Below are 72,089 nucleotides of genomic sequence, written 5' to 3' on the forward strand. Positions count from 1 at the left end.
CTGATATAAACCTTAAAGGCCTGCCTTTAAGGCATCAGATGCCCAGGGATGTGTAATCGGCAGAGTTGCAGGTAAAGAAAGTCTCGATATTGGCTTTGATATCTGCTCGGAACACTATATCCGATCAACACCAAGGCGGCCGACTTGAACCTCCAGGAACAACCAGTGTGCCTGCTACCCATCTTCAATGATATTGTCACTGGTGAATGGTCCGACAGTATACAAGGCCTAATATCCACATCGAGGACTTGCCCCATTAGTAATCCGGATATGAGGAATAAATCGATCCGGCAGTACCTATCATGAACCAAGGAGTAAAAAGTGTATTCCCTTGTCTGTGGATGTGTTATACGCCATGCGTCACATACATCAAGTGTTTGTGGGGTGTGGCTAGCTGGCCATGGAGTAGGACGTGCTCCTGAGCAGCAGCTCCTGACGATCCGATGACGATCCGATACACCGCACCTAAAGTGGATTGAGAGTTCCAAAAAGGATAAGATAAGGCGTCGGAAAGTGTGCCCCACGGCCGTTGCAATTTACAGAACAATTGGAGTGAGCGGGCCCGAGATATGTGTGTTTATATGCACGACTTGGTGGGCGTGCAGCCCTGCAAAATGGCGGATGACAAAGGAATCGGAACCCTCGGCAGTTAAAGTCACGGAGCTCGATTCTACATTACAAAACGAAACGCTTGCCCCAGGCGGGGCGCCCGACTGAGTGTCTGCCTGTTGGATTGCAATCTGAGTAGAACAGCTGATGTGGGGAAGCTGAGGAGAGGAGCGGCGCAACGTAGATACATTGTTGTGCGGGCGGGGCTCCCCCGGGGGATCCATCGTTGGAGCGGGCAGCCATAACCTGATCTGATGCTGTCGAGCGCCTCAGTAAATAATAGCCTCGCATCCAGAACGAAAGAAACATTGCTGCAGAATTTGATTATATATTATAAAACGGAACGCTCGCTCCGGGTGGGTTGCCTGACGGAGCGTTTGCCTGCAGGATTGCAATCCGAATGGAACAGCTGATGTGGGGAAGCAGAGGAGCGGCTCACTGTAGTTACATTGTTGTGCTGGCGGGGCTCCCCCGGGGGATCCATCGTTGGAGCAGGCAGCGATAACCTGATCTGATGCTGTCGAGCGCCTCAGTAAATAATAGCTGCACATCAGGAACTAAAGAAACACTGTTGCGGGCGCTCAACGCAAGGCAAAAAGCTGAGGCATGTACTGGATATGGCAGCTCGGGACAGCTGCATGGGAGACAATAGAACGTGTGAGCCGAGCTAACAAACACAACGTGGAGTTCAAGCAACATGGGCAGCAGAGGCAAATGAAGGCTGCTTATGGAGTGATAACGGCTGGTAGTGTCGGAAATGAGCCCCTGGTAGAAACGGCTACCGGAGGACACAATCCAAGACAATTGAACTGGTAGCAAGAAAGTGCTACATTGCACCGAGGGACAAGGAGAAATGCAGCAGTGGGAGCAGTGGATACTCCAAGGGGCTGAGGATGAGCAGATGACCCCTGTGGAGTTAAAGGGGTAAGGAGCGGATGCCACTACAGTAAGGCACGAGATATAGAGTGAATCCTAGCGGACGTAGATGTAAGAGAGACTTTGTGGATCCAAACAGTGATGTAGAGCCTGGCAGACAGGTGATCATAACAAGGGAAGGTGTTGCCTCTAGGACTAAATAAAACAACTCGAAACGTGGGAAGACACAATCCATTCCAGGAATAGCCCAGCAAATGCAAGTTCGTGCCAAGGCTCTTCTGGGATAGCAGCCCCAGACCTGGGGAGATGCACTGGTGACGTACCAACTCTGAGGAGCAGGATCAACACACCTGAGAATAAGCAACATAAGGCGCATAACTGAGGCCGCAAGATGACGGGGCGAGGGGCCGTAAGCAAGAACAAGAACAAGCAATCCACAATGGAGGCATTTGCCAAAACACAACAGTCTCCTACGGCCATAGCACCCAAAGGCCCGACAGCGTCAGAGGAAAGCACCGTAGGCACTGACAACCACCAAATATTAGCTGCCATCACGGAGCTGAGAGATTCATGGGGGACAGCGATGTCGGACCTGCGCACTTCACTGGAGGCTAAAATAGACGCAGTAGGTATAGAAGTCACCCTGCTAAGGCAAGATGTTAGGGCGTTAGCGGAGAGAACGAGCAGCCTGGAGAGCGCAGTGCAAATCAACACGGACACTAGCACCAACAACGCTAAGGAGGTTCATGTGCTGAAAAAACAGGTAGCTAACCTTGAGAACCGGGCGGAGGAAGCGGAAGGGAGAGCAAGAAGGAATAACACCCGCGTGGTCAGCCTGCTGGAAGGGGAAGAAGGACAAAACCCGACAGACTACGTTGAGAACCTACTCCTACAAGAAATAGGGGCCGAAAAACTCTCGCAAGGATTTGCAGTGGAACGTGCGCACAGAGCCCTTATGAGGAAGCCGAAACCTGGAGCTCCCCCCGGGTGATAATCACGAAAATACTGAACTACAAAGATCGTGAAAAGATACTGGAATATTTCCGTAAAGGGGGAACGATTGAAAGGGCTTCAAGCACTATTACGGCGTATCCTGATTACACAATGCTGGTCCAGAGGCAACGCTACAGCTACGTGGTGATCAAAAGGAGGCTGCGCATGGCTGGTATAAATTACATGCTTTTGTACCCCGCGAAATTGAAGATTCTGCACAAGAGTAAAATGTATTTTTTTGAGACCCCAGAGGAAGCAACGACATGGCTAGACCTGCAGGGCTGCCCGTAACGGGATACGGAGCAGTCTCAAGAGAAACACGATAAGTGACTGGGAAACTGTATGTATGTTGAGATGGCGTAGAGCGAGCACCCCAGCAGCGCTTATGATAACAAATTAAGGCTGAGGGGAGCCACAAAGTAGGATTGATATTTGACTGGTATACCATTGACTGTAACGAACTTAAGGAACTGGAATATAGTAGCGCGTATACGTACGCAAATTGAGTAGCAATGTGCGGTTGAACTGATGCAAGATAGGAGCAGCGGGGCAGGAGCACCCTACCCCCCGAACATTATTGGTAGTTGCGGTAGGTAAGCCAATAGGGCGGCCTCACCCTGCGGAGTTTCGAGTACAGGCAAGGGCCGGAAAGAGCTAGATGCGGGGGTACCTGAGATCCAGGGATGGAGCTGGGCAACAGTTACAGTTGGGGAGGGTGTTGTTGGGTTGGGATAGGGAGGGGGGAGTGTGGGAGGTTGGGGAGTTTGTTGTGTTAAGGGTGTTTGGGGTGTTTGTAGTTAGGGGAGGTTTGAAGGGGAGAACAAGCCTAAATAGATGGGGAGAGGAACTGGTCTGCACTGGCGGGGGGGAACGGGAATTCTAACATGCCATGGGGGACCTTAAGATAATTACATGGAACGTCAGAGGCCTCAATAGTTATTTAAAAAGGAACAAAGTGATGTTATACTTGCGCAGACAAAAGATAGATATTGCACTGCTACAGGAGACTCACTTGACGCGGGAAAAGCTGGGAACGGTTGTGAAGAAGTGGAAAGGGGTCGTAGCGGGCTCGACATATTCTGCATATGCTAGAGGCATGCTTAACTGGGTGGCGCTGCATGTCCCATTTTACAAGTTGCAGGAAACTGCGGAAGCAGACGGGAGAATGGTTATGTTGAGGGGACTGGTGGAGAATAAGGACGTATGCATTGTGAATACTTATGCCCCCAATCAGAACACAGCAACATACTTCAGAACCCTGAGTACTAATCTTAGCATGTGTATGGTAAGCGCGGTGATTTGGGGAGGGGATTTCAACTGTGTATTAAGCCCTAAGATAGACAGATCAGATCGGAAGTTTGATAGACCTGCCCCAGCGGCAAAAGCGTTACAGACACTGCTAGACGACTTCGGTCTGGTGGACTTGTGGAGAATAAAACATCCCCATGAAAGGCAGTACTCGCATTATTCTGCCCCACAGCAGTTGCATACGAGGCTAGACTATGTCTTCATCACGTCTGAAACAGTGGTGGAGATAGTGCAAGCAGAATATAAGGCGCGGGTCCTGTCGGACCACTCGCCCCTGGAAGTTGGCTGGCAATACCGCCCCCCCCAAGAGCGAGGATTCTGGTGTGGCGCCTCCGGGCGGAGGCACTCAAAGACCCCCTTTTTAGGGAAGATATAAGGGAGGAGATTATAAATTACTTTGAGGTGAAAACGGGTAGCGTGGACTCAGCGAGCACGCTATGGGATGTTTTTAAGGTGGTGTTGCGGGGCGTAGCCATAGTGAAATCTAAAGCCCTGCAAGGGGGAATCCTGGCTGATCTTCATGATGCAGAAAGGGAATTGGAAGAGACGCTGAAGGGAGGAGATGACACTGGAATAGACGTGGAGTTGATACTTAAATGGCAACAGACATGCGTGGAGCTATGGGACAGACTGTCTAACCTTAACTATAAGAAATATGTAGAAAGACAGCATGCGGGAGGAGATAAAACAGGAAGGCTCTTGGCATGGTTGTAGAAGAGCGAGATCCCCAGACCCACCATCAGGACAATAACAAGAGAAGATGGCAGTGTAGCTGACACTCAAGAGGAAGTTAATCTGGAGTTTGCAAATTACTACAGGGATCTATACGGGGATGTGGAGGGAAGCAGTTGGGGAGAAATAAGAGAGACACTAGACGACATAGGTCTACCAACAATAAGTACTGAAGAAAGAGAGGAACTGGATGCACCGATTACCATGGAGGAACTAGAAGAAGTGGTGAAGTGGTGAGGCAGCTACCTACTAGTAAGACCCCGGGGGCAGATGGGTTTCCAAGCGAGTTTTATGAAGTGTATAAGGCCGAAGTGCTCCCCCCGATGCTGGACATGCTAAATGAAGCATTTGATATGGGACGGTTGCCAGAGTCACTTAGAGAAGCGATTATAATACCACTTCCCAAACCTAATAAGCCTGGACACAGCTGTGGCTCTTATAGGCCGCTCTCAATGCTGAACCAGGATAGCAAGATATTGACAGCCGTCCTGGCAGGCAGACTGCGTAGAGTCATTGGCAAATTAATACACCCAGACCAGACAGGTTATGTCCCGAACAGGAACATAACTCATAATCATAGGCGTCTCCATCGGGTTGTTGAATGGGGGTGCAGGAATGAGGGCGAAATGGCAATAGTGTCCTTAGACGCTGTGAAGGCCTTTGATTCCGTCAAGTGGCCATGGCTGCTGGCAGCCTTGGCGGGCTATGGTATGGGGCCTGGATACATAAGGTGGGCAAAGATGCTATATAGCGAGCCATTGGCCAGGGTCAAAACAGGAGCGGTGATTTCTGAAAGATAGCAACTAGGCAGAGACACCAGAAAATGGTGCCCATGGTCCCCTATGCTGTACATATTAGCTTTAGAGCCTTTGGCGATATACCTAAGACAATAGTACGATATGATAAGTATTGAAGTGGGAGGGGAGCGAAATTTGATCTCCTTGTATGCGGACGATCTGCTGTTGTACCTGAGCTACCCAGAGGAGAATCTCCAGTATGTCTTGGAGGTCATGGATAGGTATGCGAGGCTGTCTGGTATAGCGGTGAACCCACTGAAATCTATTATTTTCCCATTAGGTAGCTATAAAGGGCTCACTGCTGAACGATTGCCGGTGCTGCAAGCTCCTTGGGCTGTTGATACTTTTCGGTACCTTGGGATAGATGTGTATCACACAGTAGAAGAAGAGCACAGGCACGATACCGAGGTAGCCATAGGAAAAACTGAAAAGAGCATGACATTTTGGGTAAAGCTCCCTCTAGCAATGATGGGGCGAAGTGCAATGCTTAAAATGGTGGTCTTGCCCAGGCTCCTGCATTATTTTGGAAATATTCCGTATCTAATACCTAAGAAGTCTTTCATCAGAATGAATGGCCTATGCAGAGACTTCCTGTGGCAGGGTACCAGGAATAGGGTGGCACTATGGAATTTGTAGAACTTCTATGAAAAAGGGGGAATAAAACTACCCAACTATGAGGTCTATTATGTAGCTAGCCAGTTGCAATATGTTGCCAAATGGCTCTCAGACGAAGTGACACCTGAATCTAGGTTGTTTAAAACAGATTGTGCCCCATATTATTTAAAAGAAATGAGTTGGCTGCCTAAGACAGAAATGAAAGCGCATCCTATGATGATGATGTTCGGGTGGAGGATCTGGCGCCGAGCATGCCAGATGATGGAAAACCCAGCCCCATGCTCCCCGCAGATGCCGCTAGTGGCATTGGCTAGGGGAGATGAGCAGCTACGAAGGACATTTAGGAGCCACTGGGAATCGGTGGGGTTGGTAACTATGGGAGATGTCTGGCGGGAAGGGGCTATCATAAATCTTGAAGAGTTAGAAGAGGAAGTGGGGCTACATGTGGGTCAATATATTACATATTATAAAATGGTGCAGGAAATTAGAAAAACTTTTTTTTTAAAATTAATTGTATTCAAACCAACCAACAATACAAACCAAACACACAGTGCAATTTACAACCATTACATTAACATCATTTAGTTTTTGACCACTGCTCCCCTAGTCCCACCCCCCTTTAAAAGCCTATTCGTTTGTCGCATTCAGTATCTGCTACGTGTGGTAGAGTCTCACTTTCCTCAGATTCCGCTGGATCCAATATTGTACCGAACAGTTCTGCTATTAATAATTTCCATGCCATCAGGGTACCCCCTTCTTCTTCCCCACTCATGCTACTCGCCTCTTGCCATACCACCGTTTCAGCCTCCGCCCATTTCTGCAACTCCTTCCACCACACCTCCACCCGTGGCTTGTGACACTTTTTCCATCCCATAGCAATCCTCCACTTTGCGAGCACATATGCCAAGTCTTTCAGTTTCCCCACATGTTTAAGTTTCCGTGATCTGGGGAACCCTCCCAGCAAGCAGGCCCAGGCCGTGTCTATGATGAGCGTGACCCCCTTCTCTGATAGTTTTTGTGCCACTTCTCCACAGAAACACTCAATTACTGGGCATGACCAAAACATATGTGTCATGTCAGCGTTTTCCTTGTCGCACTTAGGGCACGCCTGTCGCCCAGCATTTCCAAACTTAGATATCCTCAGAGGGGTCATATATGCTCTATGCATTATATACAGCTGTATTTGTTTTAGTCTGGCATTCCTTGATACCTTCTTGTGGTATCCCAGGGCACGTTCCCACATCCCATCCTCCATCTGGCCTCCCACCTCTGTTTCACAGTCTAATCTCAGATGTGTCAGTTCCTTCCCAACCCTAATCATTACCATCTCATACAATCGAGAAATCTCATGCCCCCCTTCCGATATGTCATATATTGTCCCCATAATGGCGTCTGGGTCCTCCGCCAACACCGTCTCAGGCCACGTTTTCCGAATTTTCCGCACCAACCTATGATACGTAACATATTGGCCCATATGCAATCCCGCCTCCTCCCCAAGTCCTTCAAAATCCCTGATGGTCCCCTCTTGCCAAATGTCCCCTAACGTTACCAGCCCGACCGATTCCCAATAGGTCCTAATAATCACCCTCAGTTGCTTATCTCCCCCTGCCAAAGCAACCAGTGGTACCTGCGGGGAGCATGGGAATGGGTCCTCCATCATCCAGCATGCTCGACGCCACATTTTCCACCCAAGCATCATCATCCCAGGGCGCTCCTTCATTTCTGACTCAGGCAACCAGATAATTTCCCTTAAGTAAAACGGGGTACAGTCCTGCCCAAACAACCTAAATTCAGGGGTCGCTTCATCGGAGAGCCATTTGGCCACATATTGTAGTTGACTCGCTACATAATAAACCTCAAAATTAGGCAGTTTAATAACCCCTTCTCATAGAAATTCTGCAACTTCCATAGTGCCACTGTATTCTGGGTACCATGCCACAGGAATTCCCTACACATACTGTTCAGTTTAGCAAAAAACCTCTTGATTATCATATGTGTGATGTTACTAAAATAATGTACAAGCCTAGGCAGGACCACCATCTTAAGCATCGCCCCTCGTCCCATCATTGCTAAGGGCAACTTCTCCCAGAACTTCATACATTTATGGATTTTTCCAATGGCTATCTTGGTATTATGCCTATGTTCCTCTTCTGCCGTGTGATACACATCTATTCCAAGGTAACGGAAGGAACTAACCGCCCATGGTGTTGGCAACACTGGTAACCTTTCTACCGGGGTACCCTTATAGCAACCTAGCGGGAATATGCTAGACTTTTGGGGATTCACCGCTATGCCAGACAGCCCCGCATACCTCTCCATCACCTCCAGAATATATTGGAGATTTTCTTCCGGGTATCTCAAGTATAATAATAAATCATCCGCATATAGGGATATTAGGTGTCTTCCCCCCCCTACCTCAATACCTATCGTATCATATTGTTGCCTGAGGTATATTGCCAGGGGCTCCAGAGCCAGAATGTACAACATCGGGGACCAGGGGCACCCCTGTCTGGTGCCCCTGCTAAGTTGCCATCTCTCAGATATCACCGATCCTGTTCGAACTCTGGCTGGCGGCTCACTGTATAACATCTTCGCCTGCCTGATGTAACCTGGCCCCACCCCGTACTCCCCCAGGGCCGCCAACAGCCACGGCCACCTAACCGAGTCGAAAGCTTTTACTGCGTCTAAAGACACAATCGCCATTTTGCCTTCATTGTTACCCCCCCATTCAACCACCCGGTGAAGTCGCCTATGGTTGTGGGTTATATTCCTATTCGGGACATAGCCTGTTTGGTCTGGATGTATTAATTTGCTAATTACTTTCCGCAATCTATTTGCCAGGACAGCCGTCAATATCTTGCTGTCCTGGTTCAGCATTTACAACGGCCTGTATGAGCCACAGCTATGCCCTGGTTTGTTGGTTTTGGGGAGCGGTATTATGATCGCTTCTCTGAGCGACTCCGGCAACCGTCCCACCTCAAACGCTTCATTAAGCATGTCTAGCATTGGGGGGAGTACTTCCTCTCTATATACTTTATAAAATTCACTAGGGAACCCATCCGTTCCTGGGGTCTTACTGGTAGGCAACTGCCTCACAACCCCCTCCAACTCCTCCAAGGTAATTGGTGCATCAAGCTCTTCTCTTTCTTCTGCAGTGATCTTGGGCAATCCTATATCCTCTAATGTTTCAATGATCTCTTCTTGACTGCCCACCCCGTGTCCTCATATAGTACCCTGTAATAATCCGCAAACACCCCATTGACTTCCTCTTGGGTGTCCGCTACCTCTCCATCTTCTCTGGTTATTGTCCTAATCGGGGGCCTAGGGGTTTCGCTCTTGTATAACCACGCTAAGAGGCGGCCCGTTTTATCCCCACCCGCATGCTGTCTCTCAACATACTTTTTATAATTGAGGTTGCAGAGCCTTTCCCAATGTTCCGCACCCTGCTGCTGAAATTTGAGCACTAGCGCCGTGTCCGTACCACCATCTTCTAATGCTCTCTCTAGTTCATCTTCTGCTCTTCGTAAGTCAGCCAGGACCCAGCCCTGCAGGCCTTTCGACTTAGCGATGGCAACACCCCGCATCACCACCTTAAAGGCTTCCCATAGCGTACCCGCCGAGTCAACACTGCCAGTGTTCACCTCAAAATAGTTGATAATCTCGTCTCTAATATCCTCTCTAAAAACTGGATCTTTGAGCGCCTCTGCTCGGAGGCGCCACGTCGGAATCCGTGCCCTAGGGTGGCAATATTGCCACCCCAGGACCAGGGGCGAGTGATCCGACAGGACCCTCGCCTTATATTCTATTTGAGTAGTCTCTATCTCTACATCTGGCGTGGCAAAAACATAATCCAGTCTTGTGTGCAGCTGCTGCGGGGCTGAGTAGTGCGAATATTGCTTCCCATTAGGATGTTTCGTTCGCCACACGTCTACCAACCCGAAATCATCTAGCAGCGTCTGCAATGCTTTAGCTGCTGGGGTGGGCCTATCAATCTTGTCATCAGATCTGTCTACCTTGGGGTTCAGTACACAATTGAAATCCCCTCCCCAGATCACCGCACTACCCACACACATACCAAGGTTGGTGCACAGAGTCCTGAAGTATGCCGCTGTGTTTTGATTGGGGGCGTATGTGTTTACAATGCACACCTCTTTATTCTCTACCAGCCCTCTCACTATAACCATCCTCCCCTCAGTTTCCACCACTTCCTGTATTAGCTGGAACAGGATGTGCGGCGCCACCCAGACCAGCACTCCCCTAGCAGAGGCAGAGTACGAGGAACCCACTACAATACCTTTCCATTTTTTCCCAACCAGCTCCATCTTTTCCCGCGTCAGATGCGTCTCCTGCAACAATGCAATATCTATCTTTTGTCTTTTCAAATACAGCATGACCTTATTCCTCTTTAAATAACTGTTAAGTCCCCTGACATTCCACGTTACTATCTTAAGATCTCCCATAGCTCGTTAATGCCCGCCTCCCTTCCTTCCAGCCAATCCCACCTGCCCACGCAATACAGATACAACCCTCTAGCTCTTCCATGTAGGCTCCCCAACTTCAAACTCCCTTTAACCAAAAACATACCCAACTCCCCACTCCTTTTGCCTCCCTCCTCCCATCCCATCCGATCCCCTCCCTTTCCTCAACCATACCACACCACTGCACACAACCCCTTCCCTCCCCCCTCCCCACCTTGCCCCAAATAATGCCCAGCTCCATCCCTGGATCTCAGGCTCCCCCGCGTTTGGACCTCCCCTGGAACCACAGGCCAAGACCCCAGCAGGGTGTCACCACACTATTGGTGACCTAACTAATCTCTAAGTGGGGGTGTGCAGACTAGCTCTGCAAGGCTCCTTAATAGTGCAATAATCACAGTGCTCGTATCTTCCAACCAGATTTTATCGGCCGACGGGCCGCATCACTGACTATAATCTAGTCCCATAGTTCCGTGCCGCACCCATTTCGGGTGCCCCCGCTATTCATCACTTATCTCCTCCATCTCCTCCTGTCGTCTGGATGTCCGGCTCCTGTGGGCAACCTTGCATATCGAGCCATCTGATGGCCTCCTTCGGGGTATCAAAAAATAAAGTTCTATTTTTGTAGAAGACTTTCAATTTCGCCGGGTAAAGCAACATGTATTTATAGCCTGCTTCTCTCAGTCTCCTCTTAACCACCCCAAAGGTCATCCGACTCCGCTGCACCATCAGGGTATAGTCTGGGTAGGCTGTTATATTTGCCGCTCCCCTCTGGATTGTACCACCTATGCGAAAGAGCTCCAATATTCTTTCACGGTCCCGGTAATTGAGGATCTTGGCAATCACTGGTCTAGGTGGGTTACCCGGCAGCGGCTTCCTCATCAGGGCCCTGTGCACCCTCTCCACCGCGAACCCCTGAGACAGCGCCCCTCCAGGTATCTCCTGCAGCAACATGGATTCAACAAACTCCGTGGGGTTGTGACCCTCTGCTCCCTCCGGTAAGCCCACAATGCGAATGTTATTTCTCCGGGCGCGTCATTCCGCTTCCTCCGCCCTGCTCTCCAAATTGCCCACCCGCTGCACTAGGGTGTGTAGTTCGGACTTACGTAAAGCACAGTCTGCCGTGTTCGGGTTCACCTCTTTCTCAAGGTTATCAGTGCGCTCCGCTAGGGACCTGACATCCTGCCGGAGAAGGTTCACCTCTTCCTGCACCTCTCCAACCTTACGGTCCAATGCTGTTTTCAGTTCAGTCACAGCCAGTTCAAGCTTGGCTTCCCAGGCCAACTTCAAGTCTGCGATTGCAGCTAAGACCTCCTGATTCGTGCCCGTGGCAGCCATGCTACTCGCAGGGGGCCTGTCCTTGCTTCTGGCGCCTCCTGGGTCAGGCGAGGTTCTGGCACATTCGTCCAGCGTAAGCTGCTTCCCCTTGAGTCTCGGAGGCTTATTGGACATGGTACCACCACTATAGGTCGTGGGCAGCCCGGCTACTTGTAGTCTGCAGTTCCGCCGGGGGCAACCCTCTACGGTCTCTCGTGTTCAAGGAGGACGCCTCAGAGGTGTTCTAGGCCCAGCTCCTATTTGCCTCAATGGATTGTGCTCTCCCACGTAATCATATGAGCCTTCTCTTCGATTCCTTCACACTTCCATGGAGATGCCCCTCGATTCGTATCCGGATCATCAGTAGATAACTACTACAATTGCCGGCCCCAGTTAGTTTTCAGGCCACACACATGGGCCTTGCAGCCTCTATTAGCACCCTAAATCCATCATACACCAAGCTCGCTGGCCGACTAGCTCACGGCCTTTTGACCATGGGCCCCGTTGTCTGTTGTCATTTACTTGGGCTTCGCGCCCATTGGGAACATTGTATCCTCAATGGCCAGCCAGTCTGCTTCTCCCATCCAGCTTTGCTGTTGGGGCTTCGTCAGGATCTTAGCAATGGTCATGTGTCTGCCCTTAGGGTTTGCACCATTAAGTGTGTTGGGCTTGTGCCAGGAGGTATTGTTGTGCAGAGCAGACTGCTATAGTCAGCTCAGGTCTTCTGAATGCTACTCGAACAAGTTAGTGCATGCCGGCGTGCATTTATTTATTCAGTGCCCAGGTACTGTCATGTACACATTTGCCTTTGCTGCTCTGTCTGGCCGGATTTCCTCTCCCTTTCCGTGTGGGGCGCTATAACTGCTCGTTTCGTGCTTTGCCCGTAGGCTCCGCACCTTCCAACTGGTGCCGATGCCTGTTCCCCGCCCACTACGAACACTCCTCGCGGGCTGGAAAGAGCCTGCGAGCGGGCGTCTCAGGCTCGTTGCTGAGGTGTCAGCTCCCGGCGGACTACTCAGGGTTGACCGCCTCTCCTCTTCGTTCTTCCTGACGTTTCGGGGCAATCTTCTCGTTCGGGCCGCGGGATCCGCTTTGTCTTCCCCGACTCCTGCGCGGTCCTAGCGCTGGCAGTCCCTCCGTCACGGGCTGTCCTCAGGGTTTTTCCCCCCGTTTACCAGCAGCCCGCAGCCCTCGAGCACACCGGGGGCACGCTTCAGGGTATGCTTCTTCACAGCTCCGCCTGCCCCTGTGTCCATCTCCCAGTAATCGCCGCCATCGATCTGGTGATTTCCTCTTCTTTACCACGGAGGGTCGCCATCTTTTGTTTTCAGATTCTTAACTCGTCCAGACTTCGCGCGCCTCCATCAGCTGTTTGTGTCATGCGGACTCCAGACTAACACTGAGTGTTCCCTTCGTGTTCATAAGCTGATGCTTATGTTTTCACACCCGCTAGTCCAGTGCAACTGCACTTTATCGAAGGATGATTATAGGATCACCAGGAGCCCAACAAAAAGCACGTCAGCTCACATGGCCTTGTAACCACGCCCCCCCCCTGGAAATTAGAAAAACTTGGCCCGAGACAGTACTGGTAGGAGAGCCTGATGCTACCATAGACATGATATATGATATAACGGAAGGAGGGCATGAGATTTCTAGATTGTATGAAATGCTGATGTCCAAGTTTGGGAAAGAAACAATGCAATTAAGATTAGACTGGGAAGCGGAGGTGGGAGCCCCGATGGAGGATGGGATGTGGGAACGTGCCCTGGGGTACCATAAAAAGGTGTTGAGAAACGCCAGATTAAAACAGATACAACTATATATCACGCACAGGGCATACATGACACCCCTGAGGATATCGAGGTTTGAAAACGCCAGCAGACAGGCATGCCCCAAATGCGATGAAGAAAAGGCTGATATGGTACATATGTTCTGGGCCTGCCCGGTGATTGAGCGCTTCTGGAGCGAAGTAGCGGGAAAGCTGGCGGCAAAGGGGGTTACTATTGTCATAGACTCAGTCTGGGCTTGTTTACTGGGAGGGTTCCCCAGATCGCAGAAACTTAAGCATGTTAATAAATTGAAGGATTTAGCATATGTGCCCGCAAAAAGAAGGATTGCCATGGGATGGAAGGCTTGTCACAGGCCACGGGTAGAGATGTGGTGGTAAGAGTTGCAGAAATGGGCGGAGGCAGAGACCATGGTATGGCAGGAAGCAAGTAATATAGAGGGAGGGGAAGATGTTGGAACCCTGATGGCATGGACATCGATGGTAGCAGAACTGTATGGAACAATACAAGATTTGGCAGAATCCACTGGAAATGTGACCCCACCACGTGGTGCGGATATAGAGCGAGAAGAACAATAGGCTCGTAGGGGAGGGCGGGACAAGGGGAGCAGTGATTATTATTGTGTGTTGAATAATGTGAAATTGTATAGTTGTTTGCACTGCGTGTTTGGTTGGTGTTTGTTTTGTTTATTCGAATATATAATAAAAATTGTTTAAAAAAAAGTGTTTGTATCAGAGATTGCAGTCGGTGGGCGGCTCTGGATTGGGGACGGGGTGCAGCGTTTGTCCTGTCAAGTGAGCGGTCTAGGATCAAATTCATGTCCCCGCCCCATAATAGGGGTATTCCACCATATCCACCCATGATACCCACCTACCAGGTCAAGGAAATCTGGTCTGTGAATGTTGGGGCAATATGTATTTATAAGAACCAGTTCAGTTCCCTCCAGGGAGCAATGAACCACCACACACCTTCCCTCTGGGTCAATGTGTATTTTCTTTTCCACAAATTTCAGGGATTTATGTATAAGTATCATGACTCCTCTCGACTGAGAGGAGTAAAAGGTGAAATACCCATTCTTCCCCCACGAAGGGGCTACGTTACGGCATATAATTTCTTCGCATGGGTTTCCTGCAGGAACATAATATTAGCTCTATGTCTTTGTACATAGGACATTATCTTGCACGTTTTAGTAAAGTTCCCCAGGCCACGGATGTTCAAACATAGCATTTTCAGCTGTTGTGCCATAACCCTTGTAAGAACATGTGATGTACATTGTGTTCACAACTAGTACTTTTTGCTATGTAATGCAAAACCAAAACCTCTGAGTACTCAATTGCCAATCTTTTGAGAGTTTTCTCCCGCCAATTCCCTTGCACAGCGCCACTGGCGCTTAGACATCTAACAGCTCCCGATGTGGGATTCAGAGCCTGTTCCCCTTCCTACTCCCCCACTGATTCCCCAACCCAGCAGTGTGTCTACCCCCTCACCGCTCCCCCCAACAGGCCCCATGTACCAACCTGGCGCACAGGGGAACGTTTCCCACAATTCATACAAAACAATTGCAATGGGGTGCGCTGTTGCCGCATTGGCCTATTACCCTATTGGCCTATTGGGATATTGCATCCATTGTATAAAGAGTAACCAGGTGGCCACTACTTAAATGTACACTACTATCAACACATGTTACCTCAAGGATCATTGATCATGAGACTGGACCATAAGAACCAAAAGACAAGTATATTCTTATACCGCAGTTTCGACAAGAGCATTGTTTACGGGAACCTCTGCGCTTCAATGAACTTCACAGTATCGCTCGGGACTGTGAAAAAATAGTTTGCCCCGGAACTGGAGCTTTAGATGTGCCAGGAATAACATAGCATACGGGATGCCACACTCTCGGAGCATTTCCTTCACCCCAATTCACTGGCTGCGCTCCTGTTACACAGATATGGAGAAGTCCGAGAATATACGGATGATCTGGGAGCCCAGTCTCACTTCCTTCCTCTCTCGGGGTCAGATGAAAAAGATAGTCTCTGTCTCGATAGCACAGTATTTTTGCGATGATGGGTCTGGGGAAGTCTCCTGGTTAGGGTCTGGGGGACAGAGCATTATGGGCCCGCTCCACAGCAAAGAAGGGAGAGAGGTCTGGGTGTCCTAATAGGTCTTTGAGCAGGTTCCACAGCCAGTCCCATGTTTCCAGTTAGGGCATCCTCAGGGACCCCAACTATGTGGATATTATTTCTGTGAGATCGCGATTCAAGGTCCTCGCATTTGTTTTTGACATATTTCATGTCTTTGGTGAGAGCATCCACCGTATCCATGCACATTGTCCTCGGTAGCCCCTATTCTGGTCCCTACCTCCATGATCCGAGCCCCCTCCTGAGCCAGTTGGGATCGCATTGACGCCACATTTGCCGTCAAGTCATCCAGCTTCTCATGCACTGCAGCAAATCCCTTCACCATTGCCTCCATCATGTTTGTCTGATCGGGCGTGATCGAGGAGTCAGGGGCCACAAGGGCCGGGTCTAACTGGGTTTGGCTCGATTGCCCCTGTTCTCTCCTGCGAATAGATCTTGCAAACTTGCCCATCGCGCCGGGCTTCGTTCCCCCGCTCAACCCTTTGGTCATGGCGGGAGACAGGGATCCTGCTCCAGGGCTCAGGTAAGCAGTACAATTTAGGATTAGGTCAGACCGTAAACTAAAGACCTCCAGATCTCCACTCTCGCAAGGGAAGTGACGTGTTTGACTGGGGATCTCAGGGGATCCCGTGACAAGATAACCAATGGATCAGTGGTCCACCCCAGGCATATGTGCTGGTCGCCCCCCCCCCCCACAGCGCAGGTTTGTCCAAGTCGGGGTCAGTGGTACACAGTGGGCTGCAGGTGTGATGTTTGCACGCATTGCTGGGGCGCCGGTATCTGATGCCTCAAAGACGCCCACCCTGCCCTAGGGTCTGTTTTTACAGGTACAGGGATGAATTTATATGCACAAAAGGAAAGGCCACAGAGCGACTTGATGTGTTCAGTACTATCTGTGACACGATACGCACAAGAGGAACCAAGGGTCAGGGTAACGATAGGAGGCAAGACATTTTCGTTCCTTGTAGACACAGGAGCAACCAGCTCCTGTGTTCGAGAGGGAAAGAACCCAATCTCTGGAATTTCCATGAATGCACAGGTATTCTCTGGGGCATTGAGTTTGGTTCCTTTTACTGATGAGTTGCCAATTTCAGTAGGAAAACATGACGTGTCTATGCCACTATTATATTCCCAACATACACCAGCTAATATATTAGGATGTGACTTGATGACAACACTTAACATGACAATGGCCCTCATTCCGAGTTTGGAGGTAACCATGCCGCTATTTGTGCCATGGTTGCCTCCAAAATCGTTCCGACTCCGGCCCGGTGAATGGAGTAATTACCGGTCCATTCCGAGGTCAGCGGGACCAGTAATTCCCCATTCACCAGGGCCATTCCCCATTCCCATTTACGCCCCCATAGGGCTCAATGGGAAGGCGGCAATAACGGTACCGTAAATTACGGTACCGTTATTGACCCCGGTGCTAAAAACAGACGTTAAGGAAGGACCCGCAAAGGGAACTCGTAGTAGGGCGCAAAGGGATTACCGGCACCGGTGTCATTACCGGTGCCTGGTATCCCTTTGCGCCCTACTTGTAATAAGGCCCAATCTCTTTTACTGACAAAGGTGTGTTCCACTCCAGGAATACACTACATAAATATAAGAGAATGTATATTAGCATTCACAGGCCAAAAGGCATTACGAGGGGTTCCTCTAGACCCAGAAGTATTTTTGTGTGGAGTAAACATTTTGTTAACATGGCTTCCTAGACTAGTAGGAAAATTGTTGAGAATACCTGATGAATTTTTGTTTAGGCCAGAAATACCTATGGATGATGATGAAGGACATGTTATCCCTTTAGAACTAGAAGCAGCAGTGGTAAAAGAGGATGGTTGTTCATGGGACAGACAATAAGGGAAGAGGATAGAGAGCAGAAATAGCTCTTGGTGAAGGATACAGACTAACAGACTTGACAGATGAAGAATTGTTCAGAGATGATTATTCAGATGATAATTTAGTATTTTTGTATAAGTCTCACTTATTGGATTAAAGTTGAGTATAGGGAGATACCACAGAAAATGGGATTGGTGAAAAAGAAACCATCATTTTTCCAGGAAAATTTAGAAAAGGTGCAAAGAATCCTATGGACCAGTAGTCCATATGACGTGGGTCTATTGAGTGGAGCAGGAACAGTTCATATAAAACTCAAACCAGGTGCAATTTTGCCATGTGCAAAACAGTACCTTATGTGCAGAGGAAGGCATATTCGAAACCATTTCCTCTTTAATACAGCAGAGAATATTTATTTTATTTTTTGTATTGTACATTTGGTTAATCATTTACAACCTTAAGCACTAGGTAATCAATTACAACCTTAAGCAGGGAACATTGGCGCCATCAGAACTCTCATGTAACGATGTGTACCGGGTGAAGAAAGCAACAGGGTGGTCATGGAGATTTATTCAGTATCTACGCCCTCTAAACAATATTGTTGAAGCAGAGTTTCTGCTGGTTCCGAATCCAGCTTGTCAGAAACCTGAAGGTGTCTCACCCACTAGTCCCCGGGGATCTGCCATCCAGGTGGCCAGGACACAGCCATCGCTTTTGGATCCAGTTCCTGGGCGTGGACCAGTGCAGGACGATTTCCTGGGTGAGGGGTCTTCGGGGAGTGGGAGTGGGACACCGGATGACGAGACACGGTATCCCCTTCCCTGTAACACCTTTACCCCATCCAAACCAAGTAGGATACTTAGGAAATCCACCCCGACCCCCTTTCCCATCACAAACACTTTCTCACGGACAGCTCGCTATGAGAGAAAACGGACTAACACCCGAGCTGTATACATGACATGTCCCAAAACAATGGTCAGGCAGATTCAGGCAATTACCTGACCATTAGACACACCTGACTTTCATTACACTTCCCCACGCGGATAAAAGGTGGATCACGAGAGCACTATCTGAGCGAGGTAAAGCACACAAGGAAGCAGCAATTCCAAGATGGCAGTTTAATACAAGGCGCAAAATGGCAAAACAGAAGAACGCAAGGGGGCCGGGCCCTTCACCTTGTCATCGAGGAACCATCACTTTCATGAACCTTCAAGAATAGAAAACGTAAGACCAGGAAACAAGGCTGAAGAATCCTGCATTGTGTGTCGGAGGTACCCAGGGCTCTCCCGCATCGATAGTCAAGGCGTGGAGAATCGCTTGCTGCTTTGGTACTGTTCTTGGCCCCTGCAACAAAGCAGCGTCAGTGAAGTCAGCACAGCCAGTGAGTTGGGGAGACTGATACCAGACCGGTCTGTGTGAAAGCCAAGGTTGCAAGCAGCAACATTGTATAGTGAACGCTGAAGCAAACAGTGTATGAAGCATATGTGATAATCAACACGAATAAAATTGAACAACAGATGAGTGATTGAACTTTGAAGCCAAGATACCATACCTTAGACAGAGTGGTCCGGCACTGCATTTGTGTTCATTCAAAAGTCTCTGTAAGGTATCCAACTGAAAGGTGGCAAAAGCAAAAGAGTGACAAAGAATTGTGAATCGAAGTGGTCCTGCAAAGGGTCAGGCAAAATCCTGTGCACAGTCGAACGTCTTCAATAATAATAGCGTAAAGAAAGTTGATGACAAAGTAGATGAAGTTGGTCCCAGCCCGGCGGAGGGAGACTAATTGAATATTGTGTGAAAAGGGATCCGAACCCGAACGAGGGAGATCCATGGCCCGAGCCCGAAGGAGGGATACCAATTGACAACATTGTTCTACGAGGATCTGATCCCGGCTGAGGGGGATCCGAGGTGAATAGTGAATCACCTGAGAGTACTTGTGAAATATTAAGAGGAAAATAACCTATTGTTTGTGTGTCACATCAGGCCCTCAGAAACAAGAGACTTTGAAAGGCAAAGAGACTTGGGCACGGAAGACCCTGATGCTAATGATCAAACTGTATCTGCAAAGCTTGAGTGTACCGCCTTGTCCCATGCTGAAAACATGGGTAAGGGAGGCCAACAGCCTGAATATCCTGACATATCATTTTGTGAACACTTTTGTCTTTTTCGTAACACTATTTCCCATACTATTTGTATTTAGGGGTAAGGACTGGCATTAGGTACATTAGTATAGGCCCTTTTATTTTGACATGACACCACTACGACTGAGTTATTATTTGATGGTCGTAGGTTGCTACCATCTGTAGATTTAGTATTAGATAGGCGTTTTTAAAATCCTTTTTGAAGTTCAATAAACACCCTTGAACTGTGGTCACTTGTGTCTGTCATACTATTGATACCATGCCTTCCTTACAAGCTACAATATTAAGTAACATCCCAGCTAAAGCCAAATATTTTACAGTCATAGATTTAAAAAACGCTTTTTTTTCAATTCCCTTTCATGAAGACTCACAAGATTTGACATTGTTTTCGTAAATAAATCAGCCCTGGAAACATATAAGATTATCTCAGGGGTACTGTGAGTCCCCATCAATATTTAATAGGGTTCTTCAGATGGACCTAGTTAATGTACAACTCTAGAGCACAACAATTCAGTACATAGATGATATATTAGTGTGCAGTGTGACAGAAGAAATGTGCAGGGACGATTCAGTTTGACAAATGACAATATTAGCAGTGAAAGGATATAAAGTGGACAAAGAAATTATAATATTGCCAGAAAGGGGTCTTGTATATAGGACAGTTAATCTCTGAAGAGGGGAGAAAGGTTACACCTGAGAGAGCAGAAGCGATCATGAAAACTCCAACACCTGAGACGGTAAGGGAAATGCAATGCTTTTTAGGCCTATGTAAGGGCCTGAGTTTTCGATTATGGTACATAGATTCAACCACTTTTAAAAGGACTCAAGGAAGCACAAATAGGTAAAGGTAAAACAACACACAGACAGATCAGATGACTGAAGGATTTGAAGAATTAAACAGGGCAATCTTACAGCCCCTGTGTTAGGGATTCTGGATTGTAATTAGGAGTTTTATTTATTCTCACATTCAAATGGAGAAGTGATGACAGCAGTCCTCACACAAAAGACAACATTAGGACATGGGCATAAACCATTAGCCTATTATAGTGAAATTTTAGACCCATTAATGAAAGGACACTATCCTTGCGAAAAAGCGTTAGCTGCTACTGCTTTCGCAATTGAAAAACCTGCAAGTATTACAATGGGTGTTTAATGATGTTCTTCTTTGAGCGTTCCTTATTTGCCGTTTTGGTGAAACCCAAAAGTACATTGACTACAAAAATAGCGCCAGGTTACGAAGTGATTATTTCAAACCCAGCGATTAAAATTGTTAGATGTAGAGTAGTGAATCCAGCAACATTTATAGCAGAACCAGTGGGGAAGGAGGACTATGTACATGACTGCACAGCGTATACTGAGTTCTTTGATGATATTCCCCATGTTAGAGAAAATGCTCTCGGAGGGGGGGGGGATAATCCTATTTATTGATGGTTATTCAAAAATTGACCAGACGACAGGAGAAAGACATACGGGATCAGCAGCAGTGAAGCTAAAAAAGAATGGTTAATTTGAAGTAGGGACAAGTGCAAGATTGCCTTCACGTTGTTCAACACAGGCTGTTGAATGAGTGGCGCTTATCGCCGCACTCCAGAGATATGTGGATGAAGTGACAATGTATTCTGACTCGGCCTACGTGACATCAACCGTACACGCAGGATTGTCACGCTGGAAAAGGAGGAATTTACTCTTCGCAGACGGCACACCAGTGCAACATGCGCTGCTATTGGATAAGCTATTGGATAAACTCATTAAAGGTACTAAAGCTCCCATTGGCTATCGCTGTGGTGGAATGCGTAGCCCATACTAAAGGCGAATACATAATTTCTCACTGTACTGAAGCCGCAGAATGTCTAATTTTGAAGTAGAAGATATTAAGCAAATGTCAGACGGTTGCATGATTATAAAAGAAGCTTTTAATATGTTATCCATTGTGCAATTAATTGAGCTGCAAGGTCGAGCTCCACAAGAAGAACAGGATTTATGGAAGAAAAGGGATGTTATTTATCCCCCACTGAGGCTATATGGAGACAAGATGGCACTGGAAACCCAGTCATGCCTTTAGCAGTATTAATAGTGGCACTGGATCAGCCTCACTATCCTGCGCACACAACCAGAGAAAATCTTCCTGCCATGATTGCAGAAGATTGGCTTTCACCAAATTTGTAAGAACACGTTGCACAGCTGAATTGTCTGCCAAAAGTTTACAGCAGGGCACACCTTGTGAACAGAGAGAGAAGCAATTCCCAGACCAAATGGTCCTTTTCAGCATCTACATATAGATTATGTGGATATGTTACAGACATGCAATGGCTACAGATACATGTTAGTGGTAGTATGCCCTTTTTTCAGATGGATTGAGGCAGGTCCATGTACGCACCCACGATGCCACATGTGCTGCTAGTTTCTCGTACATGAGGTGTTTCCTAGAGGGGCTGTGTGCGAAGTCCTACGGTCTGATAATGGGCTGAATTTTGTAAATTAACTATTAAAACAGATAGTTCTTCTATTAGGCATGAATCACAAGTTTTTGTCGACTCATCACACGTACGCAAATGGTATTTATGAGAGGTGTGAGAAACCTAAAGGTGCTCTCTCCCGGGCTCCTCTGTTCGTGTGGCCAGGGAAGGGCCATCGCTCTTGGATCCTGCACCTGGGGGTAGATAAGCAAGGGAAGATCACCTGGGTGGAGGGTCCTTGGGGATTGGAGAGAGGGTGCCTGATGGCGAGACATGGTATCCCCCCTTTCCTGATATGGACACGGTTCAAAATTGAGGGGAGCTGGGAGCTATTTGGCTCCTGCTTCTAGCATTTTATTTTTTATTTAAACAGGTTTTATTGATTTTGCTTATACATAGAATAGACATACCATAATACAATCTTGCTCATTATCAACAATAACCAAACATGAACACCCCATAAGCCACTTACCCCAACAGTTCCCACCTCCCCACCCCAGTTCCCTCCCCCCGTCGCCTATACTACTAGCCTGTGACTCATATGAACCTCCTTCTGATTAACTTTGATTGCCTGCAATAATTATGCTATTTATAATATTTATGGGGGTGTGTCCACCTTGTCTACATCTATGGCCAACGGGACATATAGACTTTGTATTAGGGTGTCCCATGCCATAGCATCTTTGCTGGCTATGGGTAGGCCAAAGTGTGCCGCCCCCCTCCACACCGCTGTCTCAGCCTGCGCCCACTTCTTCAGAACACGCCAGTCCTCTATATTAGGGCCCCTTGGGGTTTTCCATGCCATAGCAAGCCTGCGCTTGGCTAAAATGTACGCCAAATCTTTCATTTTATGGATGTGCTTCGCGCGTTTGAGACGTGAGAAACGACCTAGTAAACAACCCCATGGGAAAGCACATCCAACACCAGCCTTCCCTTGTCCATTCTGGCCGCTATCTCTTGCCAATATATCCTCACCATGGGGCATGCCCAGAACAAATGTAGCATACCAGCATCTTCGGAATTGCACCTAGGGCAGTGTTGCACCTTTGTGCCAGGGAAACGTGAGATTCTCAAAGGGGTCAGATATGCTCTGTGTGTCACAAACAGCTGTATCAACTGCAATCTAGCGTTACGGGACACTCTCTTGTGGTATGCAAGAATCTCCTTCCAGTGTGTATCTGAAAAGGGTTCTCTGCGGTCTTCCTCTCATTTGCGTCTCACCGCTACTATAGTGGGGGGACCTCCTGTTAGAAGTAAGTCATATATCCTGGATATGGTATGCCCTCCCTCTGAGATGTCATACAGGATGTCTACAATTGAGTGCTTGTACATGAATCCGCCGTACGTGGGCCATCTGCCTATGATCTCCCTATTAAGGGTGCAGTGTAGTAAGTATTGGCCTCGGTGCAGGCCCGTGCGTTCGCTTAACTCGCTAAAGGGTTTGAAGGAGGTGTCATGCAGCAGGTCACCTACCGTAGCAAAGCCATTGGGTTCCCAGTGCGCTTGTATCTTCAATCGTGCTAGCGTGGTGGATGATACCACCAATACCAAGGGGATCTGTACTGAGATCGGGTCCGTAGGTCCGATCTGTTTAAGTTCCCTATCCCACATTTGCACCCCTAGAGACACCAAGTGAGAGCTGCTGCGGGCATGAGTTCTCATTTTCCATAACAATTCCCTTAGATAGAAGCGTGGCTCGGTGGGTGAAAGCATCTGTGTGTCTGGATTAGGGTCATCCGCTAGCCAGTCCACCTCAAATTGCTGTTGTCCTGCTATGTGGTACAATTCAAAGTGTGGGACCCTAATTCTGACCTCTTCGTGAGGTCTTCATAAAGAGGACAGTGCTATCCTATTCCTACCATTTTGCCGAAGAAATCCACTGCATATGGACTCTAGCGTCTTGAAGAAGGTTTTGGGTATATAGTATGGGACATTTACAAAATAATACAGTAGTCTAGGCAGGACCACCATTTTTAGCAGAGCCGCTCTTTCCATCAACGAGAGGGGCAACCTATTCCAGAACCTTATGGAGTTCTTCATACCTTCCAGGGCGTTCATGGTGTTGTGTACATGATCTGACTTTGGATCATGGTATATGTTGACCCCCAGGTATCTGAACGTGCTGACGTTCTACTGTAGAGCCAGGACTGGGAGCGTGTGTTGCACCCTCCTAGATGAACCTGCCAACGGGAACAGAGATGATTTATCTATGCTGATTGTGATCCCTGACAGTTGTGCAAACTGCGCCAGAGCTTCTATAATCAACTCTAAGTTGTCCTCTGGATTTTGTATGTATAGCAAGGTGTCGTCAGTGTAGATTGATATCAGGTGCCTTACGCCATCTATGGCTATACCCGCCGTAATATATTCTGTGCTCAAGTACTGCGCTATCAGTTCCATGGCTAAGATGTAAAGCAATGGGCACAGCGGGCACCCCAGTCTAGTCCCCTTTTCTAGCTCCCACAAGTCTGAGATGTGTCTGCCTGTCTTGACTCTTGCGACTGGTTGGGAGCATACTAGCCGTACACATCTTATGTACGCACGCCCGAAGCCAAACCTGCGCAGCGTTGCATATAGCCATACCCATCTCACTGAATCAAATGCATTTATAGCATTGAGCGTTGCTATTGCACACGGGGTCTCCCAGGACGCAGTGCTGTAGATAACATGGTGCAATCGCAACAGATTACAAGCCATGTTTCTACCTGGCACGTATCCGGTTTGGTCGGAGTCTATAATTGTGTGGATCACCGTTTTCAGCCGATTCGCTAATGTGGCAGTCAATATCATATTGTCCTGACTGAGCATGGGCAGGGGCCTGTATGAGCTTCATTCCATTGGTGGTTTACAGGGTTTAACAAGGGGAATAATAATCGATTCCCTCAGGCTAAGGGGAGAACTTCTGCTTCATAGTGAACTTCTGCATCAGTGAATGCGTCCAGGAGCTGGGGACCTAGTTCTACCATGTATTCTTCATAAAACTCGCCTAGTAAGCCATTCGAGCTTGGCGTTTTGCCTGTCGACAATGACCTAATTGTACTCTGTAGTTCATCTAATGTGATGGGGGCTTCTAGACTATCAATCGCCTCATGGCTTATACGTAGGAGGTTTATCTCGTTCAACACATCTTGTATATGTACGTGTGGTAACCGGGGCCCCTCCTGACGAAGGGAGTGATACAATCCTTAGAGTAGTTGTATTTGCCCAGCCTCTCCCAGCATTCCACACACCTCTTCCCTAATGCTGTTACCTCTGCCTCTATGCTATTATGACTCGCGTGGGACTGTTCCAGCATCTGTAACTGTTCCTCTGTGGAGGCTAGTTCCCTGCCTATCACAGTTTGGGCACTACTGGATTTTGCAATGGCGGTGCCCCTGATAACCACTTTAAGAGCTTCCCAGAGGGTTCCTGCACTAGAGACAATGGCCCTCATTCCGAGATTGGAGGTAGCCATGGCGCTATTTGCACCATGGCTGCTTCCAATACCGGGTCCGGCACCGGTCTGGTTGAATGGGGACTTACCGGGTCATATTGACCCTGGAGGACACGGTAAGTCCCCATTCACCAAACCATTCCCCATTCCCATTGAGCCCAATAGGGCTCAATGGGAATGGGGAAGGCGCTAATAACGGGCCCGTGAATAGCAGGCCCGTTATAAGCGCCCTGGTCCCTTAGCGGGACCCGTAAAGGACGTGTGGTCAGACCACACGTCCTTTACGGTTCCCACTAAGGGACCTTGGAATCGGGCGGTAAGGGATTACCGGCAACGGTCTCCTTACCGGTGCCCGGTATCCCTTACCGCCCACCTCGGTATGAGGCCCAATGCCCTTGTTATATGATATGTAATCAATAATGCTATCTCTAATATGGTCTCGAAAGGGGATGTCATGTAAGGATTCACTTCTAAGCCTCCACCTGGGTATCGGGGCTCTTGGGGGCACATACTGGCAATGCAGGCGGAGGGGGGTGTGATCCGATAGAACTCTGCTTTTGTATTCTGCACGTGTAAAACTGCCAGCCGTCTCTTGGCCAGTGAAGAAGTAATCTATCCTGGTGTGGACTGCGTGTGGAGTGGAGAAGTGAGAAGAAGTAATCTATCCTGGTGTGGACTGCGCGTGGAGCGGAGAAGTGAGAGATGTGTCTGGTATCTGGGTGTAGTGTCCTCCAGATGTCTATCGACTGAATGATGTCAGGAGTGTCTATAGGGATCTAGCAGCCGGAGCGGGTCTGTGCAACCTGGTGTCCGATCTGTCTAGTACAGGATTTAGAGTGCAGTTAAGATCACACCCATATAATGTTGCTGTTTCTAAAGGGGTTAAGCCTTGGGTATAGCGATTTGAAGAACCCGGACGCATTGTGGTTGGGAGCGTATGTGTTCATCAAGCATATGTCTATATATTCCAGCAGCCCTTGTATCAGCACCATTCTGCCTTCGTTATCAGTTTTAATCTAGGTGATCTTAAACAGAATCGTAGGGACTATCCAAATGAAGACCCCCCCCGGCATATGCAGCGAACAGGGAGCCAAACACATGCCCACTCCATTTACTAGACAACAGAGCTTGTCTATCAGCTGCTAAGTGTGTCTCTTGCAGCAAGCCTATATCCATTTTACTTCTCCTCAGGTATGAATGGACCCTGTTACTTTTCACGTAATTGTTCAAGCCTCTGACGTTCCAGGTAAGTACATTTATGGGGCTACGCATAAAAGTTAGTGCACTGTGAGGAGATCCCACCTCACTGACCGGTCAGGCACCCCCCATCCTTGCAAGGTGGCAACTAATGCAGAGTATCTTTACTGAGGTATCTCCTGGGCTCTTGTACAGGCAAAACATAACCCCTTTTAACAACCCGAACTTCCCCAACTATGAAAAATTGCCCACCGTAGTAATCCATGCTCAGGGGTGTCCAGACACCTCTGGTATATGAACCAGAGGCTAGAGCGCAGCGGGTCAACGCAAAAACAAGCGCCCTCAAGAAAAATGGGAAAAACTATAAAAGGGAAAGGAAAACACCCAGAGGGCATGATAGCGAGAGCCATGGGCCAGGTCTTACTCCGTGGGGATGTCTATCACAATGTGAGGAGAGTCTCGCCACAAAGAGTGAAACAAATGAAACACAGAGGGGGGGCCTGGGCTGGATAAACAGACTGCCCGGTTAGTGATCCATCCGTCCTGGGGTTCACTGCGGGCACTCGAGTCTCGGCAAAACACTCAGATGTGACAGGTGTAGGCACAGCATTAACGACTGTTCTCTGTGAAAACGCTGGCTCTTTGGTGATTATCTCAAGTGTCTGCTTCCCTGGTGGGCGATCGTATCTTCTCTCTTCATCCAGGGCTCAGTTTCTGTACAGGACCTTCAGGAGTGCTGGATAGATCAGCATATATTTCAGGCCAGATGACCTAATTCTTGATTTGGCTGCTGAAAATTGTGCCCTGCTCTTCTGCACCTGGAAGGTGTAGACTGGGTAACCCGCCAGGTCGGCTGAGGCTCTCCATAGTGTACCCCCTTGTCTGGAATAGGAACTGATCTTTTCCCTGTCCTTGTAGTTCAAGACCTTAGCAATTATAGGTCTGAAAGGAGCTCCCGCAGGCGGCCGTCTGGTGAGGACTCTATGCGCCCTTTCGATTGCAAAACCTTGCGAGACATTCCCTGGACCAATTTCTTGCAGGAACATGTCTTCAACGTACGTTGTGGAGTCATTAGCTTCTTCGCCCTCTGGCAGGTCAACAATGCGGACTTTGGGGCTCATTACAAGTCCGCCGGTAACTGTGCCGGTACTACCGGCAGGTTGCAGCCAGACCTGTAATGATTTACCAGCGTCTGACTTGCCGGTAACACCGGGGGATTACAACCCCGGCATTCCGGAAAATGTCAGGCGCGGGTAAATTGTAATTCCACATTCCCAGGACTCTATGGGAATGGGGAACACGGAAGCTTCTGTGACGGTCTGCTTTCCGTGGCCACTGTGTCTGCCAGGGTCCAACAGGGTCCATCCTGTCGGGCACAGCGGCTCCGGCATGCAGACCTGTAATATGCCGGTCTGGAAACAACGGCACCAGACTTACCAGCACTGTTGTTTCCAGACCGGCAAACTCAGAATGAGCCCTATTGTTTCGGCTGGCCCTTCCTTCTGCGTCCTTGACTGTATTTTCAAGTAGGCTGACTTTCTGCTGCAGGATATGGACATTGGTGCTTGTTACCTGGAGCTCTGCTGTATTTTCTTTCACCTGAGTTTCCAAAGTCGTAGTTCTTTCAGCCAGGTTCTTGACATCTTGGCGTAGTAGTTCCAGGTCTATCTTGACGGCTACAATTTGAGTGTCTAATGTGGCTTGCAAGTCTGCAATGGCCTGCAACACCAGATTGTGCATCTCTATGGCGTCCCCTTTTTTTGCCTATGGTGATGCATTGTCTGCCGCAGGTGCTCGTCCCGAGCTTCTGGTATAGTTGTAGTCATTTGAGTCGCCCTCAGTTTAGCCGCTTTTGGAGGCATCCAGTCTGTCTTACATGCCGCTGCGGTGTGTAGCAAGTGCCGTTGAACTTGCGCGCCCCTTGGGATTATCTGGATGTGTCTCTGGACTGAGCCCAGCTAGTGTTTTGGCCTGGGGCAAGACTGGTGAGTGTTGGCCCGCTGTGGTGTGGCAGAGGCGGTTTAGAATACCCAGTGCTTTTCTATCCCTCTATACACATATAAGTGCATGGGTCCTATGTGTTACTGGGGTCAACAGGGTAGAGCGCGGGCGACACCTACCGCACTTTGATTCCGAGTACTAACAATACTGCATTCGGTGGCCCCCTTTGCAGGCCGCGCACTCCGTTGGTCCTCACGGTATGGGTCCACTGCTACCAAGCCTGTCCCGACCTTTTTTGGCTCACAAGTCTGACTGGTCTCTGCATCCTACCCCAGAAGCTTCGTCAGGAGCTGCTCTTCTGCGAATGTGGCTCTCAATGCATGCAGGCTGTGGCATCGGCCGCTCCACCATCATCGGCCCTGCTCAGCCTCGGGTGCTCCAGCTCTCTGTAGTCCACCACTAGTGCTACGCTCGGAGATGTTCTTTCCCACCGCAGTTCAATATAATGCCCCAACGACCTCTGAAATTGAGCTGGGCAGTCGCGTAGCTGCGACCACCACCCCGCAGTATCTCTGGGCGGAGGTCCCTGGCTCCTCCTCGGGTGCCCTCTCCTCTCTTCAACTATCGCTGCCACAACACGGTTAAGGTTGCCATTTTGCTGCCTCTCTGTGCCTCAGACTTCGTTGGGTAGCAGCTGTATGGGGCCACCAGAGTAACCCAAATTCCGTGTGGGTGCTCTCCACACTCTCCCACACCTATTTCAGGAAAGGATCATGCCTGGACCCAGGCGCAAAGCATTGATTGCAGGATCAGCCTTGTGAGCTACCCTCAGGCCCTCATCATGGCACCATGGCAAGCCCCCACCCCCCTCCGCTTCTAGCATAGTAGAGCCTGGTTAGCTCTGTTGAAACCAGGAGCTACTTTTTGGGCCTAGGGCCAACTGGTGCCTTCCAAACATGTAAATATGACATTAGATTTGAGTATTTGAGAATGTTAATAAAAAATCATTAGAACACATCTAATACTAGAAACACTTGTGTACAGGCGCGTTATAAATGACTAATCATATCATATCAATACACATTTAAACACAATGGCCCTCATTACGACCCTGGCATTGGACCATGGTGCTAATAACACCATGGTCCATGCCGGTAACTTACCGACTCCGCCATGGCGGAATGGGGAATTACCGCCCCATTCCGAGGTTGGCGGGGCGGTAATTCCCCATGCCGCCATGGCCCTTCCCCATTCCCATTTTTGCCCCATAGGGCTCAATGGAAATGGGGAAGGCGCTAAGTACGGTGCCACAAATTGCGGCACCGTACTTAGCACCAAGGTCCCTTTGCGGGTTGGTTTTTAACGCCTGCAAAAAGCAGGCGTTAAAGTCTCCAACCCGCAAAGGGACCTCATAATCAGGCGTTAAGGGTTTAACGGCCCCGCCACCTTTTACCGCGCCGTTAACCCCTTAACGCCTGGGTTGTAACGAGGGCCAATGTTTCATACAAAATGGACAAAAAGTTAAAGGAGCAACTCTGGTAGCTCCTGTTTCTCCTGCGGTAGCACCTGCCTACTGGGTGATGTCCGACACCCAAGAGCTGGTTTTAGCTCCTGCTCATTGAATCCCAATTTCAAACCCTTTATTGACATCCCCTCCCTTTGCCTTTATGGGCTATTGTCAGCCTTATTCCATCAATCCCTTTAAATTCCCCTTGAGTACTGGGAAGAAGTAGAGGCAACCAGGAGCAATGCAGATTTCCCTAATTAGAAACCACTTTGGTACTGTGACAAAGAAAAGACAGTTAGAGGGGTGTATCCAGAGAGATCAGGCTTGTCCATCTAATAGGTGTACACAAGGTCAGGCAATTAAGAATGATTTGTTTCACCTGCAGCCCATTAACACTCAGGGAACATATAAAAGTTGGCACCCAGTGAAACCAAAGAGAACGGGGACGCCAGAGCAGCAGGGGAAGTAGGTGTGCGAGGAACACTAGCGCTGCAGAAGGTGCACGAGAAGAGAAGCTGGAAGGAATCGTGCTGAAGGGGCAAGAGGCCGCTGCGCTGAGATGCCGACAAGGTTCCCAGGAATCCCGCTGAGAAATACAGTGCTGGACGGCAAAGGAAGGCAGAGCACGGCCGCTACGGAGAGTGGAGGCACAGCCCAGCACGAAAGCTGGTGTGTTGAGAGGGAGCACCCGGTGCAGGGGAGTTGCAATCCGGTAAGTGTCGGAGGACATTTGAGGCTCCGGGGGATATTCCGAGAGGGGCTGAAAAGCCAGAGGCATATCATCTTGAATACCGAATGTAACGAAAAGCTGAATGAAGCCGAATGCTTGACAATTATGAATGCTGAAAGTCATGAACAGTCAAACACTTGTAATTTTTAATGCTGAACATAACGAAAAGCCGGGGCTCACCAATTGTGACGATTGAATATAATGAAAGGGTCTAGTGCATTACCGGCGTGGCAGTAAAAGTGTCAAAAGAGGCTGTGGAGTCTACACAGTGAACATTTATATATTTGCCACTAACTTTGGCAAGAGGGGCTGTTTGAGCCTGTATAGCACAAACTACATAAAGTTATTTATTGCCAAAAAGACACCTCAGGAATAAAGTGAATAACTTAACTTTGTGAACAATTGAATATCAGCTATGGGAAACCTATGGTTGCGTGACCTTTATGGATGGTCTGACAACTGCACCTAGACCAGTGGGTTTCATTGTGTCAACATTGCTAACATCAAGGTACAAATCACCAGCAAGATTTATGGTTTCTGGTTGCATGACCTGTGATGGGTGGACTGTGCGGTCTGACAACTGCATCTAGGCCAGAAGCCACTGAAAGTTTGACCAGCTGCAAGGAGGTGTAAAACATCGGTGAAACTAAACAAAGGAGGGGTCAGGCGGACCCTACATTTTCTTATGAATCCGTGAATAGGTGAGCCTGTGAAGTTGTGAAGTTCAGCTCTTAGAAATAAAGGGCCTCTTGGGGAAGGGAACCCTGAGAGGTTAAGTTGGAGAATCTTTGTCTTGGGGAAGGGAGTCGCAAGACTCTAGTGTTGTAGGAACATTTTGTTGCATTTGAACTTAGGGAAGGGAGACCCCCAGATCTTCATTTTGATGTGAACTGTGATGCCTGCGAACCCCAAAAGGTACTTTCAGAACTTGTACGGTTCCTACTGAAAAGGGATAATAATGGAACTGTATTGACCATGAACCAGAGAACATTTATAGGAGCTTGAATTAACACATTTGCTTTGGAACATTGTTTTTGGATGAGAACATTCCCCACTAGTTTTGTCATAGTTGTGTGGACAGCATAGGTTTTGACAAAGACAGAACTCTGATTTTGGACTTTGTGACATAGACATAGGGCCTCATTACGACCCTGGCGGAAGACCATGGTGCTATTAGCACCATGGTCCATGCCGGTAAGTTACCGACTCCGCCATGGAGAAAGAGGAAATTACCACCCCATTACAAGGTTGGTGGGGCGGTAATTCCCCCTTCCTCCATGGCCCTTCCCCATTCCCATTTTTGCCCCATAGGGCTCAATGGGAATGGGGAAGGCGCTAAGTACGGTGCCGCAAATTGCGGCACCGTAATTAGCAACAAGGTCCCTTTGCGGGTCCCTGCTTTAACGGCTGGTCTACACCAGCCGTTAAGGTCGGGTTCCGCAAAGGGACCTCGTAATTAGGCGCCGCAGCCTTTTATGGCGCCGTTAACCCATTAGCGCCAGGGTCGTAATGAGGCCCATAGACTTTCCTTTAGGTTCCTTTAGGCAGGGAAATACACTATAGGGATGGCTACATTGCTTACCCCTTGCTCTGTTTGCCCTGAGAAAGCATCCTGGCTCAGATCACCACCTAACTTCTCATGAGTTGGTGACTGGATGCCGTATGAGAGAACACCTTGCTCCTCCCACTCAAAACTGATGCCCATAGTGTAGCAAAAACATCAGGGAATGAGTTGCATGATTATTTGACAAATATGACCACTAATGTTTCAACAATCGGAGGGAAGGGTCGAAAAAGATTGATGAAGGCAGCCAAACAATTGATCCTATAGACAACCAAGTGCTTGAAAAGAGTTTTGTACGCACTTGGAATGAGCGAAGGACCTAGTAGAGGGGGGTCACTCCCACTGCTGACAAAACCCAAAGAAAGAACGAATTGAATGTTCTAAAGCTTTATAAAAGAGAGACCCTCACCGCCCTCCTGCACCCACTGACAGTGAAGCAAGATAAGAAGTTCCGCGAATGCAGACTAGATCGGCTACCAAGAGCCAACAAAGAACGGATGAAGAAAAAACTATTTGAACTATCAGTTATTCCCAAGTTTGAAGGAAGACAAACAAAACTCTGCAGTATTCTAATAAAACTATTCCAGTTAGGTTAAAGAGACGATGCACTGACCAACAAAGAACAGAAAGATTGCACACAAAACTTTATGTTGTCTGAAACGTAACACACATTTTTGCATGCTGTTTTCATATACATACTTCGATCTTATCCAGCTCTAGTGAGATGACACATTGATGTTGTCACATTTTTTGGAAATCCTAAAAACAGTCCTATCATTTGCAGAATCGTTATTGCAATCATTTTACAATTTCTATTTATAAAAGGTGCAGTTTATAAAAGTAACACAAATTATACATTGAATTAAAGAAAATGAGAATTTTCCAATTCATAAGAGACACATTACCTGCAAGAAGATTGATACATTCTTTTGCAATACGTCTTGTAACCTCATTCTGTACAATGTTTTGTCCTTTCATCCTTATTATTTTGACATTTTGTCAAATAATGTTCTATAATGCAGATGAAGTGTTTTATTTTCCCTGATATTTCCAAGCTAATTATCCAATTTAAGAGGGATGCTGAAGAAGATCATGAGGATATAAATACATACCTTGATACTTCAGCCCATTTAAAGAAGAACATGTGGTATCAGCACATGAAGGAGGTGGGGAGAAGTCGTCAGATGAGGGCTGCTATGTGCATTCTCTCATCCCTTATGCCATGAGCACAGCCAGAACATTTATCACAAGAGAAATACCTATACATGATGCAAAGTGTCCAGCCATCTAGTAACGTGCACAACAAGTAGACAATTCGCAGGAAGGTGGGCAACCTTACGATGGAGGTCGAAAAGGACGTTCCCATATGAAGATGCAGACATAAAAACGCAGAAAATGGAAAAGGACTCAGATTGGAAAATCAGAATACTCTTATGCTCATTCAGTGGTATGACTGGTGAACAGATAAGGACAGTTGAACAAAAGATACTGGGTTGTGCAGATACATGGCAAACACCAGGATTGGCAGGATGCTGGGAGAGACCTCAGATATTTGTATATGGACAAGTAGCCACCAGTACAGGATGGGAAGATGGAATGTTAGCATGCAGTGCACATTTATGGATGACAGCACCATTACAGATAGTGCAAATAGTAAATGATGAATGCCTGAAAGAATGGGACTAGTATTCGAAATTATTACCATGGGTTGAAAATGAAGACCTGTATCCATACTGCCCATGAAGAATACGACAATGGGCCTCATTCCAAGTCCGGCGGTAACCAAGCCGGAAAAACCGGCAGGCTGCTGCCAGACTTGGAATGAATTACTGCCTCAGTGATTCCCGGAATCACCGGGGCATTACAACCCCGGTGACCCGGTAATTCCGGAGGCGGAATTCCGTAAATCCCCATTCCCATGGAGTCCACAAGGACTCCATGGGGATGGGGACAATGGAAACACTGGTTCTGTCTATGACAGAGCCGGTGTTTCCATTTCCGTCTGCAGGCGAGTGGCGTTACTCCCGTCAGGTCAGACCTGCAGGAGTGACACCACCCACCTGCAGAACTCGGAATCAGCCGGTCCGGAAACAACGGTGGCGGTGGGTTTACCGCTACCGTTGTTTCCGGACCGGCTGACTCATAATGATGCCCAATGTGTTCCAGAAACAAGGGTGTGACGGAGGTTGGATAAAACAAAGAATGCAAGCAAATAATTGATGTACTTGGAATAAATGGAGAAACTGCCATGCTAATGAACCACTATTGGGCCTGTGGATCCAAAGCTTATATGCAGCTGCCTAAAAATTGCGGAGGAATATGTTCTATAGTGATTATACATGTTCCTGCATTGGTGATTCTCCAAGTGATCTCCACATAGACAGCTTTCCGAAAATGGATGCACACCAAAGGAAGAAGAGGTTGCTCAACCTCAGCCGACAGAAGAGGGAGAACTATTTTTTGGCAAAGGGGGCGTGGCTACATGGCCACGTAGGAAGTGGTGTTTCCCGTGTGCTCCTGCAGATCCGGCCATTATCCTGGTAATACAGTGCACTTGAAGCAAGCAGGGAAGCTTCACGCGACAACAACGGACGCATGAATAAATTGAGTATGCAGCGGTTGCAAGCCCACAGACACCCGATGAGCAGGAAGCGCATTGTGGAAATCTGAAGTTCGTGGAGCCTCTGCTGCAGGATACCAAAATGGAGGCGTGAGAACAAAGGAGGTCCGAGACGGAACTACGCGGCCGGTCAAGAAGAAAGTCGGCGTCTGACTGCTGCTCACTCACCGAGAAATCATCTGAATGGGGCAAAGAAGCGGTGAGCTGCAGCCCCAGATCGGGGGATGTACGCTGGAGGAAAGACGAGGATAAGCTGACAGGGGTGTGCGGCCCGGTGGGAAGCCGTGACGTGCTCCCGCGGGCCCCGTCCCGGTAGTGCTACAAACGAAGCTGGAGCAGGGTGCTGCTTTGCGGGCTGACATAACATTGAAATAAGCCCGTAACGTGAGATCCAGGGACGACAGGCAAGGCTAACCCTGTGCAGAGGCAGATGATACGTTTGCATTGAAATGCTACAGTATCCCGCGCATTTTGAGATCCCCTGGAAGGCGACTGAGTGATACACTGTAGCCGAACACAGGCTAGAGGCATTATGAGCGAGTCCCTGAGGCAGCAGTCAATGCAGACGCTGGGCGGGCAAGAGGATATGTCATGAATATGACGCCACCTTAGCACAGGCGAGGGGGCTTCATGAAGACACTGACAAGGCCACCAACGAAATGTGCACACCCAAGGATCCCTACACACACACTGTGACTGCATGTAAGTGGGATAGAAGACCCAGATGGGGGCATGGCCAAGCGAGCCATGGAGTAGACGTTCTCCTCAAGAGGCTCCTGCGGATCCGGGACTGATCTGATTGAGAAACGCGTCAAAAATGAGCCTGTAATCTTCCAAATTGAAGCAGAAGCTTGGGAAGGCATACGGCACACTGCACTAGAAGTGCGAGAACAAAGAGCAAGAAAAACGCAAGAACCCAGACTCCGAAGTAACGAGGGCCCGCAGCCGAGGAAACCAAAATGGCGGATCACCTACACAAAGAGACCTAGCGGCGAAATGTCCGCAGTCCCATCATTATCCCTATGCCCATGATGCGGCCAAACTAAAGATGGCATCTAAACAGCCCAAAAGTAAAGTGAAGCAGTCCACCCTGGAAGACTTCGCCAAAACTCCACAGGTGATATCGGGGGCCAGTGGAACAGGGCAGGGCACGTGAGAAAATTAACAGTCAGCGCCCAGCAATCAGCAGATACTGGACGCCATATCCGAGCTGAAAGGAGCATGGGAGAGCAAAATGAACACCGCCATCTCGGATCTAAGAACAGCACTAGAATCCAAAATAGATGCAGTGAGTATAGACGTCAATTTGCTGCAGCAGGATGTGCGGGCGCTGGCAGAGCGCACAGGGACCCTTGAGAAGGAGGTGAAAACTAACACAACCACAAGCATGACTAACAAGAGTGACATCCATGTGCTACAACAGCAGATGCGCAACCTGGAAGAGAGAGCAGAGGAGGCGGAGGGACGGGCCCGCAGGAACAACGTATGCATCATAGGGCTTCCAGAAGGAGAGGAAGGAGCTGATCCAACAAAGTATTTGGAGAACATGCATGCTACTGCAGGAGATACCGGGTGGTGCCCTGAGTCAGGGATTCGCAGTCGAGATAGCGAAACAGGGCCCTATCCAGAAGACCACCGCTGGGAGCCCTGCCAAGACCTATCATTGCCAAGATCCTGAACTACAAAGATAGGGAGAAGGTTCTAGAGCACTTCCGTAAAGGGGGAACTATAAACAGGGCATCAGCCTCCATTACTGCGTACCCTGACTACTCTCTGGGTGCAAAGTCAATGCATGAACTACGCTGCAGTGAAAAGAAGGTTACGCGAAGCAAATTACAAGTACATGCTACTGTACCCAGCGAAAATGAAAGTGCTCCACGGGAACAAAGCGTTATTTTTTGAGACACCCGAGGATGTGACTGCTTGGCTGGATTCGAAGAATTGCCGGATGGGAACGGAAGCCCAAAAAGAGAAGATGACTGAAAAGTGAGCCGGAGCCTTGCCACGTTGGTGCGGACACACAGATTTAATACACAAGAGATAAGTAAAGCTTGCAATGTAACATTGGGATTGGAATATAGTAGATGGCACTAGAAATTGATAGACATGCAATAGGATCCGTAACTGCACGTGCTTGTAGCGCTGGGCAGGAAGCAGCACTGGGAGACATGCTACCATCCCCCTACAGCAGTGGTCTTCAAACTTTTTTGGGCTGGGCCCCCCCTGAGCAAAATTTGTGCAGGCGGGAGCCCCCCCAAAAGTGCCAGATGGACAGTATGTAGAAATCGCTATGAACTTTTGCGTGCCTTCACCGCACCCTACTCCCAGTACAGACCCTGGGTTCTCCCCACCCTACTCCCACCACTATCCCAGTGCTGCCGCCCATCCTGCTCCCACCACAGTCCCATAACACACGCATACACACATCCATACAAATTTAAATAAAAAATAAATCGCCATAAATGTACCTTCTGCAGGGGCCTGCGCGTGGTTGCTAAAATGCCCCGCTCCAGGTTGCTCTGCCTGTATGTGCGAGGAGGCGCAGGAGCACCCCCTCGCACATACATACATGCAGTGCCCCAGCCAGCATTTCCAATGAGCTATGCAAGGCTGGCGAAGCAAAACAACCCCAGCGTTGCATGGCTCAGTGATCATGTGCGGCTGGGGAAATGAACTGTCAAAGGCAAACAGTGTTTCCCTTTGACAGTTCAGCCAGCCCAGGAGCACTCCCTCAGCTGGAAAAAGCAGCTGAGGGAGTGCACAGTGTTTCACTGGGCTGGCTCCTCGGCTCCTCCATAATGGGTGAGGTTGCCAGTGGGTGCACGCCCCCTCACCCATTATAGATGAGCCGGCAGGCTTGTACTGGCCTATAGGGCAATAGGGCGATGACCGTACCAAAAATGCAAAATGTTAGTGTAGGCCAGTCAAAATGGGCCACTTTTTTGGCCAATGTGGGCCAGTTTGATGAGTGACTTCACTATGCAGATAGTAGTTTTGACCATTGTTGCTGAATAAATATTCTTTAAATATCACAATTTGTTTACATTTGAACAAAAAACAACCCCTTGGGTACTATTCAAACAGTCTGTGACTAAAGGACTGAATATCCATTTGCAACAGCTGGCCATTGTTTCATTGGTGCCTAAGACCGTTAGTCTGACCATATGAGCTGCCCCTTCACATTTTCTCCAATCTAAAAAAAAATATATATATATATACATATATTTTTTTCTTTTTTACATTTGATGCTGGGCTCTGGCAACCCCCCTAGGATGCGGCCGCGCCCCCCTGGGGTCCACGCCCTACAGTTTGAAGACCTCTGCCCTACAGGTAGGTTAGTTGGGATACTGCCAGAGCGGTATCCCCCTGCTGAGCACTGAATATCGGTTGTACCGAGAGGAGGGCTAGATGCGGGGTAGCCTGAGATCCAGAGATGGAGCTGGGCAACAGTTTGGGAGAGTTAGAGGGGGGGAAGGGGAGGATGACGGTTGGAAGTTGGGGAATTGGAAACAGTTGGGGACTGGGAGAGGGGTAGGGGGAGAGTTGGGAAGTTTGGAGTGAACATAGTTAGAGAACAAGCTTATATCCACATAAAAGAATATAGGGCGCACAGGACAAAGTGGGACAGAGATGAGACGGGATATAGATGGAGATGGGAGACCTCAGAATAGTAACCTGGAATGTCAGGGGACTCAACAGCTATATGAAAAGGAATAAGGTCATGATGTACCTAAGAAGGCGAAGGATAGACATTGCCCTGCTGCAAGAAACCCACCTCACTAAAGAGAGACTAGAGGTGATAAAGAAAAAGTGGAAAGGAACCACTTTGGGGGCAACATATTCGGCATATGCCAGGGGAGTGATCACCTGGATAGCGCCACACGTGCCCTTCCAGCTGTTGCAGTCTAGAGAGGATCAGGACAGGAGGATGGTAGTGATGAGGGGGATGCTTGAAAATAGAGAGCTGTGCATCATTAACACATATGCCCTTAACCAGGACACGGTAACCTATTTTAAGATACTATATAGCAAAATTAGCCCACATCTGGAAGGCACGGTCATATGGGGAGGGGACTTTAACTTTACGCAAAATCCCAAAATAGACAGATCAGACACGAAACTAGGCAGACCTACTCCTGCAGCTAGGACCCTACAGGCCCTGCTGGGGGACATTCAGCTGGAGGACGTGTGGAGGCAGCAACACTCGAACAATAGACACTACTCACACTATGCTGCCCCCCAAAAGCTATACGCAAGACTGGACTACATGTTCGCCACTCCGGAACTCATCAGGGAAATCGTGGGCTCAGAATATAAAGCAAGAATACTATCAGACCACTCCCCTTTGATTCTGGCGTGGCGACCCCAGCCCCCTAGGGCCAGAATCCCAACGTGGAGGCTTAGAGCCGAAGCCCTGAAAGACAGCGCATTTCGGGAAGACCTAAGGGAGGAGATAATCGAATATTTTGAAAACAATAATGGTAGTGTAGAGTCAGAGGGCACTCTATGGGAGGCGTTTAAGGTAGTAGTGAGGGGAGCGGCCATATCCAAGTCTAAAGGGCTCCAAGGGGGCATTACGCGAGAATTACAAGAGACTGAAAGGAAGATTGAAACAATCATGAAAAGAGGGAATACCACACAGGAGGATGCTGAGACTATGGGGGTCATTACGAGTTTGGAGGTAGCCATGGTGCTATTAGCGCCATGGCGGCCTCCAAAGTCGTGTCTGGGTTCCCTTAATGGGTACTTACCGGGTCATTCCAACCTTAGAGGACCTGGTAAATCCCCATTCAAAATACCCATCCCCATTCCCATTCCCGCCCCCATAGGGCTCAATGGGAAAGGAGAGGGAGCTAATAACGGGCCCGTTAATAACAGACCCGTTATTAGCTCCCTGGTCCCTTAGCGGCTCCTGCTAAGGATGGCTGGTTTTACCAGCCGGCCTTAGCGGGACCCGCTAAGGGACCTCGTAATACCGCGGTAAGGGGTTAACGGCACCGGCATCCTTACCGGCGCCGTTAACCCCTTACCGCCAGCCTCGTAATGAGGCCCTATGAGTCAATTACAACAAGAAAGCAGCGGGCTCTGGGACAGGTTATGTAACTTAAATTATAGAAAATATATTGAAAGACAACACGCGGGAGAGTATAAACCGGGGAGACTGCTAGCATGGTTATATAAAAATAAGACACCTAGACCCGTGATCAGAGAGATAAAGGCAGAAACAGGCCAACTATGGGACACCCAAGAGAGCGTAAATGAGGCATTCCTCAAAGTCTACCAGCCCCTATATGAGGACACTGGGGAGGAAACAGAACAGGAGATTCGGGAGACGTTAGAGGATATAGGATTACCAGAACTGAGCGCAGAAGATAGGGAGAACCTGGAAGCCCCAGTCACAATAGAGGAGCTAGAGATAGTGATCAAACACTTGCCCACCGGCAAAGCCCCTGCGGCGGACGGGCTCCCTAGCGAATTCTACAAAGTATACAGACAGGAGGTGCTCCCCGCGATATTAGCAATGCTAAATGAGGCCTTTGAGAAGGGGAGCTTGCCGGAATCCCTGAGGGAGGCGATAATAATTCCGCTACTCAAACCCAACAAGCCGAGTACTGAATGTGGGTCATACAGACCGCTATCCATGTTAAATCAGGATAGCAAAATTCTTACAGCGGTGATGGCCAATAGACTCAAACAGGTAATAAACAAACTCATACACCCCGACCAGACTGGATATGTCCCAGGCAGAAATATATCTGATAACCACAGAAGGCTTCACCACATAATAGAACAGATGGAAGGCGACCCAAGTGAAGCTGCAATAGTCTCGCTAGATGCGGTGAAGGACTTTGATACTGTAAGATGGCCTTGCTGATGGCAGCGTTGAGGGAGAATGGGATGGGGCCTGGGTACTTGAGGTGGGTGAACCTGGTGGCTACTGGCAAGAGTCAGTACAGGAGCTGTCATCTCAGACAAATGGCAACTCAGCAGAGGCACTAGACAAGGCTGCCCGTGGTCCCCGATGCTGTACATCCTGGCACTCAAACCTCTAGCGATCTATCTAAGGCAACAATATGACGAAATAGGGATTCACACTAAAGGGGGACCGCATCTGATATCATTATATGCTGACGATATGTTGCTGTACCTGCGGTACCCGGAGGAGAATTTACAATACATCCTGGAGGTGACAGAGTGCTACGCGACACACTCCGGCATAGCGGTGAACCCCAAGAAATCATGCATGTTCCCCTTGGAAAGATACAAAGGAATCCCACATGAAAAGCTACCGACCCTACAAATAGCATGGGAAAACAGAACGTTTCGACGCCTGGGGATTAACATATACCATACAATAGAAGACGAACACAAACATAACACAGAAAAAGCAATAGAAAATATCAAGAACAGTATGGGGTTCTGGACAAAGCTCTCACTAGCTATGGTGGGGAGGGCCGCGTTGCTGAAGATGGTAGTTTTGCCACGGCTATTGCATTTTTTTGTAAACATCCCACATATGTTTCCCAGACGCTTTTTTGCTAAGCTCCAGAGCCTGTGCAGAGGTTTCCTTTGGCACAACACTAGGAACAGAATTGCCTTATGGAAATTGCAAAACACATATGACAGAGGGGGCATAAACCTGCCGAACTTCGAGATATACCATCTGGCGGGGCAGCTGCAATATGTTGCTAGGTGGCTGTCGGAAGACACAATGGCAGAATCCAGACTGTTATGGAACAAATGCGACCCATACTTTTTGAAAGAACTAATATGGCTACCCAAATCAGAGCTAAAGGGGCGTCCAAGATTATTGCAATTAGGCTGGGAGACGTGGCACAAAGCGTGGCGAGTCATGGGCAACCCGACCCTGTGCTCCCCTAAGGCACCACTTGTGACGCTACGTGGGGTGGATGAGCAACTTCGAAAGGGGATACGCAGATACTGGGAGCAGGTAGGCCTGGCAACCCTGGGAGACAGATGGCAAGAGGGGAAGGCATTGGAATCCCAAACGATAGTCAATGAAACTGGGCTACACCCGGGGCAATACATTACATACACCAGAGTGGTTAAATGGGTGAAGGAAACGTGGTCAGAAATAGTGCTAGCAGAACAGCCTGACACGGCAATAGAAACAATATACGATATCTCGGAAGGAGGGCATGAGATATCCCGGATCTACGAACTGTTGATGTCTAGAGTGGGCAAGGAGGTGACCCAGCTGAGACTGGACTGGGAGGAGGAAGCAGGGGCACCTATGCAAGATGGACAATGGGAAAGGGCACAGAGGTATCACAAAATGGTGTCCAGGAACGCTAGACTACAGCAGATTCAGCTATACATAACCCATAGGGCATATATGACCCCCCGAAGAATTGCTAGATTTGGGAACACAAGTATACAGACATGCCCCAAATGCAGGGAAGTGTCACGATCCATGCCCCTGGTCCCCTCAGGTATAACAGCCCCCGGCAGCAGTGGGGCTAAAGCCCTTCACACTGGCCCCAAGGGCCTTAAAACTCCATCAGAAACATACATGGAGTCAGTCCTGGTACCTTTGGCGCCAGGCTCATTATCAGGAATAAAGCAATACCAGTTTTGGACCTTAATCCAACATGGAGACCTATAACACAGCTCAGTTCTTTAGAACCAAGCCATGCAGTCTAGTGTTTTGGGTGTGGCTGGGCCTGGAACTACTTGGCCTGGAACTACTTTATCTGGGCTATTTAAACCACACAAAACAGCAGAACATGCTTTGCGTTATTCTGCACTCCTGCAGCGTAACGCTCACCGTGTCCAGCTCCTGCTCATCTGCTTCTCCGGTGGCCCGATCCTGAAGCCCTAAATCCGGATTCCATTAATAACCTGGAAGAACAAGAACAGCATTAGGGAGCAAGAACACTTACCTGTGAAGTAACCGGCCTTGAATCCATCCTGCGCTTCGCTTGCCTCACCCATCTCCAGAGTTCGCTGCAACCTGCAAAGGTAAAGAAACAAGGACAGCTTTAATAACAATTCTTACCTGGGCAAGCAGCGAGTCCTGGCAGCACCCTGCGCTTCTCTTACCTCGCCTATCTCCGGGTTTCACCGCAACCTGCAAGGGAGAAGGAACAAGGTCAGCATTAACAAAGCACTTACCTGGGAAAGCAGCGCTTCGATCGCTCCTCGCTCCGGATCATCACCGCAACCGGTACAAAGTAGAGAAGAGAACACAGGTTAGCACTTAACACCAATAAACAGCGCAGTGCTCCGTGCATCAATAACTCACCATGGTCTTCGCCATCGGCGTGGCAACTCCGAGATCGCAACCATCCCTGTGAAAACAAAAAGAGACAAAATAAAGATGGAAAAGACATTATAACTCACCTGGAAGACAGCAAGCAGAGTCGGAGTCACAGTCGGTCTGGACCCGACATAAGGGCACACGGACCAGTGAAGCATCTAGGTCTACGGAACACCTGCACCAACCATGCGCACCTGCACAGAGACGCAGGACAGAGAGTTTAACGTACAAAAACCTAACGCGCTACCCAACCTATGGCACATAACCATGGAGAGAGGGGTCCAGGATAGCGCTTAGACCTCCATCCAGTATCGTGTGGTGCCCCTGTGGATACCAGGTGAGCGTAACAGAAGTGAATGCGGGGATGATCCACATGTTCTGGGCACACCCGGAGGTGGGAAAATTCTGGGGGGAAGTTAACCAACGCCTAACTGAGAAGGGGATTAAGCTAGATGTTGAGTCTGTTTGGGCATGTATGCTAGGAGGATTCACCAGACCACGTGACTTGAGGCACGTAAGCAAGCTCAGGGACCTGGCCTACATTCTGGCTAAACGCAGAATAGCCATGAGTTGGAAAACAAGCCACAGACCCAGAATAGAAGTATGGTGGCATGACCTCCTCAAATGGGCTGAGGCAGAAACATTAGTATGGTATGAGGCAACTAGCAGATGGGAGGAACAAGAAGTCGGACCTCTGCTAGCATGGAGACAACTTGTGGCTACATTGTTGGGACCCACCCAGACCAGCCCAAGTGAACATGCTGTGGCTGAGAGCTCCAGAGAGGAAGAGCCCCCAGAGATAGGGTAACCAGAGAACATAGAAATAGGCTTGAGTTAAGGGGATTTGGGGGGTAGACAGTAACAAAGTTATGTAAACATATGATAAAAAGCTGGCAACCGAACTGTCGGGAATGTTGATTGAATTTTGTTTGTTGAAATACCAATAATAATTGTTTAAAAATCAATAGAAGCATTCCACAACATTACAAATGAGCACACATTGTTCAGTAGAACGTCAGTGATATTTACAGCCATATTCATGCCAGGAATTCAACCTGCATTGAACGCCAAGTGGTTACAAATAATCAGGTGGGAGATGCTACAAACAATACGACAATAAAAGGATTTAATGTGATCAAGAATCGAGAGCCATCAGGCTCATGACCCTCCAGAACGGATATGTCCTGGACTTAATTACAGCAATGGAAGGAGGCGTGTGCGCCAAGATCGGGCCTTCTTGCTGTACATACATAGCTGTGCCCATGATGGAGAAAATGGAACCCTGACAGAAGCAGTAACTATGCTGACAACTCTACATACGAAAATGGAGGACATAGTAGATGAAACTAAAGATGAAGAAGGGTTTTTGTCCCTGTTCTCATGGGTTCCAATCTGGTTAGCGAATGCCTTTAAGCTGCTTGGAGCAATATTAGTGTTGGTATTGCTGTGATTCTGTCTTGTAAGGGTAATCATAGGACAGTGCAAGAAGACAGCAAAGAAAGCTATTGGGATGAAGATAAAGATCAACTTGAATGCTGTAACTGATGAGCACACACAGACCGAAAACATCACTCATGAGCATCTGAAAGGAAGTCCTCTGGCACCCCCATGAACAACATTTTATTACCCTAAGAACTATGTAGGACGTTGGGTATTCTGTCAACCGACTGGGGAGTATTGCCACATGACCTAGAGTGTGGATGAACACATAAAGCATGCAGGTAACCATAGGTGGTGACAAAGATATGGATTCTGAAGAAACCACAGTGTGATGAAAAGGTGAAGAAGATGGAGGAGGTGGCCCAGGACTCGACCAGAGGGGGGATGTAGAGACACAGATGTACACGTCACTCATTAAACCCACCCCCTCACCTCCGTCATATTGGAAGAACAGCAAGAAAGAACTGTGCACGAACATGGTATCATCCCAATACCGCATCAAAGATATGAAAGATGTTATGTGCTCAGACAACCGCACCGAATGTACCCTCAAACTGATGTGGTAGAAGGACCTCTGCAGACACCACTGGACATAGAAGAACTATAAGTAAAGTCTAACAGGTGTAAAGTGGCGTCATGGAGAGAAGAGACGAGGACACACTGAAATGATATACAAATATTTAAAGAAGGAAGATGTGACTGAAGTAATAAAGTAACCGACTATGCAAATGTGAAGAAATCACATACACTGAGGAGATAAGCAAAAAGAGAAGCAGTAGATGTATATATGCAGAAACACAAGATAGATGAGACATATAGAAGCTTGCTAAACGTAGGAAATATAACGTGGGTAAAGCAGGCATGCTGAGAAGATGGATGTCAGTTTTGTATAATAATAGGCTAAAAGACCCAAGGAGAGAGATTAAGGCTGCAGAGCAGACAGGCACTGAAATACAAATTCATGCAAGATAAATGAAATTTGTTTGACTCAGGACAAAGGATGCCACAGCAAGAAGCAATCACAAAGCACAAAAGGAGTAGAAGAGGATAAGCCATGTACATAGGACATATTTTTCTTAGATTAAGTAAAGGAGTAAACATTTGCGAGTGCCAAGTATTGGACAAAAATGAAGCACTATGCATATGCAAATGCAGCATCCAAGTCTCCAGAGGCCAAGAGGAGTACTAGCATCCAGTATAATTGAACCAAAGAGCACTAAATAGAAGTATAAGATGGACAAAGTCATGGGGCCTCATTCTATGTGTGCCGGTCTGGAAACAACGGTGCCTGTAAGATTACCGACACCATTGTTTCCGGACTGTTATTAATGGTGCCAGTCCTTCCGTGGTCCCCACTCCCATAGAGTCCTGTGGGACTCTATGGGAATGGGGACTTACAATTTACTGGTGTTAGGCAGAAACCTGTGCAGTTCCCTCTGAGACCACTGCAAAAGATTTAAGACTACAGGTGTTTGGCAGTAAACCCACTTGGTAGCAGTCTGTACCGCAAAGATTCACTTGGTAGCTGTGGCTGAGCAGTCAGACTTCCCTCAAGAAGAGTTAGGCAGTATACAGAGTATTCACAATAGGTCGAACACAGTAGAACAAGCAAACACTGACCAGAGCTTGGTGTAAAAGAGATATAATTATTTATTTAAAACCACATCTAATAAAACACACTGGCACTAATATCAAGCAGTTCAAAAACACAGTCACTAAAAGATATGCACTCCCTTAAAAGAATGTTAGACAAGTCTTAAGTAAAGCCCCACTTATTTTCAGACAGCGGTGAGCGCTTAACGCAGATGGCACTCTAATAATTCGGTTTAAAAGGGAGAGAAAGGCAGAGCATAAATTGAAACAGATCCCAACACTTTCAAAAGAACACAGCAAGAGAGGAAGGCAGAGTCAAACCGTGAAGTTAGAGTTCAGAAAGCCGGATCCACTTTAAGAGGATCAGAACAAAATGTGTCCAAGGTCACATGGTTGAAAAGTGCACAAAAGTCTCGAAAAGGTTCAAAAAGAAGTTGGACCAAAAGAAAGAGACAAGTTAGATGGTCAAGGCGGCCAGCCCAGTCCAGAAGGTTAAGGGATTATTATTACCTTGTAGCAATCTTTAGAAAGGGAGGCCTGGCGGACACAGTACCTTAAAGTGGTGAGAATATTCCAGCGGGGGCAGTTGTTCCTGGCAGCGGGTGCAAGTTGGTGCTTCGTCCGGAGGAAGAGAGGATCTCGTCGGGGAGGAAAGCAGGAGTCCGTTGAACTGCCACGGAAGAAACCAGCCGCGGAGTTCTCAGTTAAAAGGAGCGATCCTTTTGTTCGCGGTCCAGTGGTAAGTGGCTATCCGGTTGCCGGGGTGCTTGGCACGGGCAATTCGACCACAAGACGTCCTGGGATGCGAGAAAAAGAAGGTAAACTGGTTGTGCCCACCAGTCAGGGGAAGAAGACTCTCCAGCCGGGAGATCTTCTCTGTCGCTGGTGAGTGGGTTCCGCAGGGCTCCACCGGTGGTGTCGTCGTAGCAGGTCGGCTCAGCTTCTCCCTCGTCGGATTTTCAGGTCCTGTGGCGACTTCTGAAGTTCTAGTCCCCAAAGCCCTGCTTTTATGCAGCACACCCCCATTCACTCAGCCTAGCTGTCAATCAAACATGCTAAGTGGTGAGCCGGCCGGCTCACCACTTGGGCCAATCACACCAGAGTGCGACTTGAGTTACCAAGGTAACTCAGTCCACGGTGCCTAAACCCCCTCCCACACCCCCTGTGGTACCCAGACAGAGTGGCACCACTTTTGGAGGCTTCTGTGGAGAAGCCCACCAAAAAGTGGAACAAAGGGCTCGACTTGGGTTGGAGTCACAGAAGAGAACACAAACGCCATTTTAGGATCGAGTTCTGGCAAAAAATACCAACCGGCGAATTAATATTAAATAAATAAACCGGCGGTATGTTCGAGGCTATAAGAATTAAATAATTAAAGTTGGTAGCCTCGAACACTGGGAAAATCCCAAAGAGATATATTCGCGGTCGAATTTAAAAAGTAGTATCCACTGCCACCAGCCAAAACTCGATCAGGGGGGACGGAGAAGTGCCCCCTCGACTAACAGACCCCGGGGCAATCGAATTAACCCGACCAGTACGTCCACAATATGATGGTTTGTATTGGTTTCTGTTCCTAATTTGGGACTAGTAAAGCCAATGGTGACTTTACATGGCCTGGGAGACAGTAGTCAGTCCCAGGGTATGGAGTCTATGGTGGGGTGTCACTATGACACCCCTGTGTCACTGCACTGAAGGTGCTGTGTAACACACATAGTAAAAACACATGAGACCCTATGGAGTAAAAGACCCAATAGCCCATAAAACACATTAACAGTCAAAGGAACCCCTCAAAACATGTCCAAGAGTGTGAGGAAAAGAGACTCGCTCTTGGCAGGAGAAAAAAGAAACTCCAGAAATCCAGCAAAGTTGCTGGGGGACTCACTAGGTTAGGAAATTCAGCCTAAACAGAGAATTCTCCCTAACACTCGACCCCCCCTGCCCCCCAGACTAAGGGACAGGAGGATTTAATCCACTCCTGGATGAATTCCATACCTCTAGTCGATGACATACATCCTAGAGAGACCATCAGCATTTTGGTGGTGACACCCTGACCTGTGCTCAATGGTGAAATCAAACCCTTGCAGGCAGATTGACCATCTCAATCGTTTTGGGTTTTCCCCTTTTCATTTGCATTAACCATCTCAAGGGTTGGTGGTCAGTCTGAATGACAAAAGTAGAACCATACAAGTATGGCCTAAACTTCTTCAGAGCCCACACAATAGCAAAACACTCTTGTTCAATGGTTGCCCACCTTGTTTCAGGATCCTTCAGTTTTCTACTGATGAAGCAAATGGGGTGCTCCCTACCTTTCCCATCCAGTTGACTGAGGACTGCACCTATTCCGGCATTCGAAGCATCTGTCTGCACAATGAAAATTTGGTGGTAGTCAGGAGCTCTGAGTACTGGGGCTTGGCAAAGAGCCTTTTTCAGGGTTTCAAAGGCCTGATTGCATTCCTCATTCCACCTAACCTTTTTAGGGAATTTGGGAGAGGAGATGACATTCAGTGGAGAAGCTATGGACCCATAGTTCTCTATGAAATTCCTGTAGTACCCAGTGAGGCCTAAGAAGGCTCTCACCTGGGTCTGAGTAGTAGGTGTTGTCCAATTTTGCACAGCTTCAATCTTACTGGGCAAAGGCCTTATTTCTCCACCTCCTACCTCATGTCCAAGGTAGACCACTTTACTCTGTCCAATCTGGCATTTACTTGCCTTTATGGTCAGATTGGCCTTTCCAAGAGCCTGCAAAACATATCTCAGGTGGTCCACATGTTCTTCCCAGGAATTGCTGAACACTGCTATGTCATCCAAGTATGCCATGCAGAAGTCCTCCATCCCATTCAGAACCTGCTTCACCATCCTTTGAAATGTAGCAGGTGCATTTTTCAATCCAAAAGGCATAACCTTAAACTGGTATAAGCCAACTGGGGTAGAAAATGCAGTTTTCTCCTTGGCATGGTCTGTCAGGGCTATTTGCTAATAGCCTGACGTCAAGTCAAATGTGCTGAGGAACTTGACTGCACCAAGTCTATCCACCAACTCATCTGTCCTTGGCAAAGGGTGGGCATCAGTCTTGGTGACTGCATTAAGAGCTCTGTAATCCACACAGAATCTAAGTTCTTTAGATCCTGACTTTGGTACTAACACAACTGGGCTAGACCATGGACTAGTAGAGGGCTCTATTACCCAGAGATCCAGCATCTTGCTGACCTCACCTTTGATGTGGGTTCTTACATTCTCTGACATTCAATATCCTCTGCTTTTGACTGGCAGACAGTCACCAGTGAGTATGTCATGCTGTCCCCAAGGGGTCAAGCCTGGTGAAAGTGAGAACAGGGAGGCAAACTGATTTAACATAGATTTGCACTCCTCCTGTTGCTCAGGTGTCAGATTTGAAGAGAGATTTACTCCTTCAATCTTTTCGTCTAAAGGTAAGCCTCTGAGGAGATCAGGAAGAGCTTCACTCTCTTCTTCTTCCTCTGATGATGCTAGAAGCAAAGCTCCTACATCAGGTCTGGAGACATACGCTTTTAGTCTGTTGGTGTGGAAGACTGTTGGAGCCTCCTTGGGATTGCCCAAGTCCATCAGATAGTTGACCTCTCCAAGTTTACCCACAACCTTGAAGGGTCCCATCCATTTGTCTTGCAAGGCCCTCTGCCTTGTTGGAATCATAACGAGAACTAGCTGGTCCTGAGTAAACCCAACCATGTTAGCCTTTTGATCATGCCAGTGCTTGACCAATGCTTGTCCAGCTTTCAAGTTATCACTTGCTTCTGCCATCATTTGCGACATTCTCCTTCCGAGACCTATCACATAGTCAGTTACTCTGACTGGCTTGGGCGAAGGAGCACTCTCCAACCCCTCCTTGATCAGGGCCAATGGACCTCTGACTGGATGACCATAAAGAAGTTCAAAGGGAGAATAACCTACTCCCTCCTGAGGGACTTCTCTATAAGCAAAGAGAAGGCATGGCAGTAGAAGGTCCCACTTTCTTTTAAGGGGGTCCTCTAAAGCACCTATCATGCTCTTCATGGTTCTGTTGAACCTTTCAACCAGCCCATTTGTCTGAGGGTGGTATGTGGTTGAGAACTTGTAATTAACTCTGCAGGTTTTCCACATGGCTTTCATGTAGTGGGACATAAAATTCGACCCCCTGTCAGAGATTACTTCCTTAGGAAACCCAACCCTGGTAAAAATACCAAGGAGGGCCTTAGCCACAGCCGGAGCTGTAACAGTCCTCATAGGAATTGCCTCAGGGTACCTAGTAGCATGGTCTACTACAACAAGTATAAACCTGTTGCCTGAGGAGGTTGGAGGATCAAGGGGACCAACAATGTCAATCCCTACTCTCTCAAATGGGACCCCCACTACAGGGAGAGGCACTAAAGGTGCCACATTCTTGGAGCCAACCTTACCAGAAGTCTGGCAGGTGTGGCAGCTCCTGCAGTACTTATCTACTTCAGCCCCCATCTTTGGCCAATAAAGGTAGAATGAGAGCCTTTCCTTAGTCTTCTTGAAACTCAAGTGACCAGCCAAAGGAATCTCATGGGCTAACTGCAAGAACTGTGGTCTTTTCTCTTGGGGTACTACAAGTCGTTTGTTGTCCCCAGGTGCAGACTCCGTTGGTTCACTGTAGAAGAGGCCATCTTCCCAGTGTAACCTATATTTCCCAGGCTATTGCCCTTCAGCCTGAGCATCTGCCTGGTGGCGAAGACCTTCCAGAGTTGGACATTCTCTCTGTCCCTTACTGAAGTCTGCCCTGTTGGGTCCACCTTCTGCCAGTAAAGACTGCAGCTCACGATGGTCAACAGGATCCAGATCTCCAATGAGTTCCTGGCCTTCCACTAGCTCTTCCTCAGAGTCTAGTTCAACCACACAGGGTTGTACCTCCCTCTCAGCCTCAGCTGGAGGGGGAGTTACTGGTGTAACTTTGGACAACCTAGGGGAAGTCCTTGTTGGCTGCACTGGAGTGCTGGCTGTGGGGTTCGTTTTAGAAGTTTTAGGTTTCCCTTTTTCTTCTAGTTTCTTAGAGACAGCAGCTGACATCTCCAGTGGAGCAGGGGTGATCTCTTTCTTCATCATCACCTTGGGAGCACCTCTCATGGTTCTCTGCCTTCTGGTGAGCTCCTGTAACCTTTTACTAGGAGGTCTGGGGGTATGTAACACTACTCCAAGAGTTTTCAAGTCATTACCCAACAGAACCCTTCCTGGCACCTCACTTTGTATGCTGACAGGTATCTTCACAGTCATGTCATTACACTGGATGAGAACTGGTAATTTGGGAAGCATCTGCACAGGCCCTCCAGCTAACTTGGTGAGGCGTTTGGGTGCCTTAGCAACATCCTCAGCCTGAAAAAATGATTTGTCCACCACAGTTATGCTGGCCCCAGTGTCCCTAATGGCAGGAGTCTCCTGACCATTCACCTGGACACTGTCCTTATAATACTCTTTAGTATTATCTGGGATAGAATTATAGACATCTAAGTTCTGTTGTTCCCACAAACCCAGAGACACTAAAGAAACACTGGCTGAGACTCCAATAGGTTCATCAGCCAGTAATAGAAAGTTTCCACTTGCCATTTGTACTTCCTCCTCTGGAGCGAAGGCTAAGGCGACAAGCTGTACCCCTGAAGGTTTACCCTTACATCTGGGATCTCCTTTCACATGGTCAGTAGAGCCACAAATAAAGCATTTACCAAATGCTTTCTGGAATGGTGGCTTGTTCTGACTTCCTTCTGGTTTGGCACCAGGAGGTACACTAGCCTGATTTGGTTTCCCTTGTGGCTTACCCTTTTGGTTTTGTTAGGGGCCCTCTTTGGAATTGGAATTATTAGAATTCCCTTTGAAGTCCTTTTTTGGCTGTTTTCCCTCATCCTTTTTCTGAGTAGCCCCAGAATCCTTGTGAGTGGCCCTGTTGGCAACCCACACGTCAGCAGTCTTAGCTAACTTCCAGGAATCTAATTCCTTTGAATCAGCCAAGTGCTGTCTGAGCTCAGGAGAGCAGCCATCATAAATTGACTACAACATTACAAGATTCTTCATTCCTTCATAAGTGTTAACCCTGTAACCCTTAATCCATCCCTCTAAGTTTTTCAAACTTTCACTCACCCAGGTAGCCCAAGGGGTACCATCATGCTTTTTGAGGGTCCTAAACCTCTTAAGGTACTGGGAAGGGGTTTTCCCAAATCTAGCTATTAAAGCTAGTTTCACACATTCATAATCCTTCTTATCCACCTCCCCCAACTCCATTACCACATCAGTTGCAACAGGGGGAAGCCTAGAGAACAACCAGGGAAGTAACTCATTCCCTGTGATGACCTGGAGCCCATGATTATACTCAAACATGTTTAACCAATCCAACACATCCAACTTAGGTTCATACATGCCCACTAATTCCTTAGGCATCCGGGGTCTTTTGGGACTGGAACTCCTAGAGGAACCAGAGGAGAGAGAAGCATTTTCCACAGACAACTTTTTCATTTCTAGTTCGTGATTAAGCTCTATTTCTCTGAGTCTTAACGCAGCTTGCTTCTGCTCAGCCTGGGCATTCATTCTTCTGAACTCTAGCTCTTGGTTTCTTTCAGATTGAGCAATAAAACGTTTGTACTCTAATTCAAGCTTCATTTTTTCAAGTTCAAAATAAGCAGGGTTACATGTAGGACCTGGTATAGGCCCAGTAGGTACAGTAGGTAAGGCAGACAGAGGCTCAGTGTGGCTAACTTCATTAGGTTCACTTTCCTCTTCTGACACATTATCAAGACTTTGATTTAGATCAATACCATCACTGTTTTCTACATTTGTTGGGGGGGTAGATTCCTCTGTACCACCCAGACTTTGGTTTTCTAACAATCTTTCTATAAGTTCCATTTTCTTGCCCTTCTCAGAGAGATTCTTATGTCTACACAATACCTTTAAGCAATCAGCAGTTTTGGCAGACAATGATTCTAGGGTATAACTCTCCATAGCAGACATAGTTAGAAAATAAACTTTTTTTAGTGCTAAGATTTGTGGTTATTTGTCCTAAAGTATTCAAAAAGCACACTAAAGCTTATACTCAATACAAATCACACCGCTGTACACCAGTGTTAGGCAGAAACCTGTGCAGTTCCCTCTGGGACCACTGCAAAAGATTTAAGACTACAGGTGTTTGGCAGTAAACCCACGTGGTAGCAGTCTGTACCACACAGATTCACTTGGTAGCTGTGGCTGAGCAGTCAGACTTCCCTCAAGAAGAGTTAGGCAGTATACAGAGTATTCACAATAGGTCAAAAGAACACAGTAGAACAAGCAAACACTGACCAGAGCTTGGTGTAAAAGAGATATAATTATGTATTTAAAACCACATCTAATAAAACACACTGGCACTAATATCAAGCAGTTCAAAAACACGGTCACTAAAAGATATAGGGCCTCATTACGACCCAGGCGGTAAATTACCGCCTGGGTCGTACCTTTACCGCCATGGCGTAAACTATGTTTACGCCATGGTGGTTGGCGGATTTACCGCCCCATTCCAAGGTGAGTGGGCCGGTAAATCCCCATTTCCCATTTTACCCTTCCCCATTCCCATTTTTGCCCCATAGGGCATAATGGGAGTGGGGAAGGCGCTAATTACGCCACCGTAAATTACGGTCGTGTAATTAGCACCATGGTCCCTTAGCGCCATGGATTTTAACGCCTGCAAAAAGCAGGCGTTAAACTCACCATGGCGCTAAGGGACCTCGGAATCAGGCGTTAAGGGTCGGCGCCGTTTACGGCGCCGTTAACCCCTTAACGCCTGACTCGTAATGAGGCCCATACACTCCCTTAAAAGAATATTAGACAAGTCTTAAGTAAAGCCCCACTTATTTTCAGACAGCGGTGAGCGCTTAACACAGATGGCACTCTAATAATTCGATTTAAAAGGGAGAGAAAGGCAGAGCATAAATTGAAACAGAACCCAACACTTTCAAAAGAACACAGCAAGAGGAAGGCAGAGTCAAACCGTGAAGTTAGAGTTCAGAAAGCCGGATCCACTTTAAGAGGATCAGAAAGAAATGTGTCCAAGGTCACACGGTTGAAAAGTGCACAAAAGTCTCGAAAAGGTTCAGAAAGAAGTTGGACCAAAAGAAAGGGACCAGTTAGATGGTCAAGGCGGCCAGCCCAGTCCAGAAGGTTAAAGGATTATTATTACCTTGTAGCAATCTTTAGAAAGGGAGGCCTGGCGGACACAGTACCTTAAAGTGGTGAGAATACTCCAGCGGGGGCAGTTGTTCCTGGCAGCGGGTGCAAGTCGGTGCGTCGTCCGGAGGAAGAGAGGATCTCATCGCAGAGGAAAGCAGGAGTCTGTTGCACTGCCAGGGAAGAAACCAGCCGCGGAGTTCTCAGTTAAAAGGAGCGGTCCTTTTGTTCGCGGTCCAGTGGTAAGTGGCTATCCGGTTGCCGGGGTGCTTGGCACGGGCAATTCGACCACAAGACGTCCTGGGATGCGAGAAAAAGAAAGTAAACTGGTTGTGCCCACCAGTCAGGGGAAGAAGACTCTCCAGCCGGGAGATCTTCTCTGTCGTTGGGAAGTGGTGAGTGGGTTCCGCAGGGCTCCACAGGTGGTGTTGTCGTAGCAGGTCGGCTCAGCTTCTCCCTCGTCGGATTTTCAGGTCCTGTGGCGACTTCTGAAGTTCTAGTCCCCAAAGCCCTGCTTTTATGCAGCACACCCCCATTCGCTCAGCCTAGCTGTCAATCAAACATGCTAAGTGGTGAGCCGGCCGGCTCACCACTTGGGCCAATCACACCAGAGTGCGACTTGAGTTACCAAGGTAACTCAGTCCAGGGTGCCTAAACCCCCTCCCACACCCCCTGTGGTACCCAGACAGAGTGGCACCACTTTTGGAGGCTTCTGTGGAGAAGCCCGCCAAAAAGTGGAACAAAGGGCTCGACTTGGGTTGGAGTCACAGAAGAGAACACAAACGCCATTTTAGGATCGAGTTCTGGCAAAAAATACCAACCGGCGAATTAATATTAAATAAATAAACCGGTGGTATGTTCGAGGCTATAAGAATTAAATAATTAAAGTTGGTAGCCTCGAACAATGGGAAAATCCCATAGAGATATATTCACGGTCGAATATAAAAAGTAGTATCCACTGCCACCAGCCAAAACTCGATCAGGGGGGACGGAGATGTGCCCCCTCGACTAACAGACCCCGGGGCAATCGAATTGCCCCGACCAGTACGTCCACAATATGATGTATGATGGTTTGTACTGGTTTCTGTTCCTAATTTGGGACTAGTAAAGCCAATGGTGACTTTACATGCCCTGGGAGACAGTAGTCAGTCCCAGGGTATGGAGTCTATGGTGGGGTGTCACTATGACACCCCTGTGTCACTGCACTGAGGGTGCTGTGTAACACACATAGTAAAAACACATGAGACCCTATGGAGTAAAAGACCCCATAGCCCATAAAACACATTAACAGTCAAAGGAACCCCTCAAATCATGTCCCAGAGTGTGAGGAAAAGAGACTCACTCTTGGCAGGAGAAAAAAACAAACTCCAGAAATCAGCAAAGCTGCTGGGGGACTCACTAGGTTAGGAAATTCAGCCTAAACAGAGAATTCTCCCTAACAACTGGCACCTGACTTTCTGGCCTGCCAGGGTTGTAATCCCCCGGTGTTACCGGGAAGTCAGGCGCCGGTAAATGAGAACGGGTCCGGCACGGTTACCACTGGTTGTGTAATGAGGCCCATGGTCTCTTCACACCTGGTGCAAAACCAGAAAACAAGCCCTATTCATAACACTCCAGACAAAGATAGCAATGTACCTTGACTCCCTTTAAAGTTCAAAGGAAGAGAACAGTCAGCAAGGTCAACTACAAAGAAGAAACCTTGGCTTAGGGCCTAACTGATGAGAGATAGTAGGGTAATTGGCCAAGTGGGTAGCTGTCTGACATTGTTGGGGGGGGGGGTGACGAGTGAAAGGGGGGTGTGGGGAAGGGGAGGGGCACAGAGTGTTTAGATTTACCTTCATAATACATCGTTTTCACTTGAAGCAATGAGTGGACGTTCCTTATTTTGGTGCAAGTATTTATTATGTGAGCACATCATATGCAGTACGTTGCAAAGGAAGTGCACAGTGAAAGGGGTACTCAGAAAAAGTTATCTGTGAGTTCTTGACTGGCCATGCGCCAATCCCTGGCCTCCATGCACACGTGCAGAGGCCCGGCTGGCGCTACATTATCATCATCATCCTCTGGTGGAGGAATGTCCAGATCTGGAGGCAGGGGTATGTTGCGTCTGACACAGATATTATGCAACATTGCACAGGCCAGGACTATCTGCCCCACATTCTCTGGCCTGTACATGAATTCACCTCCAAACCGGTGTAGGCATCTGAAACATGCCTTTAAGAGCCCCAAGGTCCGCTCCATGGTAACCCTGGTCCTCACATGCGTCCTGTTGTATGCCATTTCCTGCTTCATCCGGGGTTCCCTCAGAGGGGTCATCAGCCACGGAAGCAGTGAGTATCCTTAGTCACATGCAAAGGGTAAGGACACGTGTGGGTAATGATGCTCGGCAGTGGTCTTGCCTGTGACAGCAGAATCTCAACGGTCAGTCTGTGCATGCACGTCCCATGTCTCATCAGGACATACATCTTATGACCCTACTAGCTGGCCTGATCTACAGATCCACTGGCATTGGAGGAGAGTGGGTATTGCATTCTGGTACATGTAGTGCATTACATGTGGATGTTCTTTTAGGTTTGTAATGGCCTGGTCAGTGACTGCTAAAACTATTCATGTGTTACTCCTCTGTGTTGTGGCTGTCAACTGAGGCATGCGTTGGTTGGTCCTGCTTGTGCAGGGTGCTTGCTGCATATGCATTTGTGACATTGTCCCCCCCTTTTGCCTGTCACCCATGCTACAATGTATGTGTAAATGTTCATGTACTCTCCCAATATCCAGGTCCTTTGTACTTTGTGATGCACCATGTAAGCCGGCAGGGTGTTGTTCCGCAGGACCATGTAGTCGTGTGTTGATCCTGGGAACCGGACACAGCAGTGCATGTTGGTCAGGTCCGCGTCACAGGTTATCTGGACATTGAGGGAATGGAACTGTTTCCATGTCATGTAGACCTCCTCTGAGGCGTAGGTGGGGCACCAGCCCACGTGCGTGCAGTCCAATGCTGTCAACACACTGGGCATGCCCGCAATTGCATAGAAGCGGGCCTTGGTGGCATTTTAGTGTGCCTGGGTGGTAGGGAGGGCGATGTGCTGGCCCACATGGGGCAGGAGGGCCTCCAGTACCTGTACCAGCACTCTGGAGAAGGCAGGCTGCAAAATGCCATGCAGCCATGCTGAGGCGTGCTGGAACGTGCCACTGGCCAGGAAGTTCAGGACCAACACCAGCTTCAGCAGCAGTGGTATGGCTGTCCTGATGCCGATTCTGCTCCCAATGTCATCCTGTCATCAGGAGGTCATGAATAGTCTCCCTGTATAGGTGGTACAGGGCGTGTATCTGGCTGTCTGTGAGGGCCCAGGGTGTGGATCACAGCACGCCTCCACCTCACCACCTGCATCCACAACCTCCTCCTCCTGCTCCTCCTCCTCCTCCTCCTCCTCCTCCAATAACATTCGGCCATCAGGCCATCAAAGTACATCATAACACAACAAAACAAAACTATTACTTTAAATTAACAATTCATCATGTCAAGAAGAGGAAAAGAAAAAAAGTAGATCAGTACAGCTTTTACTTTCCCTAAGCAAGTCAAGATCCCTCAGGCATAAAGCCATGATGGGTGCCATTTGGCATTTTCCCCAATGGTGTTCGGGTTGCACCAGACAAGGCAGAATTATGAGAGAAATATCCAAATTGGCCAACAGAACTCGATTACAATCCTGCTGTTTGCTGTCCAGCCAGGGGGCCACTTTTTGATCCTAAAATTCCAGCTTCACCGATTCACGTGGTTCGTCACCCTCATTACAGACTCTGTGACAGCTCGCTATGGCTTCCCTAGTCACAAAAGCACAACCGCTTACTGTACGAAGCCAGTACAAGCATTTGTTTGAGAGTGCATCCCTTGATTCTCGCTGGTTAGGAGATAATTTTGATACCCCATGACTTTATTGATAATTTTGATGCCTCCCAGTGACTTTATTGCTGGTTATGGTTTCCCTAGGACAGGGTCTACATACTCTGTTTCCAACCTTACTGGGACATTGGGTTCCCGCTATGTTTGTGGCCCTACCCTCCCGTGTAGATCACATCACAAAGAGACTTTGGCACAGAAGGTCCTGATACTGAGATATTATCCTTTTTTGCATACACTACTGTCCCGCACCATTTTATATTCAGAAGTAAGGATTGGCAATAGATTTATTAGCATAGGATCTTTTATTTTGACAGACTCGACTAGGACTGCGTTATTATTATTTGATGGTTGTAGCATGCTGCCATCCTTAGATTTAGGTTTAGATAGGCGTTTAACCAACCCTTCATAATTCAATAAACACCGTTAAAGTGTGTCTCATTTGTGTCGGCCTTCATTGATGATACCAAGCCTTTCCTTACAGTGTGCTCTAGCACATTGAAGCTTCTTTTGAGATAGATAGAATTACAAATAGAGATGGAGAGGCTCAAAGAATATGACAAAACATTGTTACTCTTAAGTATTTTCATATCGTTTCAACATAGGTTCATATATCTTCTTTATGATGTCATTCTGCCCTCGTCAGATTTCACTTAACACTCCATGATGTCCATAGGTGAGTGCTGACTTCCTTCCATGCAGCACCCTTCCACTGGATCAACATGAGAGTACATTCTGTATGGCTGTCTAAGTGCCTAACGTCTCTCATACACTTGATGTGGTATGGGAACAGCACAGGGGTCGCATTTACTACTCTTCTGAGACCATTCCAGTACGACAGTGGTGAGGGGGTGGAACTAGTGGGAACGTAGCTAATGTCTCCTCTACATTCCCCCTTGGGGCGAATCTTTGACTAAATTCTCTTCTTCCATTGTCTTCATCTTCTCTTCATACTGTTTTTCATTCTCCTTTATCATTTCTTCATATGATCGTTTCCTTGGGATCCAAATCTTTATCACCCCCCTCAGGTATCATGCATTCTTTATATGCTCATCCACACTCCAGGTAATGTGAGGGTACTCTCCAGATGGTGGACAGAATATCCGACATCCTACATATTTCTTATGAACCTTGGGATAGATGAACTTTGTTCCTGTAGGTGCAAGGGAACTCTTGTTTATATTCTCACAGGTTCTTTCCTCATCCTGTACTTCTCCATTTGCAGCATTTATGTCAATCATTATCTTCATTCCAACAGCTTTCTTGGCTATCTTCTGGCATTGCCCCAATAAGAATCCCAGAAATACCAGCACAAGTACTGCTCCAAGCAGGGGAGCCGATTTATGAATTTCCCGGGGGGGGGGTGGCAAATACAGGAAGTGACATCACTGGCAGTTATATGACCGCAAATTTGCATGTAGTCGCCAACTTGGTGCAACGGCGCGCAGGGGGCGGGTGTTGGCGCGCACAGAGCAGAACAGTGGAATCATTGGCTAGCATGCACTGCATAAAGTAAAATCAAGAAAGAAGGAGATTTAAGCCTTCGAGTTGCATTCCAGTAAGACATCACTGCTCCTACTCCACCGCTCTATAATCGTCCAGCAACACAACTAGGATGGGAGGATGAAATGCTTGCTAAACAGAAGGTACAGCTGCGAGGTGGAGTACCACAACCATCACCAAAAAAGTTCCCAATTCAAGGGAAACAAGAAGTAAAGACGTTTCCCGATTAAAAACTACCAAGCAAGACGTGTGTGGTGCCATAGTTCAGTAAAACATCAACAATTCAAACTTACAATAGTGCTGCTGTAGATTGGCCAGCCACAAGTGAAATTTACTAAGATGTTACCTCTGGGTAACCAGATAGATAGAGTTATGGATGTAGCTTAATCTTAAACCTTTTAGTGGACACATTAGATGTGCTGCTGAAGTATAATGCAATCCTGGCTGAAGTATAATGCAATCAAGTGTGGTTTCAGACTTGGGGGGGAAGAGTGTTAACTGCTTTTAACATTGTAGTTTACCAGGAATTCCGGTAAAGTAGTGTACAAAGTTAAAAAGCAGTTACCCAGGCTCACCCTGCACCCAGGTGATGTTTGGGACTGATGGAAGCACTCGCGTCTAAATGTTGTAGCCATGGTTGTCTCCATGTTTTAAAAACTCCCACTTTCTGGGTTTTCAACATTCATTTGAAACACCCCTTATTCAAAAAATGAAGGAGTCAGTAAAAAGGCCAATGCTGAAAAGCCTATTTCGCACAAGTAGTAAGACCCAAAGGGTAAGAGGGACTGTATAGCAGACCATGCCAATGTAGGATACTCCAGGATTACCTTCAGTCAAAATTCACCCACTGCAATGTTCCTAAATTCAGATTGCAGAGTAGTGTCCTACTGAACCTCAATCAGCTCTTCCTGGGCATCAAATGGATGATGCACCACCTCCTCTGCCAGAAAAGTCTGCATCACCCAGTCATTAATGCCAGCATTTACTTCAGGGAAGTATTCATCAAAGCTGGACCTTAATGCTGCTAGGTGGCTTGCCCAGCTCCAATTGTTCTTTTGCAAAGGTCTAGCTTCCTCTCGAAGGCAAATACCTTTTCATTAATTCTTTCCTCTGTGTTCTCATGTCCACAGGCATGCCCCCAAAGGTGGGATTGGGCTTTTCTGGGGTGGTGAGTTCTAGTGGTCTTAGTTTCCTTTATAAAATACACAAATCACATAGTATGTCAACCAGACAATGTGTCATTGTGTGCAGCTTAAAGGGGGCCACCTGACCCAAAGCAGCAAACTAGGAGATGTATTTTGGAACAATCAACATTGTAAACACACCTCTAGTTTAGATTGTAAAGAGTGCTTGTGCTGCAATTACAAGCACCCAGTTAATAAAGTCCAGACTTGAAACACTTGATCAGCATTCAGTGAGTAAAATAACCTTATAAAAATAAAATGCAGCTTTGCATAAAATTACAGAGAATTTTGGGACTATCAGGCACTGGCAAGCGGGCTCTGCTGTTGCTGTGGGAGAAGTGAGACTTGCAATGGCGACAAATATAAGGTTAATAGCTGCCGTTTATCACAAGATGGCAGGCCAGCATAGATCTTAACCACTGAATGCCCACTGAACAGCTATAAACCCTTCTATGGCAGCAAAAGGCTGATGTAGAGGAACCAGTGATAGAAAGCAATGAGGTTATTATACTGTACCATACCCCGTGGGAGGTGATGCCCCCCCAAGACTCAGTGAAGGCCCCTCATGTCAAAAGGTTGAAAAGTCCTGCCGTCTCAGTCCCCACAGTCCTAACTTCTCCCCCGCTTAGAGTGGAAGCAGTCTGCGGCACACAGCTTGTAATGCAAATCACACATTTCAAGCAGCAGGACAAAAAGCAGAGAACTGAATACTTGCTGAGGTAAATGAGTTCTGACTGACAACACTGGTAATACCGTATAGAGCCACATTATCGCACCGCCCAACTATGAGTTTGAGGGCAAAGGTGGAGGAAAATTCCCTCCACCATACTGCCCAAAATAGAACAATTTGGGATATTACCACCAGCAAAATTACTACCAGCAGTAATACCACTGAAATCCACCATGGAGTCCTATGGACTCCAGTTAATGGGGACTAACACTGCCTACCACCACTTGTAATCCGGCAGTAATACCGCCAGACCAAGTGGCAGTAATGGTAGTACAGTTTGGTGGTATCTCGGCAGATTTACAGGCCACACAGGGACATCACCTCGCTCCATGTTGTGTTTTATTGTAAAGTGGATTACCAGGTTTCAGACCTTTAAGATACCCCTATCTCCTCAGGTGACTCAGACCCCTACCATTCCATCCTACATAAACTTGATGCCCCTAGGCTGTTCTTCTAGTCTACTTTTATTCTACCCATGTAGATCCAGGCACGTCACACTCCTATTACTTTCATGGATTATTTTGTTTCTGTTCCTTAAAGCCAGAGGTCTTAAACATGTGGCTCTCCAGATGTTTTGGACTACGACTCCTATGATCCATCACCATTGACTATGCTGGCTGGGGATGATGAGCATTGTAGTCCAAGACATCTGCAGAGCTAAAGATTGCAGAACCCGGCGTCCAAGCAGAGGCCTGGAACTCCATACTGCCACAAGCACCTTATCATTTGACTCTGTCTCTGAAATAGAGACTTTATGCCGGCCCTTTACCCACAAACACTCGTTGTTAATATTATACCTTGGAGCTGCACGTGTTAATAGCACTAGTGCAAGAAACATTCAGGACGGGCGGTAAAAAGACTTCTGTGGGTCGTATGTGGCCTATGAGTTCACAGGGTTTGGTTGACCAGGGATTAGCACATGAGGCATGGAGTTGGGACAGGATGGCAGGTTAGCTGCTGGCAACCTTTCAGGTGGCAACCGTAAACCCATGAAGAGGGAGCGGAGATGTGCAGTGCTTCTTTGCCTCCCTGATTCTCTGATTTGTCAGAGCTACATTTTCAAAGCCTCTCTCTGAATGGAGCATGAGTGCATTCATCTCTCAGTTGACTCACACAGTTATTGTTCTGTCTGCGTCTTTCATTTGTTATAAAACAGCACCCAAGGTTGGTGGCTTTCAGGGGGTAGGGAGCCTGCGACTCTCCAAGGACAATTAACTGGCAGCCAGGGGGTTTTAGCAATGCGCTACTTTTGTAAACAAAATGAACCCCCAAAAAATCTTTTTTGTGTGACTGCACCAGTATATCAACAAGAATCGATGACTGGGAGAGAGGCTGCAGGAGAGCGATCCCCCCTAATTTGTATGGTACAGTAGCACAGATAGGAGAAAGAGGTTGGTTGGCTCTCGACTGACATCTACCTGGGTTACCAGACATTTGGTCGAAAAAAATTGGTCGACCAGACAAATGGTCGAACCAATTTGATCGAAAACCAAATGGTCGAATTTTTTATTTTCACCCCCCCCCAACCACCTTTTTTTTCTAAAAACCCATTTTTGTAAAAAACGAAAACCCGAAAAATAAATATATAATAAAAAAAAAAAATGTGACCATTTGGTTTTCGACCAAATTGCGTCGACCAAATGTCATTCGACCAGTTTTAGGTCGACCAAATGTCTGGACACCATCTACCTGTTCAGTAGCACACCTGGGAGTGGGTAGTTGAACTGGCTTTGGGGTCCCCGTTTCTCTGTGATAGCATACTCTTGAGGGCATACTTTTTTGATGAACATTTAATTGCAACTGTATGTGTATACCAAGTGCTTAATTTGTAAAACAGTAGGTGCCTGTGCCCAAATATTTTCTAGCACTTCTGTGACACTTGGGAAGTTCCACACCAATGCTGCCACCCAGGGTCAGACTGGGACAAGAAATAGGCCCGGTCATCCAAATAAAAGTGGCCCACCCCTCGCCTCAAAAAAGTGACCCACCCCTCGCCTCACGACACTTGACCTCTGATGATATCACCGGAAGTGATGTAATTTGACCCCACACCAAAGTGACATCCCGGGAAGCGATGAAACACAACCTTTCACCCCTTGATTAAATAGGAAGTGGCATCAAATAGCATTGTTCCTACGTAAACTACACTACGAAAAATATGGTTATGATTTCACTAAGGTGATATACATTTCATACAAGAATGGATAACCATACATATCATTAATATCTGTGTGTATAGATCCATATTGTCAAATTACTGTGACTCCAAGCAGACGTCCAAAGCCACATGATAATATGGTATTATATAGCACTTACCCTTAAGCTCTTTTTTATAGAATAAATATGCATACAATATCACCCAACCTGTGTTGGTGCTTATATCGACCCAAGAAGGATGAAAGGTTTTTAAAGAATAAAAAATGAAAAAATAAATTAGAAAAAAATGAATTTTTCCGAATTGTTTTTTTCAAACTGGCCCAAGCATGGCCTGAAACAGGCCCTTACTCCCCAGGGACGATTTCGGCCCGGCCAGGGGCCAATCCGACCATGCTGCCACCACCCATAGTGTGACAGAGGCCTGGCCTTTGTGGGGCCTCAGGCTCCATTAGGAGCCTATTCATGAAGACAAAAAAAAGCACACACATTCTTTTGCCGTGATGACCATCATCAAGGCAAAATAAGGTGTTCGCTTTTTCTTTTGTCTTCATTAATAGGCTCCTAATGGAGCCTAAGACCTCACAAAGGCCCGGCCCCTGTCGCACTAAGCATGTGTGGCAGGGGCCGTGGATCGGGCTGCTGCTTGTTAATGAAGCAACAGCCCGATCCTTTGGTCATTTATCCTTTTTTTTTTTTTAAACTGTGGATGCGCTCCCCCCCTAGGCATGAGGCTGCGGCCCACCAGAGAGGCGCGCCCCACAGTTTGAATACTGCTGCGCCTAAGCCCTCCCCTCCAGGACCATACACCAATGAGTCCTAGAGGGGAGGGCTTAATCGCACATTTTCACGATTATACCCGGCTGGAGAGAAGTGATGCAGTATCGATGGAAAGGGCCATCGATGCTGCATCACTTCTCTTCGGCCGGGGGGGGCTCAGCCCCGACTTGATTTTGCTGAGGGAGTGAGGGCTCGGGCCCCGGACCCCCCCCCGTACTCGGCGCCCCTGGCTCCAAGTATTTTTTAAAGTGTTTGCCAACCAGGTTGGAATCCATGATGATAATGATGAGAAAGAATCATCTGCCGCAGTCTCATCAACTTCATCCTCCATTTTCGTTTGCAGGGTTTGTCAGCATAGTTATTGACTCTGTCAAGGTTTGTGAGAAACCAGAAGGTGTGTCACCCACTAGTCCCTATGGATCTGTCATCCAGGTGGCCAGGACATGCCCATCGCTTTTGGATCCAGTTCCTGGGAGTGGACCAGTGCAGGAGGATCACCTGGGTGAGGGTTCTTCATGCAGTGGGACACTGGATGGCGAGATGTGGTATCCCCTTCCCTGTAACACCTTTACCCCATCCTACAACAAGTAGAATATTTAGGAACTCAACCCCTGCCCCCTTTTACAACACAAACACTTTCACACAGACAGCCCACTATGGGAAAACAGACTAACACCCGTGCAGTATACCTGACGTGTCCAATACAATGGTCAGGCGAGGTCAGGCAATTACTGGCCATCACACACACCTGACTCCCACTAAGCTTCCCCACAAGGATAAAAGGTGGAGCATGAGAGCACACTCTGAGCGAGGCAAAGCACACAAGGAAACAGCAGTTTCGAGACAGCAGTTTTACGAGAGAAGATGGACGGCAAAACAGAAGGGTAAGTTCCCTTGACCTTTTCAACAAGGAACCACTACTTTACAGAAACCTCAAGAATAGAAAGCGTAAGACCAGGCTGAAGAATCCTGCATTGTGTGCCAGAGATACCCGGGGCCTTCCCGTGTCAGTAATCAAGACAGGGAGAATCAACAGCCACTGTGGTACTGTCCTTGGCTCCAAGAACAAAGCAACGCCACAGCAAAATCAACACAGCCGGTGAGTTGGGGAGACCGATACAAGACCAGTCTGTGTTGAAGCCAAGGTTGCAAGTAGCAACATTGTAAGGCGAGCGCTGGAACAAACATTGTTAAAATGCCTGTGATAAAAGATGAAAGTAAAGTTGAACTGCTGATGAGTGATTGAACTGTGAAACCAAGATACCATACGTTTCACAGAGTGTTCCGGCAACACGTGTGTGCTCAATCGAAAGTCTCTGTAAGGTATCCAGCTGAGAAGTGGCAAAAGTGAAAAGTTGTAAAGAATTGTGAATCGAAGTGGTCCTGCGACGGGTCAAGCAAAATCCTGCACGACATTGAAAGTCTTCGATGTTGATACCGTAAAGCCAGTTAGTGTTGAAGTAGATAAATTGGTCCAAGCCCGGCAGAGGGAGACTGATTGAAGATTTTGTGTCAAAGAAGATCTGAGCCCGGCAGAGCGGGGCCTGGGTGAACAGTGAACCACCTGAGAAATTGGATATGTGAACATTCTGAGAATATTGTTTTAAAGTGGGTCTGAGCCCGGCAGAGGGGGGCCGGAGGTGAATAAGGAATTACCTGCAGAATTGTGTACATCTGAAATCCTAAGAAGAAAGGAACTTAATTGTTTGTCACATCAGGCCCTCTGAAAAAAGAGACTTTGAATGGCAAAGAGACCTGGGCACAGAAGGCCCTAATGCTGATGTTTTGAACTGCATTCGTGTGCGAGAGAAGCCAGAGAGTGTGCTTAGCTCGAGTGTGCTGCCTTGTCCCGTACTGAAAACGTGGGTAAGGTGAGCCTACTGCTAAGATATCCTGACATATCATTTCATGAACACTTTTTTTTTTGCATAACCTTGTTTCCCAAACTATCTGTATTTAGAGGTAAGGATTGGCAATAGGTTTATTAGTATAGGCCCTTTTATTTTGACAGAGACTCCACTAGGACTGTTATTATTATCTTGTCGTAGTAGCTTGCTCCAATCTTCAGATTTAGGGTTAGATAGGCATTTTTCAAATCCAATTGAAGTTCAATAAACACCCTTGAAATGTGGTCATTTGTGTCTGTCTTACTGTTTGATACCATGCCTTCTTTACGTGTTCCATTCCCTCTGCCATGAGATGGTGTAAACCCTCAGCAAGAAGGGCCGATCTTGGCACACATGCCTCCTTTCATTGCTGTAATCAGATCTAGAATATATCTGTTCTGAAGAGTCTGATGGCTCTCAATTCTTCTCTGATTGCATTACATCCTTTTAAAGATTGCTCACAAGGGTAGTGCCATTTCATAACTGGATCTAAAATCCCACTGTCATAAGCTAATGGCTTGTGCCCATGTCCTAATGTTGTCTTTTGTGTGAAAGCTGCTGTCATAACCTCTCCATATGAATGGGAGAATAAGTAAAATTCTTCATGATAATCTGGAATCCCTAACACAGGGGCTGTGCTGATGGCCTTTTTTAATTCTTCAAATCCTTCAGTCATCTCATATGTCCATGTTCACTTGCTTTTGCCTACCTGAGTTTCTTTAAATCCTTTTTAAAGTGGTTGAATATATATACTGTGATCAAACACCCAGGCTCTACAGTAATTACATAAGCCTAGAAATTGTTGCATTTCCCTCACTGTTTTGGGTGCTGAGGTTTTCCTGATTGCTTCTGCCCTTTCAGGTGTCACTTTTTTCCCCTCATGAGAGATTAACTGTTCTATATACAAGACTTCTTCTTGACAATATCTTAACTTTTCTTTGACTACTTTATACCCTTAACTGAGTCTTCTCTACACCTTATATAGTCGCTCTGTAGATAAGTCAGTACTGGGCCCCATCATGCTGGAATCTCCCTTAATCCCCCTGGATTTTGTACGTTACCCCTTCAAGTGCCACAAAGTTCCAAACTTTATGTAACCAATCCTGAATCTTGGGGGCACAAGGATTGTTGTTTCCAGTATTGTGCTATCACTAACCAAGGTGTAATTGGAAGGGTTATCATTCGCCGATTCTGCATTTTCTGTTGGTGTCTTTGCTTTTGGTTCCCATATACCTGTTACACTCACCTGGCTCCCACAGGGGCGTCGGTCGGACCCGCACAGCTGCGGTCTCCACCCACGTGATGCGTAGTGCAGCGATGACTGCCTGGATCTGCCCGCCTAATCTTGTCTGCTTAACCCGTAGAAATATTCTCCTGCAAGTGGAGGGATGGACTTAGCCACTTGTGGATTCAAGTGATGGCACCCCCACAATCCTCCCCAACTAATCACCTCCGAAATGCCCTCACAGCAATCTCACCTTATATTCTTGAAAGATGAGCTCTCCATCCTGCGTGGATTTGCAGAGGCGTGTCGATTCCAGTTACTTCACTGGTTTGAAGGCTCGGGAGAGTTCTGGAGAGTATTGACTCTGAGGTTCCTGGTGAGGACCAGTAAGTATTAAGTTCATAGAGTTCAATATGTCCGATGTTCACTCTTGTTCCCCCCTTCCTTTCTTGTCTTGCAGCTGGCTCGTGAAAAGATGCTCTTGAGGCAGCTGGTGGCGCTCAGGTAAGAGTCTGTATTACCCGGCGCTGTCCGGTAAATGTTGCACGTGGAAAACGTGTTGTTTTGTCTCTCTTTACAGATGCAGCACATGAAAATATGGAGAGTCACAAAAGGATGCCTCCGGTGGTAAATCAGGTAAGACTATGGTGGTAATAATTATATTTGTTGGTTCCCTCGGCTCACCTTGTGGTTTTCTTTTGTCTCCTAGGTGCTGAAGTTCGGCGAAGAAATGATGGAGGCAGCGCCGACCTGAAGCATGCTGTGAAGACTGGTGAGTATGGCGCGCGCTGCAGCTGGAGGTGCGGCGTGTGCAGAAATGATGTTCTTTACAGGTCCGGAGACGAGATGGATCCAGAATCAGGTGTGGAATAGAAATAAGTTTGTTTTCTAACCTTGTCCCTTTCTTTCCTCTTTGTTTTAGGAGCTCCGGATTCGAGGCGGGCGTGGCAGAAGACTGGATGCAGGCTGCAGGCACGGTGAGCGTTACGCTGCTGGATGCAGAATAACGCGAAGTGTGTGTTGCTGGTCGGGCTTGGTTTAAATAGCCTCAAAAGTAGTCCCAGGTAAGAAGTCCCTAGAACCACACCCGAGTAAAAAATAGTCCCTGTAGAAAAATAGTCCCTTTCAGGCTTCATGTTGGATTGGAGTAATTTGCAGCATGGTCTGCCTGAGGTAAGTAATGACTATGAGCCTGGCACCTTAGGCGCCAGGACTGATTTCTACTATAAGCCTGGCACCTAAGGCGCCAGGTCTGAACCCAGATAGCCCCTAGTCGGGGCTGCTGAGGTTTTACTAAAATGTCTAGATGGCTGCTCCTGGGGCTGATGGGCTTGGTCCGGATGCCTGGGGGTAGGCATCATGACAATACCACACATCCAAAATGTGTCCCCCAGTTGGTTAGTGAGTGCCATGGTACATTTTCTTCATCTGTTGCTTAACCTCCTCCCAGAATTCTTGTAGCTTTGGGCAGTTTCGCCATATGTGCTGCCAATCCCTGAGCGTTTTGCAACCCCTCCAGCATTGTTCAGACATTTGGGGGAACATCTTGTGGAGTCTTTCCGGGATATAGTGCCATTGTAGCATTATTTTGATCCACATTTCCCTGAGATGGATGGACCTAGTTAGTTTTGGTATTAGGAAGCACAGGTGTTCCAATTGTTTTCTAGGAATAGGCCAACCAAGTGTTTCCCCCATTTCCTCATATAGTTCTATTGTATTTGCTCTTCTTAGTCATTTACATATTTGTAGAGGTTGAGACTAGGCTTTTTCGCTCCTGTGTTCGATGTGATGTATTGTTCAAAGGGTATACATTGTCTTATGGCTGCTTCTTTTATTGTTGTAGTGCTTAGCCAGTGTTTCAATTGGTTATATTTGAGTCTGTCTGTTTCCTCCAGGCCTATGTCTTGAATGCAATCTTCAAATGATTTTTAATGTTTGCCCTTGATACATATCCCTTATTTTCGTGCATCCCACTTTTTCCCCACCTCCTGAATGCCTTGTTTTCCATCCCCGGCGGGAATTCTAGATTTCTAAACATGGGGGTGAATGGTGAAGGTTTCGACGATAGTGTTCCCCTCCCTAGTGCCTCTTCCCACGCGTCCAAGGCCACTCCTACTATGTCACTGATCCTAGTTTTGGGGTGTCTCTTCTACTTGTCTAGTCACAAAATTCCCTGAAGGGGTGTTCCACTCTCTCATAACCCTTAATTGTGCCACCTCGAGGTATCTGCGATAATGTGGGAAGGCCAGCCCTCCTTTATTCCTTGGGGCCGTAAGTGTTGTCATCGCCACCCTAGGAGGTTTCCTTTTCCATATATATGCTATTATGATCTTGTTCAAGGTTCTAAAGAATTACTTTGAGACTCTAGTTGATAGAGCTTAGAAATATTACATGAATCTAGGTAATAGCACAATTTTTATCATCGTTAATCGACCCCACCACAATATCATTAGTGGGTTCCATTTTGTCAGGTCGGTTCTGATCTTGTACATCCGTTGGGGATAGTTTGCCCCATATAATTGTTCCCGCTTTTTTGTAAGGGTTATACCTTTGTTGGCGTGTTTCATTTGTGTTGTTTGTTCTAATCTACCTTTTATCCTGGGGGCCGCTGATAGATTAAACATTTCTGATTTTTGCTTATTTATCTTTAATCCTGCGATTTCCCCAACGTGTACTAACTCTTTTATTAGGGACGGCAGTGACTGTTCCGGGTTTGACAGGTCGACGAGCATATCATCTGCGAACGCTATAATTTTATGTGCCTCCCCCCATTTCTATTCCCGTCAATTGGGGTGATTCTCGTATCTGGGCTAGCAGTGGTTCTAGGTATATAGCATAGAGGAGTGAGAATAGTGGGCAGCCCTATTTAGTTCCCCATCCCAGCTCAACTATCTCTGTTACTATACCGTTCAGTGATATGCGCAGGGATGGTGTTGCATAGTTCGCCCTTACCATACTTATATAATCCTCACCTAGCCCCATATGTTTCATTGTCTTAAATAACTTTGTCCATTCGAACCTGTCAAATGCTTTTTCGGAATCTAGCGGTACCAGGATTGCCGGGTTTGTGTTATTCCTGTTTTTTCTATGAGGTGGCAGATTCTTCGGGCATTGTCAAATGTTTGCCTGGTTGGTATGAAGCGGGATTGGTCCTGTCCTATTAATTTCGGTAAGAGGTGGATTCATCTGTTGGCCACTATTTTAGTGTAGAGTTTGGCATCCAGGTTTATCAACGCTATTGGTCTATATGCCCCTGGCATTGCTGGATCTTAGCCTTGCTTATGGAACACTACCAATTTAGCTTTATTCATTGATGCTGTAATGTTTTCATTTGTCTTAAATGTGTTGAATAGTTTCGTAAGGATTGGGGTTAGGATACTACTGTATTTTTTATAGAAATAGCTGTGTATCTGTCTGGGCCTGGGGCTTTATTCTTTGGTAGGTCCCGTATGGCTTTTTGGACTTCCATTTCCCTTATTGCCCCCTCTAGCTCTGCCCGTTCTTCTTCCGTTATTTGTGACATAGGGAGCCATTTTAGGTATTCTTCATGTGATTTTTCTGAGGGGTTATCGGAGGTGTATAGTTTCTGGTAAAATTCCCTAAATATATCTCCCATATCCTCATTCATCGTCTTCACCTCTCCCTGACTGTTTCGAAGCTTCATGATTGTTTGCGTCCCCTTTTTTCCCTTAATTGTCTGGCCAGGTGTCTGTCAGCTTTATTGGCTTTCAAATAGTACCATTGTTTAATAAGGCTTTCTCTGCTTTCTTTGTCCTAAGTGTCTCTAGTTGTCCCTGAACAAGTCTCAATGCTTTCCTCAGTTTATTGCTTGGGGATTTCGCCATTTCTTTTTGTATGTCGCTCAATTTTGCCTCCAATTCCTTTTCCCATCTCCATCTCTGCTGGTCTTTACCCGCCTTTAGGGCTATTAAGTTCCCCCTCATTACTGCCTTGAAGGTGTCCCATATCATTTCTTGGGGGACCTCCTCTGATGCATTTTCACTAAAGTATTGCTTTATCTGTACGCCTATTTGTTTGCTATGTATTGGGTCATGCAAAGGGTCACTGGGCCTCATTACGAGGTTGCCGGACCACCAAACTCCGAGTTGTGCTCGGGGTGCCTTTCATTCTGCCAGGCCTGGCCTGGCAGAATGAAAGGCACCCGCGAGCACAGCAAGCCTGTAGC

Source organism: Ambystoma mexicanum, chromosome 2q, assembly GCF_040938575.1.
Source record: "Ambystoma mexicanum isolate Mex_15411 chromosome 2q, UKY_AmexF1_1, whole genome shotgun sequence".
Lineage (NCBI taxonomy): Eukaryota > Metazoa > Chordata > Amphibia > Caudata > Ambystomatidae > Ambystoma > Ambystoma mexicanum.